The following is a 59,815-nucleotide window of genomic DNA, read 5'->3' as shown; positions in this document are numbered from 1 at the left end:
TTACATTATTTTCAAACGATGTCAATATGTGTAATTTTTCTGAGTAAATAGCATTTGATGATAGTCCGTAGAAGTGTTTCTTCACTATTTTACGTCTCCATTAGCTTTGAGTCAATTGAAATGCTCATATATTCACATTATCATTAGAGGATTAATTACCAGTCGGACCAAACCGACTAACAAATCAAAAGAATCTCATTGCATGCATTGTAACTAACTTACCAAAATGATAGCAATATTCAGAAATGTAGTTTTCATTTGTTTTGAAGATGAGAACAAGCTGTGGTTAAATATCTGCCGACCCTTTTAAGCCAAGTGAACAATACGGCTACTATTATACACACAAATTGGTGATACATACAGTTACTGCTTGCACACTTTGTACTAATAATAATAATATATAACAAAAGACAAAACAAATCAAAATAATAAATTTGACTTCATCTTCAAATGATTTAGATTTTTAATTAGAGTGAAGTGAGTGGACCAAACCATCGCAGTTGAGAGGTGTGGTAGGTAGGATGATCATGGTTCCTTCCCACTTAATTAAATATCTCGAACTCGATGAATGAAGAGTGTTTTTAAAAAAAATATATATTTTACTCCTGACAGTATGTTTACCTGACGCAACTCAGAATTAATCGGCTAATGACCTTCGTCCTTCAGTAAATACATAATGATTGCTAATGACCTTCCACCACAACAAAGCGATGAGGTGGGATATATACATATTTTTGAAATGCGGAATTTTTCAAAATGTTCTACACTCTTCAAATAGGTTTACTAGGCACAAAGGGATAAGGCACCATTACCCCCCTGAACTATACCCGAATTTACTACGACACACCTTACCTTTCCTATTACCCCCTAAACTTATTTAAAACGGAATAATTACCCCCTAAACGCCGGCAAAGAGAGTGGCATTTTCTTAAAAATTTGAAAATAAATCTAGTTTCCACATTTAGTTTTAAAAAACGTGGTTTTTCCACATGTTAAGAAAATAATTAATTTTTTCAAAATTTTATAAAAATTCAATTTTTTTCACATTTTGGCAAGAAAAACATTTTTCGATTTTATTTGAAAAATAAAAGTGTCCTAAGAAAATGAAATTTTTTTAAGACATTTTAAAAAATAATCAAGTTTTCCATATTTTTAACAAATCCATTTTTCAAAAAAAAAATAATCATTTTTCAGTTTTTTTTTCTTTTTCAAAAACGGGTTTTAAAAAAAAAAATTTTCAATTTTTTTTTTTAAAAAGGGTTTTAAAAATTTTTTTTTTTAAAAAAGAAAATTCAGTTTTTAATCCATGTTTTTAGTTTTTTTTTTTTTTTTTAAATGGGTTTAAAAAAAAATCAAATTTTCAAATTAAAAAAAAGGGTTTTAAAACTCATTTTTTTAATGAAAATTCAGTTTTTTATTTTTATTTTTATTTTAAAAAAAAACACGTAGTTCTAAAAAAATTAAAAAAGTTGAAAAAAAATAAATAAAAAAAAGAAAACAACAGAGTACACTGACGAATTACGGTTTAGGGGGTAATAGGACAATCAAATTAAACTCTTGGGGACCACTGACGAAACGGCAATCAAATTAAACTCTTGGGGACCCAATAGACCAAAACCACCGATCGAATTTTATTGCAAGACGTGCCCCATTTGTTTCATTTATTGAATCACCGATGCTAATTAAAGAATAAGTCTTACATGTTTGTTTGACTCTCTGACTGTCTGCCTAACTGGTGAGTACTTTTCTTTTGACTGTCAGAATTAAATTCTTTGTTCTCCTCTGGATGTTATGCTCTTATCATTACTCACTGAACAGTCGAATGCTGGTAGCCTGGTACCACAATACTAGTACAGTCGCTCAGAGTTCAGTTAATAGTAGCCTGCTTTCAAAATTATGAATTCTTTTTTTAATTCGTCTTTCGTGTATATTGTTGTGAGTAGGGGTGGGCGTTCGGGCCATCGGATTGGATATGAAATTTTCGGTTTGGATATTCAGTTTTTGGATTGAAGAAATTACAATCCAAATTCAATTCAACTAAGTTCGGATTGGATTGGATATTTTAAGTTCGGTTTCAGATTATTCGGTTTGGATATTTTGGATTTTCGGATTTCATTCTTGAGACTTAAGGCAAACTTATTAGGAACGAAATTTATGTGTTAGTTCTACGTAAAATCTAAATCTTAATTGCTCAATAAAAAAAACCTTCCAACAAATTATGATTAACAAATCCAAGTCATGCCTAACATAAAATCCATACCAAATAAAAGCATTCTAGAAAAGTGAAAATGAACAAAATAAAATCTAAGTAATCATCCGGAAAAATAACAAAGAACTCTCAAGTGGGTACATTAGTACAGACTTTGAGACTTAACGAAAGTGAGAAAAACCCTATATTATTATTTGATTTAGTAGAAATTGTATATTGAACTTAATATTTTAATGGGTAGGGCTTAGATACTAACCTATTGGACCTTTAAACTGTAATTTAATAAGACTTTATTAATATATGATATAGGTAGGGCTAGATAAGAGGTATAAAAATTTCGGATTTTCGGATATCCAAAAATCGATAGTACTAAATCCATATCCAATTCGAAATCCATAAATTTTAAGAATAAAATCCGAAGTCCAATCCATAATCCAAATATCCAAACCAAATATTTAAAATGTTCGGATTTCGATTTGATTTACGGGTTGACCCAAACAGTGCCCACCCCTAGTTGTGAGACACACATAGACATGCAGAACTAAGATTTTAAGTTATGGTTCCTACAGTGACTTCATATTAGTACTATAATAACAATTGAGTTCACAATCAAATACTTATAGATATTGTGTGAATTTCTTAATATATATACAAGATTTTTAACAAGAGCTACTGGCCAGATCCACGTGAGCCCATAGAATCCTCTTGACGACTAGACCCGCCCTTGGATATATGGTAGGTTCAATTGAATTTATATTTTGCTTAAACTATGTGTATGTATGTATGTCAAAAGTAATTAAATCTATATGCACCTACCGACATTATATGTATTCTGAACTCACACTAACTTTAGTTTATAGACTGGTGACCTTGGAATTTGGATTGTTGTATGCATAGGAAGGTGAAGCTTAGTATAGAAATCAAAGTAGTAGAATAGTGACATGAAATGGGGTAGGCGAAGAAGACAAGCATCTCGTGATTCCTATTACAACCTCATCACCCAGAAATTGACACATTAATATACAGCTCTTCTCTTATTTGTTTGTATGTATCCTTTTTGAACTCTTTCTATTCATATCACTTTTGTCTCTTAATTATCCCAAATGTATATGATGTATGTGTTATTTTCACTCCACGAGAACCCCATGTGAGAATATGTACAAAGTATTGAAATTTCAACTAGTTATTTGCTTGTCTTATAATGCAGTCGTAAAATTTTAATATACTTGCTCCTCGTGTCTGGCTAGTCGATTTCCTTTTCTTTTTTTGCGAGAAGTGGGGAGGAAACTTATCTTGGTTGCTGCCATGCATTTGACACCCCTATTCTATTGAAATTTGAAAATTGCTTGGGTTTTACGAGTAAATTCAAAATCAGACTCACATTGAGATGATTTGAATGGTTAAGCTCTTTTCTTCACTTAGAAGTAGAGGTGATTGTGGTTCGGCTTGAGATGGTTGTTTCTAAAAGAAATTAAATTAATTAAGTTGCCCTCTTCAAATATATATTAAAATCAAATCAAATCAAGTCGATTTTTCACCGCTTCGACATTTGTCAGTTTTATCAGTTTTTGAAAAAAGTACGTGATAACATATCACCAAGTCATTAGTCTTTAAGAAAAAAAGGAACTATATATGTAGTTTCGCCTAGAAAATCACATGCATTGTACAAGAATTTAGCCATTTCCAGGGAACTTAATAAAACTTCGAATTTTTGTTTGTGCAAAAATTAATGAGTTCTGATTTACCAAGATATTTTGACGATAATTGCATTAGACAATGATGAATAATTAAAGGACTTAAAGACAAGTTAATTTGAACCTGAAATAGATTCTTGAACTTGTCAAATAAAGACTACAAATCAAACTAGAAAGTAGAGGGAAAAAATCAGATTTAAGGCAGACATTTAGATTATGAACCAATAGTGCAAAAGATTATATGTGCCGCAATAATTTAGAAGTGTATGTAATAATACACACAAAAGATTGTGCGTGCGTGCGTGCCTGCGTGAGCATGCACACAATTATAATTTAAATAGGTATTTATATAGTCAGCCTTATTTGATTTTTTCGATTATTTATTGCTTAAAATCAAAACCAAATATTGTCTAATTTTAAAATTTAAATCAAAATCAAATCAAACCTAAAAACTGTCAGATTTTTCCTTTGATTTAGTTCAGTTTTTCGGTTCCCCTGAACACCCTACTTAGAAGTAGGATTAATGTCCAATCCCCTGAACCCAAGCCCAAAAATGAGGTCGAAAGAGTGAAAATAAGAAAAAGATTTCTTATACGGCCCACGCACTAGTGGGCTTTGCAGTAATATCTTACAACTTATGGGCCTAGCCAAGTGCAAACCCAAAAGAAACTAGCTTATCATTTGGATAATGGGATAAAGCAATACAAGAAATTTTGATATAAACTTGAACCTTTACTCAGTGAGTTGCACAACTTTAATGCTCTGAAATACTCATATTACAAATGTGAGTAGAGTCAAGACTGTGCTCTATGTTCCAGTGATCCTGCAATAGTTGTCAAGAGTGTATAAGTCTACACCTTATATTATTACTATGTAATCGCAAATTGATGCAGGTAGATATTGAACTTTCTTCAATTAGTCATCAAACAAAGTCAAAGGAAATCGAAGTAGTAGAATAAATATACACTCCACCGAAACATCACAATGGCAAATATAGTGCCAAAAAGCTTCTAAATGCACCGTTAGTTCTCTTCATATGATCCATTACAAAGATAAAATAACTTCCAATACATGACTATCCGGACTACTCAACTGCCCACTTAATACGAATCAAACAAGCAAATAAACCCATCATCAAAATCAAGCGATTGACCAGACAAAAAATAAATGTTATGAACTACTGTACTGAAAGATGTTAGATTCAGCAGTTTCACTCAGACCATCTCTGCCAAATTAAATACAATTAGAAAAGAAACTTGAGGAAACTGAAAGAGAAATTAACGCATCCAGAATAGGAAATGCTAATAACATGACGAAATATCAATAATACTTTGATGGCATAGCAGATCCCAGGTTTTCTTTCACATGATCTCCCAGCATAATAAGCTCCCCCTTGACCGGTCCGTCTTTAGTATTGTTGGTACATATGCTGCAATCTTTACCTGAAACTCACGATCAGTAATAGTTTGCACGTTGTCATTGTTTGGTAGACTCCAATATGCAGTATCGACCAACGTACTGATGTCATATTCCAACAATTTCTTCTCTTCTGCTAAGATATTTACCTTTATCTTCAATGCAGATATCTTCTTCTGGGCTACAAAGAATGTAACACATCCTCCCAGTAGTTCCATACATCCTGTTTCCACCAGAATATGAAATGTATCAGATTTCGAAATTCTGCTTGAAAGCATGAGCCAGAGGCTGACACTGAGATAGAAGAATAACACCTTCAAAATACGCACAAATACCAATATCCTGTCAAAGTCACGAACTAATAAGGAATCCTCTTCTGTTATAAGTTCAAATCTATTGTTGAACTCTTCTACTCCATCTGCCACCTCTTTCATAATTTTCTCAAAGTGTTTCATAGTCTCCTCAAAGTGTAAGGGTGTACCTATTACTGCGAGAAAGAAATTGTCTTAGGAAATACAAAGAGAAGTAAATGGAAAATGAACTTGATGATCTAAAATAAATAAATAAAAGTAAATAAATAAATAAATAGATAAACCGAAAAGAGTCTCTTGTTTAGAATGACTCCTGATGGTTTATCAACCTGAGATTCAAAGGCTGGTTGTCACATCCCTTTTTCACCCCAGTTAAAAAGGTTCAAAGAGTTCTTTCGTTTAAAGTGAGGGTTTCGATATACCTTTTTTAACGCGGGTTTTGAATTAAATTCACAACCACACCTCGCTCCCTTACATGTGATTTCAAATAATTGGGCGTTAAACACGCTCATGCAACCTAAGTAAAATACTTACATCTAACAACTCAAATTTCCAACACTAATGTATATTATAATCAGAAGACTCCAAATTACAACTGAGAATTGAAGCAACAAGGTAATAGCAAACAACAACTAATGGGTAATTGAGAATAACAGGGATAAGAGTAAACAGAAGGGGATGAGGAATATAGAAGAACAGAGATGAGGAAACAGAGCCAACACTTAACTTCATACTACATTCTGTTCTAACTTCAGACTACATTCTGTTCAACAGCTCCTCCTATTTAAGGTGAATTCTAACCCTTCCTAACATGTTGAGCATTTCACTGGGGTCCCACACATAACTGGCCCATTTATCAAAATTGTTCTTCACCGAGTTCACAACAATACTTAACGTTACATGTATGCATTTATCTTCAAAACAAAAAGATTCCAACTTCGCGGCACATGTCATGTTCAAATCAACTAGTAGCCTACTAGTTCTTTCTCTGGCTCATGCCAAATTCTCAGATTGCACTTACAGCCTAAACTAGATGTTAAATTCACAACGTATGCATTTGCTTTAACAATAAAGGTTAACTTGGCACCAGGATTCGATCATTCTATACCACCAAATTAATACACTCTAGCCTATTAGTACTTTGCTTTGAATGGAACATAAATCAGCTACTGAAATAAGAATGAAACCCAATCATCAATCTTAGCGTACAAAATCAGAAACAACTTTACTGAATGAACAAGAACACAACTAAACCCTCCAATCGTTTCATGAACAACACTAAATACAATAAGGGTGTGTTTGGTATGGAAGAAAATATTTTTCAATTTTCTCATGTTTGGTTGGTCAAAATGTTTTGGAAAACATTTTTCTCTACGAAAACAAGTTCGTTAAAAATGAGGAAAATGACTTTCCCCAATGGAAGTAGGGAAAACGAGTTCCATGAGTGACATTCCAAGTTCATTATCTCCTCCCCACCCCTTGACCATCCCACCCCGAACCCCACTCCCCACCACCCCCGAACCCCATAGTATTTTGCTAGATTACATATAAATGTTACAACAACAACTTACCCAGTGTAATTCCACAAGTGGGGTCTGGGCAAGGGCGGATCCACACCGTTGGGTGTGGGTTCGCGGGAACCCACAACTTTTATCCGAACCTTGTATTTATAATGTGAAACCCTTCAAATATATAAGAAATTTGAGCCAGAACCCAAAGAATAACAGACACTACAATTTAAACCCACAAGCCTTCAAATCCTGATCCGCCTAGTCCTGAGAGGGTAGAGATATCTGTCACCCCTACCATGATACGTAGAGAGGTTGTTTCCAATAGACCCTCAGCTCAGACAAAAGCATTACATATAAATGTTGTTGATATAATTTGTTTTTGTTTATTTAACAAACCCTAGTACATTTTCAATGGAAAACATAATATTTTTTTTGTTTACTTAGCAAACATTAGTACATTTTCCATGGAAACCATAATATTTTTTTATTTATTTATCAAACACCAGTACATTTTCCATGGAAAACATACTCTTTTCGTGTTTACTTACCAAACACTAGTACATTTTTCATGTTAAACATACTATTTTTATTTTTGGTTTACTTACCAAACACTGGTACATTTTCCATGGAAAACATAACATTTTTTTTGTTTACTAACCAAACACTAGTACATTTTCCTTCACACCAAACACACCCTAAAAATCGACCATACATGAAGCCCAGGCAGAGTTACAAGTAAAAGCTGAACACAATCACACATTTCCATTAAGCATGGATGCACCCATTACAGCATGAGTCAATATGAGAGAAAATGAAGAAGAAGAAGAAACGGACCCCTTTTTTCCTCTCCGCTTCCAGGTTTCTTCTCTAAGGTCTTTATTAGGTTTCTCTCCTTAGCTGCCACGTATAATTTCAAATGTCTCTCTCCAAGCAATTAGGAATATAAAAGTAACTGCTTAGTTAAAATCACAATAAAATAAGAGGATTAGAGGAATTTTATATATTATACTATGCAAGAGGAACAGAAAATAAAGAGCCCGTTGGGATTAACGGAAAAAAAAAGTAGCTTTTAAGCATAAGTGCTAAAAGTTATTTTATAAATAAGCAGTTACGTATTTGAATAAAAGTGCTTAAAGGGTTTTTAGTAGTAAGGGTAGTATTTGAATTAACAGAAAATATAAAAGATAAAAGAGTAAAATTTTTTATCAAACTAAAATGGCTTTTAAGCAAAAAAAAAAAAGTTGATGTTGATCAACTTCTTTATTTTAACTTATTTTAAACATTTTTTAATTTAATTTACTGTTTTTTATTTTTATCAAACACTCAAATAAATTAAAAATGACTAATAAGCTGATTTGATCAACTTATAAGTCAATCCAAACGGGCTCAAAAGCGATGCAAACCCACTCGAATCCTGTTGAACAATTAAAAAGTCATTGACGAAAGAGATTAGTTGTTTTAAATAAAAATAACAAGGGGAAACGTACATTTGGATTTGGTGGCAGCTCCAGGAGAAAGAGCGAAAGTAGTTTTGGTGAAGTTTAATGGTGTTATCTAAAAGGGATATATTTTTTTATTTTTTTTTTAATTTCTCTTATCAATTATTACTCAAATCAAAGATCGCACAAATTCTTATTTCCCCAAACTAGATATGGAAACATCGTCTTAGCTCAAGTGTGAGCAGTTTGATTCGCTAATTTTCTAACTAAAAAAATAGACACTAATTGAGAACCTTTCATTAGTGTCTTAAAATCATAAATAAAAAATCAAAATAAAATTATTTGAAATGTCTCCTTCGAGAGCTTGATAAACTAGGCGATTATCATCTCTCCAATCACCATACGTATTATTAAGAAAGTGTTCTTCAACCATATTTGAGAGCTTCCCCAATGCCCATTATCTCTACAACTAACGGGATAGGTATTTTGTTTAAAAACCCTGCTTGCCCGTCGATTGGATCTCCTGAGTTACACTCCACTCCCGCTAGACCACTGTGAATATCAAAGCTAACATCCGTATTATATTTAATTTCATTCTCATTCATTTAGTAACCTAATTTTCAATGGATGATACACCATGTGATAATAACGCCTTTGCTCTCCGAAATTCTTTACAAAACTGTCGTGCCTTCAAAAGAATTACATTTGACGTTAGCTGTTTATTATTTCAAAGTAAGGTGTTTCGTGCATTCCATAATTCTCAAACCACAAAAATAGCCTCCTTAACTTTACCTTTGTCAAAGCTCTGACGTAAGTCCTCAATCCATTCCGTAAGGGTGAATTATCCGTGCAGCCAACCGAACTCAATTTGCTACCAACATTGTTTAGGAGTAGTGCATTCCACCAAGCAATGAATAATAATTTCCTGGGGTTAAGGACACTTGGGGTGTTACTTTCTTTTTCACCAATCGATCAAAAGTCGACAATAATCAAAGACAGCCCAAAAAAGTTACTATTTTAGGAATAATGCGAGGCTCCATATAATTTTTCAAAAACTGCGATGTTGCAGTTGTGATAACCACTCTTCACAGAATATATTCCCTAACAACTCCTTAAATTTGTTTTATTCATGCGACGCTTTTCGTATATCAAAAGTTACTTTGATTAATTTTTAAAATTAAATTAAATTAATATTTAAAAAAATATTACTATATATTATAATCTTTTTCAGTCATATGTTAAAAATATATTTTAAATACTAATTAAAATTCACATTATAATTTAAATTCGAAAAGAAAACAAATACTACTGGTATATATATATATTTAGAGAACAGAGAGACAGTTGAGGAAATTCATTCTTGATAGGAAACGGTAACTACAATGTCGGACCAATGTGTCATAAAAATCACGACTCTAATGGATTAAATCCAAGTTGGATTAAAGGATAAACTTTTATCATCTTCGAATCCAACTTCAACTCTAACACAAACCCCAATGGTATTATATACACGCTAAACTAACTTTTATCTACTAATTACATACATCGCTATCATTGTATCGTTTTGTCTCTACTGAACAGAGTTCGTCAAATCAATTTATCGTTACGCAATTCCATCAATCGATAATGTCTAACGGAAAACCACCAGTTTGCGTGACCGGAGCCAACGGATTCATCGGTTCATGGGTGGTTCAAACCCTCTTAGACCGTGGCTACACCACCATCCACGCCGCTATCTTCCCTGGTTCCGACCCATCTCATCTCTACTCTCTCACCGGCGCGTCTAACTCAGACGTCCGAATATTAGTCCACGAAGTCGACATCCTTGACTTCGATGCTGTATCCAGAGCTATTGAACGGTGTGGTGGTGGGGGTGTTTTCCACGTGGCGTCTCCGTGTACGCTTGAGGATCCTGTGGACCCACAGAAGGAGCTGGTGGACCCGGCTGTTAAGGGTACGATTAATGTTCTTACGGCGGCGAAGAAGTTTAATGTGAGGCGCGTGGTGCTCACTTCATCGATCTCTGCGATGGTGCCGAATCCTGGGTGGCCGGAAAATAAGGTCTTTGATGAGTCATCGTGGACTGATCTTGAGTACTGCACGTCTCGACAGGTGTCATTCTCTCATCTGTACACGTGCATGTCACGTGATATCTAAATTATTTTTAATGCCACGGATATCCAATTAATCTGTGGTGCTGATAAAACCAGGAATTTTACATGCATGTATGCAGCTTAGAGCTGTTTGGATTGGCTTATAAGAAAGCATATTTAATAAGTTAGTAATCCTAACGTATGTTTTTTGACTTAATTTTATAATTTTAACTTAAAAAGTACTTTTTTTTTTTTTTTAAATCTTACCCAAATACTATTAAAGTGTTTAAAAATTATTTTAGCTTAAACACCTAAAATAAGCCAATCCCAACAGGCTAGTGTGCTAGTATTAAGTAAAACGAAAATAAATAAAATTGTTTTCAATTTGGTATTGTAAATTGGAATTAGTTCTATTATTGATTTTAATTTGAGTTGGTTTCTACTGAATGAATGTTTTTATGAAAGGAGAAGTTGAGCAGAAACGATTAAACTCTAAAATAAAGGAGCACTAACTAATAATTGCCCATTTGCTCTTGAGCTTAGCGCTTGTAAGTAGTACAATGATTAGCGCGGGTTTGTTAATTACTACAGAGGAAATAAGATTTCTTGGCCTCTTACAATTTGAATGGAAAAAAATGACTTTTTTAAATCTCTTATATGTTTTTATAAAAATCTCTTATGTGAAAAAATGAAAATTTCTTGCAAAAAGGTCATAAAACTAATTTTTTTTAGTTTTGTAAAGGATAAAATAACCAATTCTCCCATTACTCCATATAGCGGTTTTTTAGGCTTGTGTAGAGTATACTGCTCGCGAAATCCACAACTCTAGTATAACCCAGTATTGTTGAGGATGATGTACTCAATCTTCTCCTAATTTATGTGGCACTTTCAATTTGATGATCCCCTTAACATTTAATCATTGTTATTCTCAACAAAGTTATAAGGATTCAAAACTTGACATTCCTAATTTTCCCAAGAAGGTCTAACTCTCATGCCACTTCAATGTTTAAAGTACATGATAATCTTAAGACTTGGTTCTATATAGGAACAAATAGATGAGGCTGAATCTATTCTAGATGTGATAGAATCACTGCAGGACTATTGATAAGTTACTTTTTTTGCTACTCATGTACATATCTTGACAGCAATTGCTTAGTGCTGATCATCTATAAAATACTGTACCTTCTCAAAGGAATTATTTTGAGTACATGGTAGAAAATTCTTAAACATGATAATCATAACCAAGTTCGATGACAGAAATGGTATCCAGTCTCAAAGACACTTGCTGAGAAGGCTGCATGGGAATTTGCTGAGAAGAATGGATTGGATGTGGTAGCAATTAATCCGGCTACATGTCTTGGCCAACTTCTGCAACCTGGACTGAATGCAAGCTGTGCTGTTTTGCAACAGCTGCTTCAGGGATCAACAGATACGCAGGAGTATCATTGGCTAGGGGCTGTGCACGTCAAAGATGTGGCAAAGGCACAACTTTTGTTATTTGAGAGCCCTCGTGCTTCTGGAAGATACCTGTGTACCAATGGCATTTACCAGTTTGCTGATTTTGCTGACAGAGTCTCAAAACTTTCCCCTGAATTCCCTGTCCACAGGTTCGTTGTCTTAATTACGTATCTCTTAATTCGTCTTTTGCATCACTCTAGTAAGTATTTTCTTTTGAGTTCTCTCTTGTATTCATATGAAAGGCCATCCTCAAGTTTAATCTTCTATTGCTGCTTCTCCTTTCCGTTGGAAAAATAACACATACTATATTGATTCTGTTCAGTCCTTTGAAAAGTTTCAGGTTAAATCAGATTGAAAGGGATGAATTCACATCTGTTAAACCAGTCCTGTCTTCTTCTCAGCTAATTATGTTCTAAGCTCTATCAACACTTGATTTGACATAGCCAACTAGTTACTGTTTTTACATCATGTTACTCAAAAGCATAGATTCAGCTATGCAGCTTCCTTTAACTGGATGATGATAAAACTGAATATTTTATGCTGTTAAACTGTATGAAATGAGCAGATTGAGTCCATAAGAACTGATCTCCGCCTGGAGAACTGGGGAACAAAACTTTGTTAAACTAGATTTTCTTCAGGCATAACTTATAGACAGTCACTTTTATCACTACCTTAATGGTTTAATACTCCCCCACTTCATTGAAAACCTCTTACTTTTGTTTTGGCCTGTCCCAAATAGATTTTGTCCTCTTCCTTTGAAAGGGTAACTATTTCTGCACACCAACTCCTCAACTGAAAAGTTAATAGTTTATATTTCAAAAATGAAACGGCGTTTCAACTAATTACTCCTTCTTTGTCATTTAAAGCTACTTCCTACATCCTCTTAATCCACCACCGTTGAACTCTACGAAGATTAGTGAACTGTTTGAATGGGATTTTATACTGAATATGGTAAAAAATTGTTTACAACATCTTCTTGAGTTGTGAACGAATACGTTTAAATTGTTCGCAATAATAGGTCGAGGTGAAAAAGATGTCAAGGGTACATTTGAATATTGTAAAAGAAGTAATAGTTGTCTGCATATAAATTGTTGGGGTACACTGGAAGGCAAATCACTGAAAATCGGAGGGAGACTAATATACTATACTTGGTGGAAAATTTTTGTGCAAGGTAAGTGATATAATGAAGTGACTACTAAATACTGGCAATCGTATTTCATTTAATGTAAAATCAACTACTACATGGTTTATAGTAGTGGGGTGGCAGGAGGTGCCACTCTACACTTCGGTATGAAAACCAAAATGTGCAGTAGATTCCTATCTTATAGGAGTATAGATACATATTGCTCTCATCTGACCCCCACCTCCAGTATTAGCTTCAAAGGAATTATAATTGCTCACACACGCAAAAATCACATTTGTCAAGAATCAAGACCACTTTTATGTTATCCAGGCCTTAACAACCCCACTACAAAACTGTTAGGCTACCCAAAGAAACCCCACTACAAAACTGTTAGGCTACCCAAAGAAACTCCACTATGAACTGCTAGCTACATCTATAGCATTCCTAGTCCCACTGGTCACCTTCCATGTTACCCATTGAGCTTATCCTTCCTTTTGGAGATTCTATTCTCGTTATCCTGAATAGTTTTATGACTGAGACATATAGCTGAAGTTCCGCCTCAGCATCTTTTAGTAAAGTAAAACTCGTACGTTGACATATTATTTAAGTAATTTGTAATACAAGGTCGGCATTTCATAATTTGTTCCAGGGTTTCTGCATAATCAGCTTAACTTTATTTCATAAGTGGTTTATAAACACGTCATGATAGTAATATGTACTGAGGTTGGTACCATACGAATTTTATTTCTTTACAATTCAGTTTGTCTGGTTGTGCTAGAGTACCTGGATTTTCAAATGTTATGGAAATGATGTACTCCCTCCGTTCACTTTTACTTGTCCACCATTCCTATAATAGATTTTCATTTTTACTTGTCATTTTTCACATATCAAGATTAGACAATTTTCTTTTTCATGTTTTACCCTTAAATTTATTTACCAAGACTTCTAGAAATTGTGATGGTCAATTTTACTTAACCAATGCATAGCATTGGGATTGGGGTTGACACAAACCTCTTCGTTTACTGTTTGGCTCCAAAGAATTTGAAGCACTAAAGAGAGGATGAGTTGTAAAGTGCTAGTATCTATAAAAATTTAATGTTGAACCGTGAAACTTCATATTGCTCTAATAATAACGTATGGGAATTTGGGTTTCAATTATTGAGATTGAGTATTAGTTAATAGGGGTATTGTGGTAAAATACCTATCTTAATTATTGTTTCTTAAACAGCGTGAAAAGTCAAAAGTGAACAAGTAAAAGTGAACGGAGGGAGTATCAACCATCAATTTGCTCCTAACTACCATGTGCCTCAATTGAAATGTCTCCTTACTGCATTTATTTAGCCATGACTTATAACCAGGTTGACTGTGGACTTGAGCATTCAATGTGCAAAACCAGTGCTCTTTGTTACTAACAATTTCCTATATTCTATGCTTTTATTTACTCCGCGAAATATTATTATTTGTCAAATTGATAGTACCATAAATCTAGTAGATAGATTGAGGGAGACACATAGAATTGTATCATTAAATAAGCTTTTTAATTGCCCCTTTGAGAATTTCTCTCTTGTCATAGTGTCAATTGCATAATTTACCATTTTTATAAGAAAAAAAGATTCCTTTTAGTATATGATTGGCCTGGTCTTGTCTCAAATAATAGTGAATAAATTTGAATACAGGTTCACAGAGGAGACCCAGCCAGGCTTGGTGGCTTGCAAAGATGCTGCTAAAAAATTGATTGATTTGGGACTAGTTTTTACCCCAGTTGAAGATGCTGTTCGGGACACAGTAGATAGCCTTAAAGCCAAAGGCTTCCTCAAGCAACAGCAGAATTAATTATCTTGATCCCACTTGCTTTTAGAAATTCACATGATTCTCTTTTTGCTTAGATGGATTCATAATAACCATTAAATGAATGATTTATATCTGTCTTTTGGCTAATTTAGTTGAGTTGTTTATTTCATTTATGGGAAACCCTGTGATGATAATTATTATACCTGCTATCGTGGTGCTTTACTTTTCCAATGTGATTAAATGGATCATGATTCTTTTTTGTTTTTAATTCACAGTGATGATTAAAACTATAGATTACCCCGTTTGGATTTTTATAACGGACACTTGTTTAAAAAAATTATGATTTTTTTAAATCTATCTTGTATTAGGGATCCGGAGTTGGTTATTACTATGAGATATTCAACTTTATAATCCAGACTTTTCCTTTTTCACATAGAACAAAATTGTAGGCATCATTGTAAATTTTGTTTTTTTATCAATCGATCAAATCGAAAATTAGTGGGAGTGCGTTATATGAATTCTCTACAGTCATCCCATTATCCAGGTCAATAATTTACTTTTGCTTTTGAAAAGATTGATTCTTGATGCTTTCTTGAATTCCCTACCACTCCATGCTCTGTTACTGTACTGTGAGAATCAGAATTCAGTAGAATAGCTCCAAAACTGATTTTTTTTTTTTTGCGATCACTGAAAGATAAATTATAAAATACCATCAAAGTAATAAGTGAAACTGTTTTACTTAACAAGTACAGAGAACTGATTTGGCTGGTTAGCAGGTACTGTTACAGAATTATTCTAGTACTTTGAATGGATTCAAATTTATTAATTAAAGAAGAAGAGAAAAAAATTGAGAAGCAAATAACACTAGGAATATTTTTTTGAGAAAGAAAGTAATTTAAGTTTTGTCTATTAGGGCATTTTGTTGTGTAACATTTTTGTGAGTTAGCTAAGTGGCACGTGATTGAGGGGACCAAAGTTACAAGTTGGAACCTTTGGGGTATGTTGTTGTCACCCATAACCATGCAAGTTTAGGTAGAAAATAAATCAATTGTGAGCAATATTAGTCTGGCTTTAGTTGTTAGTCCCTTTCTTCATCTCCATTCTTTTTTGATTTTTTGGTAGATAAAAAAGATAGATTCTTTTATTCGAAAAAAGAGGTACAAAGGGCTAAAGGAGTGGGGAAGACGATGCACATGGTATGTTTGGTAAGCTTCTTTTATGTTAGAAGAGAAAAATAATAAAGAGAGGAGAAATTGAAAGAAGAGTGAAGATAATGACTAGAAATTTTAATCATGGAGGTTACTCTGGCATTCCATGTGCATCAATCGACTCCTCCCACTTATTATTTTACACATACTATATAATAGTATAACTTCCTCTTCTTTTCTTTCAAAACAATCTAAGATTGTACTTTGATCTAACAACCCCCACCCCCTCTCAACAATATATATATATTCTTAAATTCATCTATCTTTTCCCTGAGTTTGAGGACAAAGCTGAAAAAACACCATTCTAAAACTCTCTTCCTTTTGCAGCTGAAAAGTTAAGTACTACTTGTATTCAAGATGAGTAATCTTACTTCTAGTCCTACACCTTGTAGTAGATCATGGTAAGTTATTTTATTTTCTTCCCTTATTATCAGCATGAATTTTTTCTGTTAAGTGAGCTTTGTTATTCTTTCTTGCTTGCTTATTTTGAATGACCACGACTATGTCACGTTTATAAGCTTCACGTTTGTGAATTTTGAATAAATTTCAACCGGATTTAAGTTATACACATTGATAATTTTAAAAAGTTTATGTAATATAGGTTGTTCTTCTATTTTCCAACTTGTCATATCAGACTTGTTACGAAAGATTATTCTTACATCTCAACTTACTACACTATCCGTTCACAGAACTTAAACTTGTGCGTCCCAAAATGAAATCTTGGAGTAGGAAAGGAATAGAAAAATCTTTGCTTTATTTGGAACTATACTCTAGATTCTTCTCTTCTTAATATGTTTTCTTGGATTCTTGAATACTTGTAGGTCAATTAGTGAGGACTCATTGAGAAGGTATGTGTTCTATGCAAGTGAAAATTGCATCCAAGAGTTGTTATCAGCTTCAGATTCAAAAAATGGGAATGATGGCTGGAAAATACTTGGCATAGATAACGGTGTCGAGGTATCAAAACGCCGTTCAGCTTCACTTCACACTTTCCGTAGCCGTTGGTTGCTCAAATCTGTCTCCCCAGAACAATTCATTACTGTGGCTAATGCCATTGATGCTGCAAGGGTGAGTTCAAACTAGTCTCAAGATAATTAATTTTTGGAGCTCAATTAATAAAACTTTCCTATGTTGAAAAATAATAAATTTACGCATTCTCTAAAATGACAAATATAAAAAAGTTCAGTTTTATCTTTAATGAAGAAGTGAGATATGTATTTCGAAATTGTTTTTGATGAATGGACGAAATTAAATGACAGCAATGGGACCGTGACTTAGTAGAAGCAAGCTACATAAAGGACTTGGAAGATAACCTAAGTATTATACGCCTTAGATTTGGAGACAACTCAAAGCCTCTCTTCAGAAACAGAGAATTTATTGTCTATGAACGTCGTGAAACTATGGATGATGGCACCTTGGTACGTATAATATCATTCTATTTAATTGATTAACGAATTAAATTTACTTTTGAAAAAGTAATTATATAGTTTTTAATATTTAAAAAATAATAATGTTGCAGGTAGTAGCAGTAGCTTCTCTTCCAAAAGAGATAGCAGCAGGGTTGCACCCAAAGCAAAACAATGCAATACGAGGCCTATTGTTGCAATCTGGATGGGTTGTTGAGAAACTTGACCATGACTCTTGCATGGTCACTTACGTTGTCCAGGTAATTTTTCCAAAATTTTCAAATTAAAAATATATATTTTATAACGGAAATGTTAAGGCCATCTTGCATGCACCTCCACTATTTCACCAAATACTTGTTACCTTCTACCAAAGACATGTATTGAGTGCCCACCAAGATTTAGGCCTATAAGAAAAAATTGAATAACAATTTTTTTTTATCTCTAAAGCTTGGTTTCCTATAGTAACTTTTTTGACAAGTAATGTGAATATATTTTAACTTTTATAAAATGTAGATTTCAAATTTAGAACTTGAAACTAAATCTTTTTTTTTTTTTTTTTTTTGGATGAAATTTCAGCTGGATCCAGCAGGATGGTTACCAAAATGCTTCGTGAACCATTTCAACACAAAGTTGGTTATGATCATTGACAATCTTAAAAAGCAAGCTGTGCTCTCTAGCCCTACCAATAGTGATGATAGTACTTGATTACCACTTTGTACAAACCAAAAAAACAAAAAAAGGAGGAACAAAAGTGAGTAATATTTATAGTTGAATATATATAAATATGAACCTGTTTGATCATAGTGAAATCCCTCATCACCCCCACCCCAGGACGCCACTATCAAATGATAAAAGAAAAGGAAAAGGAAAAGGAACTTATTAACCTTTTGTACCTTTAGCTATGGGAGGGGAGGACCACGCGTATTTTTTACTAAGAAAAGTTTTGGAATTTTGAATCATTACCTTTGTAAATAACCATTGATAGCTATATAGCACGAACTAAAGGAGTTTCCAATATCATATGTGGATATTTTCAAAAGTTGGAGAGACGATATGATGACAGGAGCATCTTTATTTTGTGGATCCATTCATTAATTAATTTCATGAGTGGTTGCTATGATTATAAAGTTTTACTTCGAACTAGCATGATTAGTTGGGAATTGATATTTGGTTCAATCAGGTTCTCTTGCTCAATAATGGACAAGGAAAAAATTCTCAAATTACGATGACTATTGATAACTAGTCATAATATATATGATTAGTAAATTAAAAATTAAATAGATTGTCAAGTCGGCACCATGGCTTGTTGCAACACTAAGACTTATGCTTTCGCAGATATGTGACTCGAAGAAATCACATGATTTGCTGAATCAACATGGGCATGAATTAATGCAGAATACACTTTTTAAAACGTGGATAGTCTGAATAACATGAGTCATCATAAATATTAATGAAAATATTGTTTAAATTATGATGCGGAAATAGTCTGAAAATATGTAAGTACTGAGCCAATACTAGTATACGACTCTGAACATCTGACATGACATAACTGAACTAGTTTATGAAACCTCTGACATGAGTCTGATTGCTAAACTCTTTACTGGGACAAGGCCCCCGACATACCTTAACTGTATAACTAACATGAAAGAAAGATAAAGATAACACCCCGAATGGAATGGGGCTCACTAATAGCTGATACGAACAATAGTCCTAATGAGCAGATCCGTCATCCTGTAAGTCAATTCTTGCATTGTGAAATGCAGGCCCCCAGGCAATAAAAGGGGACGTCAGTACACTGGAATTGTACTAATATGTAAAGCAACTGAATGAAATAAACATGGCACATGCAATAATAGGACTGGAACTGAAATTGTATCTGTATGCTGAACATGAACATGAATATCATCTGACGTGAATATGTATAACATGAATAAAACATTTTAAGACTGTAAAGATATCTGTGGGAGTGCATTAGTATAACCGACATGTAACCACCACGTAAACACGTGGCGTCTGAACTCTGTCTGATCAGCTAAGCCATCTTATACCTTGTTCTGTACGAGACATGAACATGACATGAATGGATCCAATATCCCGTAATGGGGAAACATGAAGGAATCGTCATAACTGGGCGGAGCGATCTTTATCCTATGCTGACATACGTAGTTTTAGGTATTAAATCTTTTCGGTAATCTATGCAACTCCCAAAACATGAACATGGATATAGTTGTCTTAGAAGCCCATGAATTACATAAACATGACTTGTAACATGGTATATAAGTATAGTTTAACATGAACAAGGATAATAACATATATATAACTTGTCTAAAACATGGAAGCATGTACAATTTTCATGGGATTGATCATAATAGTTAATAACTTGCATTTAAGAACCCATGGAATGCAACGTATGGGTTTTCATGGATTACGAACAGATTCTCAATAACTAAAAGGGAATATTAAGAACACAATAACGAACTATTAATACAAACATGGTATATCATGGTACATGTATTTAGGGTTATCATGAACATGTTTAGAACCCTAGTTTTGGTGAACTTTCATATAATCATGGAAGAACGTGGTGTAGGGAAGAATAATGATGTTCCCACACGTAGATAGAAACCCTACATACCTTAATCGCTCCAAAACTTGTAACAATTGTCTGAACTTGGAGAAGAAATCCAAAAGCTTGAACCTTGAACTTTGAGATGGGTTTTCTTGAAAACCCTAGGTTAGCAACAATGAATTTCTATTTAGGATTCATGTACATACGTTAGAATTCACTTGAAAGGCTTGGAATAGACTTACTTAGTGTATGAGAGTGATGGGAGGAAAAACACTTCGTTCTAGGGCTTGAGAATATGAAAAATAAGAAAAGGCACTGAAGGCCCATATTTATACTATAGCTGAGTCGGGAAATGTACGGGCACCATGTATGGCCCGTACAATGGGCCTTACCTGGATTGTCAATATTTAGTGATCATGATTTTTCAACTGCAGGGTACGATCTGAATGTACATCCCGTACAATAATGTACGGTGACAAGTACGGCCCATACTTCTTGACCGTACCTGGAATGTCAAATTCTAGAAACTCCGAATTTCTCCTGGTGATGTACGTCTATAAAGTACGGCCCGTACAAATGACGTAAAACGTCAAATTAATGATTTGAGGCTAATTTTCAATCCCAACACTTCTCATCTTGGTTTCTAAGTCTTAATCGTGAACATAGTTCAAGACAAGAAACGTACGAGATGTTACATAGATAACCTGTCAAATTACGTTAATAGTGTACGAGATTTTAACATTGTCATTATATATAAGTTAAATCCTTTTTATCATATTGTTAGGGACAATTAACAAACCTAGTTAATTGTTTATTCAACTCGTCCTTGCCCGATCTGTTGGTTCTAACCACAATTATCCTCTTTTTAGATTAATGATTTTCAATGGTAAATGATTTTTTCTTCTGCAGCGAAAAGGAAGAAAAATAATAAAACTTGTAATTAGTTATTTTTCTTCCCAACAAAATAAACACATTTCTCATAAATAAATAAAGAAAAAGAAGTGTAAATATGCTTTGAATAGAGGAAAGAGGGCTTTCTAATTCAAGGCTCATTTTGACTATTGGGGTCAGATCTTTTGATATGAGTCCGCTGATATTGGATTATTTAGGGCGGATTCAGTCATACATGAGATGAAAATCAGCTTATTTTGTCAAGTCAATTTTTTTTATTTTTTATGACTGGAAGTGACAAATCCAACTCAAGTGATACATAACTAAATTAAGTGATTTTACTAAATAAATTCACATAATCGAGTAATGTTTTGAGAAATTTACTTCTTACCCTAATACCTAAAGTAGAAAAGTACCAGAAAGAAAATGAATATTGTAGAATATTCGGGAAAGGAAAGTGAGCGTTATTTTCAAGCCAACTTCCAATTTGCTACTTTGCAATAAGTTTTATTAGATAATGTATATATGTCCCCATCATCAATCTGTATTATAGTAATTAAGGTTTTTATGAGATGGGGTCAATGATTCACCCGTATTCTCTTCTCAAGTTAAGTGACCAATTAAATTGGCATTGACCTATTCTAATTAGAATTTTCAAATGAAAGGGTCCTAAACAATGACGTGTGATAATGACGAAGATGTCACAATTCTAAATTTAGTGTCACTACAATTGTAGACTTTTTTTTTTTGTTGCTAATACTACATGAATCAGAGATATCGTTTTGATGAAAAAATAAAATAAAAATACTATCAAAATAGACTATATTGACGGAGTAAAATTCTTGGCCTTTCCAGTTTATATGTCAAAAGGGCCAGTACTTAGCATGAGTGAAATACCAACTATAGGAAACAATAATTCATTAATTAGTTCTAACGACTTTGTAAAACACTGACCTTTTCCTGCTAATCAACACCAGCAAACTATTGGTCAGCTGTCGATAAAGATCACATGATAACTGATAATATTGGCCAGCAAATTAGGTTTTTTGCCTCCAGGACAGTGGAGCTCATGTGTTAGGTTTTTTTTTTTTTTGGCAAAAATGACAGATTCACAACACTTTGGGACTTGAAAATTTTAAAAATTGGTTAACTGTTGCACCTTTACCTAATTGGACCAAATCGACTGGCTGTGATCAACTGATGTTGCCATAAGTGTAGAGAAATATAGCAGAAGAAAAGTAAATCGGAAAAACTTTCACAAATTTTCGTTACTAAGATCGAAAGATTCAACTAAAGAAAAAAGCTTTGAAAACGAGAAGAAAATTTTAGATAGAGAATCCTTGCTTATGGAAGAAAGTTTTCGAATTTAGCATTGTATTACTTTCAATTGGGTTGATTAAAATGTACAAGATCATCCCTATTTATAGTTATCTATGGATTGTTAGATACTCTTCTGTGATACATCTACAAGAAAATTCTAAAGAACCTTTATCTTTTAGGAACACTCTAGAACATCTAGATATTTCTATAAGATAATTATCTAAGATGCTACACTAGACCATTCTAGATATTCTTCTAAATATCTATGATATTTATTCTTCCAAAAAATTAACTTTAATTTTTCACACTCCTCCTTAAAGTAATTTTTTGGAAGCTATCCTGAACTTGTCATGGAAGAACTCAGATGAAGCTTGTGAGCGTGCCATGGTGAAGATCTCAACAATATTTTCTCAACATTTCTTCCTTCTTCAAATGATGATGATTTTCCGCTAATAATTGGGCCACTAAAGAAACATGAATACATCTTGATAAAATTTTCATCTCTCGTTACTACGTACTTGACAATATTTCTTTTTGGCCTTTGCGAACCACGTGAACCATCTTCATGCTGAGTTTCACATTCTTGAGTTTCCAGACTCCCTCTTTCTCTTAGGTCCTTGACAATTGTGTTATTTGGAGAAGCACCTGAGTCGGTGACGATTTGACCATTAATTTCCTACAAAGACTCAAAGACCACCGTAGGATCCACCACCAGATTCCTTTTTCAGCTCCTCAATGAACTGTTTTTCAGCTTCAGAGCATCCGAGAATCATATTATCTGTCTCTCCATATGAAATTGGGCCTTCAAGGTCAACCTCTTCATTTATTTGACCGTCAGCTTCTCCATCTGCTTCCAGTATTTGATCTGAGCTAGTGATTGACTCTGATATGGCAGATGATTGATCAGAGACTTCAACTTCCACTACAACTCCCTCAATGCTTTCTCTAGAATGGTCACCATTGTCATATATAGTTTCAGAAACTTCATGCTCAGGATCTACTTCAACATCCTCCACGTCCAGACTTTTATTACTAATTTTAGGATCTGCTTCGTTGATTTCCTCGATAGCAGCTACCACGTCACTAGTCTGAACATCTTTGGAATCTGCTTGCTTTTTGTTGATGACACCAATGCCTTCCTTCTCCACGTAATGGACCGTATTATCTCTTGAATCTATGATCCATCTCTTTCGAAATCGGAAGTCGTGGCATCTACTACTCGAGCCTCGCCTATGAAGCACCTTCCCGGCCCTCTTCTTCTTCAAGATTTTCCTTTCTCAACTTGAGCCATGTTGCTCTCTTTTGTTTGGCAATATCTTTTTATGTGTCCTATTTTACCACACCTGTAACATTTGAGAGTCTTCTTATAGTTATTAGTAGACTCTCTCTCCTTTTCTAGCGAGCTGGAAACACTTTGAGATCGAGAGTGTGGCGTATCTCTGAATGTTTTTCCTTTGAAGTTCCTCTTGTCGGCGCGCAAGAGCATTCCCTTCCTCTTCTTTAAAACATACACTAGCCATCCGTTTGGCTAGTAGCTCCCGTGATGACAACAAATTCTCAACTCCTCCAAGGATGGTTGTCGAGCCCATCCTTGAATTGATGTAACAAAAGGAATATATTCTGACTTCAAACCACGAATGATAGTTCTTCTCATTCGTGCTTCAGAGATAGCCTCATCCGGATTTAATAAAGAGATCTCTGAACATAAGTTCTTAATCCTCAAAAAGTACTCGGCAATAGAAAGATTACCTTGAGTGGTGTTCGCCAATTCATTCTCCAATATTTGTAGCCGGGCTTCATCTTTCTTGTTGAACAAACGATCAAGTTATCCTCCAAATTTCATGAAATTGATTTGCACCTTATAATATGATCAAACAAGTTTATAGGCGGACCTCTTTAGGATGAACTCCGCCTTCGCATTAATCCGTCTCCACTTCTTACGCACGTCGCTATTTTCCGGTCGCAGAGAGGAATTGTGTAACTACCATTAACAACATCCCACAAATCCTCTCCCACAAGGTATGACTCCATACATGTCTTCCATACCTTGTAATTGGACTGATGCAACAACTCCATCCCCAGTCCATTAACACGGCCGCTTAAATCCATTTAGAGAAACCAGTTGAATCTACCTCTAACCCGATCTTGAAATAAAATCCAGAAGCCAACTATGTAGCACGGCTCGATACCACGTAGAAATATAGCGAAGAAAAGTAAATCGAGAAACCTTCCATCCAAAGATCATTACTAAGATCTAAGATCCAACCAAAGAAATAAAGTTTTGGAAAGGAGAAAAAATTTTAGATAGAACTTGGTTATGGAAGAAATGCTTTCTTGAATTTGAATTTGTATTACTTTCAATTGGGTTGATTAGAAATGTATAAGATCATCCCTATTTATAGTTATTTATGGATGATTCTAGATACTCTTTTAAAAATCTACAAGAAATTTAAGCAACCTTATCTTTTAGGAACACTCTAGAACATCTAGATATTTCTATAAGATAATTATCTAAGATATTACACACTAGACCATTCTAGATATTCTTCTAAATATCTATGATATTTATTCTTCCAAAAAATTAACTTTAATTTTCTTCTAAATATTTATGATATTTATTCTTCCAAAAAATTAACTTTAATTTTTCACAATAAGGGCCTTGCCAAATTCATCTGAATTCTAATTTCTTCCCTCAAATGAATGTTTGGAGCATAACAGAGGTGGATGTGCAAATATTTGATCTCTTCAATTTTTGAGATTTACAACGGATCCAATTAGATTAATAAAACAAATTAACAATGATCATGGCAATTGGTTATTTTTCTGAGATAACAGCATAGACGTTAGAGGGACAATTTTCAGCACGACAGACATGTAATGAAATGAACATTTCCACACAGTTGAGCATATAATGTCACACAGGATATATTAGACTGAAATGAATTCACAAACAGTATCCTTAGATGGACTTTTCGATCATGTCTATAAGGCTGTACACAGCTCTTAATTCTCTATGCAAAAACACCCTCATACATTCACAGAATGTACACATATAACACAAGGACAAGAGCTGCTTGAATCACTTACCATTTTTCAAACAAAGCATATTTAGTTAAAGCTGCTGGCTCCAGGAGAATAGGTGGTACGTTTATCGCGAATTGGTGCCCCCGCTGTGACGATTTAGGCTTTCTTCACTGTAAGGATGGTCAAAGGTTGCGCTGGTTCCTTCGCGGCTTACAGAAGTTGAACTTGATTCAGCGTAAGTGTTCATTCCATCTATTTCCATGATGTTCTGAATCTCTTTCACCACCTCACACATTGTTGGCCTATGAGCTCCTGCTTCTTCGAGGCATGTGAAAGCTAGATCCACAAACTTCCTGAAGCTGATAGGTGTCATGCTTGAAGGGATAGCGGGATCAACAAAACTATCAATGTTATACATGTCTTTAGACTTATCCATCGCTTGCTTCAATTCCTTCACGATATATTTTCCTCTCACGATAGGACTCCTTGCTGTTATAAGCTCCAGTAGCACAACCCCGAAGCTATAGACATCACTCTTCTCAGTCAACTGTTGTGTTGTGTAATACTCTGGATCCATGTAGCCCTAAGCCAATGAATGTACACAGCAGCTCGTATTAAATGTTCACTTACAAAATCTTCAACAATTATGAAATCAAGTGTTCAGGTTTAAAGCTTCCAAAGTTCTCTACTTTGTGTAAAAATCACAAAGCATTTGCATGCAAAAGTTATGAATTTTGTGACGTTATCAAGCAGAAAATCTTATCGCTCCTTTCTATAAGAAAATTGTATCAAGCACTTTCTGCATGTATATATGAGCGGTTTTCCTACTTACAGAACCTGGCAGTTCAGCACAATGTGTAATTTCTCTGGACATGAGTCCAGATTTAACTTTTAGGAATTAAACCAAGAAGATCATCAGTCTATATCTATTGATGGACAAGAATTTCCAGAGACTACGAAATATAGAAAACAATGACTTATAGAAACTAAGAAATGCCACCTTATGATATAATCAAATTCACGTATCAGTTGCAGCATTAGTAAAGTATGCACTTACCATTGTTCCTTTAACCTGAGTGCTGACGTAACCCTTTTCTGGCTCACTCATCGACTTGGAGAGACCAAAATCAGCAACTTTCGCATTCAAGCGCTCATCTAGCAAGATGTTATTTGATTTGATATCTCGGTGGATGATAGGAGGGTCAACATGGTCATGAAGATATTGCAACCCTCTGGCTGCTCCATGGGCTATCCGAAGCCTCCTCTTCCAATCCAACTTAATCCCAGACTTCCCTGCAAAAGTTGACATTAGTCATTGGTCATGTAATCCCTTTAGGTGTGGTAAACCTGCAGCTGATCGTCAAAATAACAGTCAATAGGAGGAATTTCATACCTGAAAGACTTTCTTTCAAGGAGCCATTTGGTATATATTCATAGACCAACATCTGTTCGCCTTGCCTGAAACAAAAGCCTACAAGGCTGACAACATTTTTGTGATGAAACCTAGAAAGAAGCTCAATCTCATTTTTAAACTCAAGGGCACCCTGCTTAGATCCTTGCTCTGCTCTTTTAATTGCAACAAGTTGTCCATCTGGAAGTATCCCTCTGTATACCTGTATGTTTGCAAGAAGTTTAAAGTGATCAACTAACTTTAGTTTGGGAAAAATATTGTCATATAACTAATTAAAGTGTCAGGTGGTAATGTTAAACAATGAATTGAACTCATCATCGGTGGAAATGCTACCGTTCTCAATCTTAAATATTCAACCAGACATTAGCTTTACTAATCCAGAGCAATCCTCAACGTAAGAAGCAAAAGGTCCAGACCTGTTTTATAACAGAGTGGAAATGTAGATGCAACGAACGATAATTCTATTGGTCCCAAACTCTATTCTCACCCTCCACCTAAAATTAGGGCAATAACATTAGTTATAAACATTTTGTCTGTTCCAAGTAGGCAATACTGATAGTACGAGGCATGTTGCACTTTTAAACCTGGCATTAAACCTATGCCAATAAGCTACAGAAATATTAGCCTTCACGTGTCTTATGGATTGAACATTATTGCACAAAATGGTTATTACTCAACAGCAAGGAGGAATTATGTGGCTGTTGGAAAATAGTCTCAACAACTAAATTATAACAATAGCTTTTTAATCAGTCATAATGAAATTATAATTGTATTATCAAAAGTCAATTATAGCCAACCTTTCCATAACCACCAGATCCGACGTAATTGCTTTCTGAAAAGTTATTGGTGTATTTTTTCAGCTCTTCAAATGTGTAACATTTTACACCTTTTAACTGTGGAACACTGCCGCTGTCTTTAATAGAATCCCATGTAGCTGGACAAATAAAAAAGACGTTAACCATCAGCAGAATAAAAAGTTAGAAGCAACACTAAAGAACAGTCACAGAACTCACCAAAAGGGTCGTTCTTTCTAGCAGCCTCTTGAGCTCTTTTCTTTTGGCAAACTAAAACTCCTATAATAAGTGATAAAATTAAAAGGATAGATCCACCAGCTACTGCTCCGATTATATTTTCTTTAGAAATTGACTTGTGAGATCCTCTTGATCCAACTGTAAAGCACAATACCTGTAAAGTCAGATCTCTAGTAACAGGTATAGAGTAGAGTTAATTGTCATCAGTTAACTGCACTCAGTGCCCAAGCATGATCCTCAACAAGCTAATAAATAATAGTACTGCCATATATCTTTACAATTTGCTAATTCATACACTTGGCTTTGTTTTAACTAAATGTGTCCCTTCTCTCACATCGTATATGAGAACTTGAGCACAGCAACTTCTCTTTGTTATTAGCTTTTCATCAGAAACAATTGTTTATAATGGACCGTAGATAGATGAAACTTGTGCATAAGAATAAATTACATAGCAATGGAATGTTCTATCACCTTCAAAGTGATTGTAGCTTTCGCCATTGAAATAGAATGGTCCTAAATCTGGATGAGGTTTGAAAGTCTGATTGCTAAGTGTAAATCCAATTGTGGTAATCCCGGTACGGTTGAAATGATCTTGGCCAAATGGAAAAACTTGCAGGCGTAACGCAAAGTAGCCATCTGTCTTTTCCGGATTACTCAAGGAAACTGAATCTACTTGCACCTGATGTTGGCTAAAAGAAGATATCATAGACTTGTGAAGTGACTCAATGCTTGTGTTTCTCAAGTCAGAAAAGGAAGGAGCTTTGAAAACTAGGCTGCCTGTGTACGGATAACTACATTTACAGGTAGGGCTAGGAATTTGATCAGAACTGCATGGAGTTTTGACGCAATTATCTGGTGGGGTTGAATATTCAAGGTTCATTTGGGCAACGCCACAGTAGTTTTTTGATACATCTTCATAACAAACTGGATTATCCTTAAGTCTGCCAAGTGAACAAGTACAAAACTGAGATTATCAAATATCCTAACAGGTATGATCCAGTATTTCTTTCCTCATTGCTAAAGTGGAGAAAAAGTGGAGAAAAAGTGGCTTGAGGACTTACATTATTTGAAAAGGATATTTAGGTATTCCTGCGAGTGATTCAATGGAATTGTTCTGCAAATCAATCTGCTTTAGTTGGCTGCTATAGCTGGATTCAATATCCAGTGTTCCATTAATCTTGTTTCCCTTCAAGCGGCTGTCATAAAGAACCATCTCATTGTCATAAACTTGAAATGCAAATATAGAATGATAGAATCATATACTAGGTCACTTTGTACTGCCTTTTGAAACTTTGTTACAAGACTAGCACATAGCGAAAAAGGAGAATAGTTGCATTACAGGCACCGTGGCCTAAAAGTAAAAGAATACTCACACGGTCTGCAACTGAAAAAGACTGAAGAGGCTTGGCAGAATTTCTCCTTGAAGTTGAGTGTTCTCCATTACCCTGTGAACATTTAATTGATGAGGTGCAATTAGGATAATATATACGCTCAGATGCATGTGAGTTCTGCTGAGGCGCGGGAAATCAGAGACAGATACACATATGCATGCTAAGAGATAAAGAGGAAAGATAGAGAGAGATGGGTACAGAGTCATCAACGACTGCAAAGTTGAAAACCACGGCGGAAAATCAGCTGAGCTAAATGTATTATTGCTCATATCTCTGCAAAACATGACCATAGGACACAAAAGCAAATTAAACTAATCTAAAGACATAGTCTGTAATATCACAACATCAAGATTGATGCATTTTCTTAGCAGAATTGAGTTCCAATTGAAACATAAGTATCCCAAGGCATTGTACGTCAAGGAACTTACAAGTGGTGGAGGACATTCATGCCAGTAAGATTGGGCAAGGGGCCAGTGAATTCATTGTTTGATAAGAACCGAAAAGTGATATGGAGAACTTATAGTGCGGTTGACACACTCGTAAAAACAGAGATCATAGCAAGGTTGTATCAGCATCTGCTTGTCTACTCACAGTTCAACCAAATTTGTGAGATTTTTGAGGGTTGATGGAATCGATCCATATAATGAATTCCTGTCAAGACGACTACAGTGTACATGGATAACTAGTTATTATGATTTCCCAGGTAATGTAAAGCAAGAAAGATGGCACATTTACTAGAATTCCTTAAGCAAGATGGACTTTGGAAATACTTACACCACTTCCAGAGTCTGCACAAGTCCTAATGTAGGGGGTATCTTTCCAGTGAGCTGGTTTTTCTCAAGCAACCTGTGCAATTACAAGACACAAACAGAAGAAACCATTAGCCAAACGGAAGAAGTACGCTACAAAAAAGAGGAACTTAGATAGTTGGGGTGATTGAGAGACAAGAAAGTTTTAGAAAAATGGCAAAGGGAGTGCTCAAAAAGAGAGGCCACACTATTGTTGATCTATCAAAATAATCGACAAAACATATACACTTCCAGTTCAGTGGAACTTACAAATGTATGAGAGTCATATTTGGGCTGAATAGCTGATCTGGAATCTCACCGGAGAATCGATTTCTCCCCAGGTGACTGCAAGGTAAGTGGTATATCACATAAAAATGAGAGATGAAGATGTTACTTAAGGAACGGACAATACTACTCACAAATGCTTTGTGTGAACAAGCATATCTAGAGCAGGTGTGCTTCCATGGGAGACTGGAAGAGGCCCACTGAGCCTATTATCAGCTAAGTCCAGCCAAGATAGTTTTGATAAATTACCAATAGAAGCTGGTATCGGTCCAATAAAGTTGTTACAATTCAAAGCCCTGCATGATTCAGATTAGTGTTTTAGAAATGTAGCCCAGTAGAAGAAACAGGAAAGATTTCAATATAGTATAACAACAATGAACTATGCCAAAGTCCCAAACAAATTGGGGTTGACTATATGAATCCTCACTGTCCATGTTACTCCATTTAAACTCATTCCATGCCAATATTATGCAAAATAAAAATAAGAATAAAAAGTACAAGAAACTCTTTATGTTTTCCAACTCTGAAAGGCTGATGGACAATCTATTTCAAAATATACAACAGTGTACAGAGCTGTGGTCAGTCGCAAAAGTACAGGTGCTCGCCCTTAATACCATCAGAAATTGACAAACAGAGGCGATAACTAAATTGTAAGCATCCAAAACCGAATTAGATAGCCAATCTGAGATCACAAAGTGTTCCATGTACTGAAATGTCAGCATATTCTAGCTTTAACAACAAATACTGCATATTTCTCAATATCTTGAGTTCATTAAGCATTGAGATAATAGACATGTAATAAGCAACTTTATGCGATGAAGATCAGTCAAATGATCAATTTGTGAAACAAAACAATCCAAACCATGTAATCAACTCTGGCAGGCATAGTTTTTGGATCCATCTATATCAGTAGGAATATGGATATTGTTAATATACCAGCAACTCAACGAAAACTACGCGTCAGTCCCACACAAATATGTTAATATTCCAGCATTCTAATATTTTTTTCTCAATTCAAGAAATCATATGAACAACAGAAATAAGACCTACACTGATTACATGCCATATAGTTGGTAAAAAAGTTGTAAAATAGAAGAAATTGATATCCTTACAGAAAATGCAGCTGGCTAAGGGATCCAACTGTCTCCGGTATCGGCCCAGAAAACCCGCAACCAACGAGGATCCTGCGACGTAGCTAGGAGCAATTACTCTCTAGAAACAGGAGATAAAGAAATCGGCTGGTGAATTAACAACAATTAAGCATTATATCATGTAATTCCCTTACAGAGTTGTTAAACTCTTCAAACTTCCAATTGATTGAGGGAGTGAACCTGTCAAGCCTTTGTTGTATGATAGATCCCTATACAAGGAACCGGAGAATCAAAACAAAATCTAAATACTTTCAAGAGTCAAGAATATTTGTGCATGCATGCAGGAACACAAGCAGATCACATGGGGGAAAATTGGATTGGTGAATGAGCTATGAAAAAGCACAAGTAATTTATTTCATGCAAAAAGTAGAAAGCTTCAGGTGCTTCAAGAACAGAGTTAATTTCACGGATGGTTTGTCAACTTTCATCATTTTATTGCACCAAAGTCGTTAAACTTTTTTCATAACAATGCTTCTAAACACGTCGCCATGCACACAAACAAAATGGTCAAATTAATCGGTGTTGGATTTTAGACTAGACGCAACTGGTTCGCCAGAACCCATTGCCTCTAGGACCAGGGGCGGAGGTAGAAGCGAACGTAATCTTCCTTATGTTACAAATTTAACCCAAAGCTTTAGTTCTACTCTTGTATTTGTATTCTGGAAAAATTACTTTATGACAAAAATTAAATTCGCCTAAAATTTATCAAACCGCGTGTCGGATCCTTCAAAATTTGAATTTTTGGAGGATCCGACACGGGTTCTAGCTCAAACACATATATGAAGAGTATCCGAGTAACTTAGTTTGTATTAAGAATTCACTTTATGTACAAAAATTAAAGTAACCATTAATAACACGCGATGTAAAAGAGAACTATTCTAAAATTTAGCCCATGTACACATAAGATATTATTCAATTTATATCCAGAAATTTTTTTTCACTTTTTTCCGGAATCCACAGAAATAAGATTTGATTACATGAAACTTTAAAAAGGGATACGCGAATACAACTTGAAGTTGTATTCCCGTAAACTATTACTTAAAAAAAACCCGCAGCAAAAAGGACTTAAAAGTTTTTTAAAAAATTATTTCACTTTTTTACAACTACATTTCACCTAAAACTGTTACAATTTCAAAAATTTGAGTAAAACACAACAATATCTGCAGTTCCAAAATTCCAAAAAAAGTAATTTTTTTTGTTTGGATAATCTATGGACAAACGGGGCCTTAGAATCCAAAAAATAGATTTTGAGTGCTCCAAAAGCCTTTGTGCATTAAATTAAACAGATATATGAAACTAGCAGAGAGTGGAGAACTCATTAACTCTAAATTTTGAATTCAACCATGGGAAGTAACCATCAATAAGCAAGGGCAAAAGAGAACCTATGGTTATACATGAACAATAGTTTTTAGTACCCATGCCCTATATATATTTAAAAAATTATTAAATATCTATAAATATTTAATTGTGAACTCAACTGTTATTGTATATTACCTTGAGATTGTTTTCATATTTTGAACCCATAAAACTTTAAATATCTTACGCAAAAGTGTCATTTCAAATTTCTCTCACCAAACTACTCCATTACTTATGAGTAAGGAAAAACAAAACTAGTAGCTACAACTAAAATGATTCATAGAAAAGTTGATTTTTACCAATTATTTCGTTAGTTATGATTCTTAAATTATAATGCACTAATATTTAATGAGTAGAAAGACATACAATATCTGCAGTTCAGACAAGGCCTCGATGTCTCCAGATAGCTCCCCTTTCAGATTCATGCTTGATAATTTTCTGAATATTCAGAATCATTAGTATCTCAAAATAATAGGTTTGAGAGCCTCAATTTACAAAAAGTAACTATGTGTGCATGAAAAAGAAACAAGAAACCAAAGATAAGCGTCATTTAATAAAATAAGATTTTTTTTAACCTAGTTTCATTTGTTAACAAGCATTTATCCCTATACACATGAACTGACCAAAATGGAAGAGCAAATACAGTGACAGTTACATAATTGTCTCAAATGAGATAAAATATCTTCTATAATTTTCTACAAAGCTAATTTCTTTTGTTGCTCATTTTTTAAAATAATTAAGTTATTTATTCAAACAGAAGATTCTTTTTCTTAAATTTTTGTTATAATAGAACAGATGGGGAAAATTAAAATTAATAGGAAGAAAACTATTTAGCTCATTAGTTGACACAATATGAGGTGGGTGGACATTGAATTATAACATGTGACATTGTCGAGCTAAGGAAAAGTGGAATTCTTGACTAAACTATTGGAGTAATAAGTAAACGGATGCAGTTGTGTTTCAATTTTTTAATTTCAATATTTATTCATAAATTTAGGAATATTTTAAAGAGTAGTAATATCATTTTTTCCTAAAAAGAACTTCCAATTGATATGATTCTGATTCGACAATTTTCAGTTAATCACGAAAAAAAAAAATGCTTACATAGAAATAACACGTGAATTGTTGCACCCGATGCCTTCCCATGAATCACCACAAGGATCAGAGCCATCCCAACTTGGAGGTACGTTCTCCCACTCGTCCTTCAGTGACTCTAGAACACCATCTGCACCCATATTTTTTTCAGACTACCATACTCTAATTATTTATTGATTTTCAGAAAATACTGCAGGTATATGTATCACATAAAGTTCCTCATTTAGTGAATAATAAGAAAAAACGCTCTGTGTTGGGGATGCGTCCCTTTTTATTTAAACAAACATTTATTTTAGAACAAACCCATGGAAATAAGAAGGATTAAAAAAACAGGTAGAGATCAGAGAGAGAGATAGCAAAGTGGAAAGGGTTTTAAGGCTCATTAATCAATCATTTGGGAACTTAATTTCAAGTGACTCTTAATTCTTAAACAAAATGCAATGTGGAGCATGTAAATCTATACATGATGATCATATCAGACATCCTCAAGCATGGACGCTATCTGCAAAGACTTCTGCTTTACTATATATGTGATCTTCAGATCACCTAAAAAATGATAACTGCGAATACCTGTTGGTAATATGTAGAAATAATAACCAGGGAAAAAAAGACGTACAACCTATCGTATAGCATGTTAAATTATGCGTTTGTGCAAAAATTCTTTACATTGTTAGTGTATATGAGTTTCATGAATCAATTATAGGACCAAAAACAACTAAAGAGATGTAGTAAGTAAGACATACAGTCACCAGAATTGGTAAAAGCTTCCAGCTGCACCAAAACTTGCATAGAAATAAGCAGACAAGAGATGATCAGTAGGATTTTTGTTTGTACCATTGTTTAAATCCACCACCATGCAACCTAACCTTCTTCTTCCTCTCTAAATAGGGTCAAAGAAATATTCTTTTTTTAGGGAAGAGAAAAAACTAATGGAAAGAAACAGAAACCACAAGTGGTTGATTTGTTATGTGGACTCTAGTCTCTGATCAGCAAGAGGATAATATATCTGTACGTAGAAGACTTAGTCAAGTATTCTCTCAGCCAAATCATTCTAACTAACACTGTGGTAAGTACTGATCAATCTAAGCCCACAAACAGAGACATCCTGCTACAGGCTAAATATAGTTCCCTTTTTCTAAGTTAAGGCGATGTTGCACCATATGCATTGGACCCCATACAACTTGTACTTATACAATGACTTTATTTCATCTTAAAGAGTTAAATGAAATCGTCCTTCCTAGCAGTGGTGCTGGCGGCAATTTTACCTGCAAAGCCTTTTGCTTTAAAATATGAAGAAGAAATACACGAAACTACGCGACCAGTTTGTAGGTCAACATCTATTACGTATATATAAAAAAAAAAAATTTTAATCTAAGATATACACTGTTAGTGCAAAAATTAATTTTTGCGTATATGAGTTTCTGGATGAACCAACTGAGATGTACCTAGCTCGCCCTACTTCCTAGTAAAAATAAAAATTGTGTGTCCAATTCTCTCTGTTATATACTCCATAAAAGAAGTACGTAACACTTAGGGTGCACTACAAGAAAGAAGCCATTTGGCAACAAATTTTTTTTTGTTGCCATAGATAGGTTATTATTGCAAAAAGTATTTTTGGCAACAACATTTTTTTTGTCATTCTATTCAAACTTTTCCTAATCATTGTTATTGCAATAACGGCAACAACTTTTTTTTTAGTTTACAAAAGATTTTTGCAACAATAAATAATACTATATCTGATAACAAAATTAAATTTTTAAAACAAAAAAAGTTCATTTTTAAAAGATTTACTATATATATGCCAACAATAAAACTAAGTTGTTCTTTTTTCTAAATATCATTGACCACATTATATATATATTATTTTTGTTGCCAAAAGAACTATTGCAATTTCTATACTTTGTTGTAGTGGTGTCTCTGTCGCTGCCAGCTAGTTTCGCTGCAAGTGACCAATTAAGTCAAGATAATATTATGTCTCAGCTTGAGAAATGAATTCCATCTAATTAGCACCAACAGCAAACCCTTAATTCCAAGCTCCTAACAATAGGTTCGTGTATATAAACCTTCACTATCCATTCTATTAATGTGTACTAGATTCATCTTAATTTATTGTATGATTTTTGAAAAAGGAGTATCATACTTATAAGCTTGGATGCTAACCAATGGGAGTACAAAGCATTTTCATTCAGGAGTTAAAATACTTAAGATATATCAAGGGGATTTAACATCTTTTATATATAAATATATATAAAAAATAATTTTAGCTTTATATATAAAGTGTAATTTCTTGCCGAATGGGGTTCGGATGAACCCCTTTGTACCCACTTGGCTCCGCCCTTGATGCCAACTTTAGGAAAGTTTAGAGCTTGAAACGAATTTTTCTTCAAACTGAAATATAATTACGTGAGTCTAACGTGATTTTGGGCCGTATAATTTTGAAAAGTTCCTAACAATACTGGTCAATAATTAAGTAGGATTTTTATACTCACCGGATCTATTTATGTGGTCATCCAAAGGGAGGGGTCCGTTCTGTACGTAGATTAAGGCATGTTCTTCTTAATGAGGTGGGTTCACAGTTCACTCGCTACTGTCCAAACCCAAGGCCCAAGGAAAGGGCATTTAGCAACTAGTTTATCTGAGAGAAAAGTATTTGATGTTGATATGCTATTGATAATTTGGAAGGAAATTATTGAGAAAAAGATACCAATACATCTATGTTTTTTTTTTTTTTTCTTCTTTTTCTATTAGTATGTAATTGTAAAACTCATTGACGTGTAATCAAAAGCTTACAAATTCCAATCATGAAATATCTTGTGCGGGTAGTATAAAGTAAAATTATTTACAATAGATCCAATTGGTTCGATCCTTCTCCAAATTCTGCACATAGCGAAAGCTATGCGCGCTATACTTGGATGCCCTTTATCATCCAGACTTATTAATGAGATAGAACGAGGAAAAAAAAAAAGAAAGAAACTCTAACAATTGATAAATTTTAATATTAAAATATTTAATTATGCGAGTGCTATAACCTCTCCCACGGCTATTATAGCGAGAAGGATTATTTTTATCCATTAAAAATAATAGACCCATGAAAATTTTACATTTTACTTAAATTTTTCCTAACAAAGCATAAAAAAGAATGTAGAAAGAAAAAAGTTAAACAAGATGAGAACTCTTATTAGCGAGTTTATAAATAAATATACATAGATAAGTTATTTCAAATTTATTTATGTTTACTACTTGCGTATTATAGAAGCCACAAAAAAAGAAGCTTATGATCGACATGGCTGCTTGGAGTCATTACATGCATTCGGAGGTCATTCTAGTCACTCAAATTTATATTTGTGCAACTGTTTGTTTTTGTGATATATGCTTGAAAGCTTGGCCCTGCCCTTTTATTAAGTGCACCTTGGCCCTGTCCTTTTATTAAGTGCACTTACCACACCTGCCACCTTGGAGATTGGGAAATTAAGGGCCTGTTTGGAAAGCCACCTGGTAATTGGAATTGATGTAATTACTAGAGTAGTAATTACACAATAGTGTAATTACAACGATCTGTTTGTTTGTCATAACGTAATTACAGTGTGATTACAACGTGTTGTTCAGTTACACAAATGTAATTACACAGTTAGTTTAATTTAAAAATAAAATTTAATTATAAAAAATTTAAAATATTTAAAAAATACTTGCCTTTTATAAATGATATTAAATTAGTTATTTAATAATACATTGTTTCTTGAAAATATATTAATTAAAAACATATATTTGTAACTAATATTGTAAAAAATAATTGATATATATATATATATATTTCAAATTAATAATATTTAATTTTAATTAATTATAAAACTTAAAAGAAGATTTTTTTTTTGAAGATTTTTTTTTTTTTTGTGAGAACGTCATGGATTGGATGTTTGACAAAAAAAAATTATAAATATAATGCCATAACATTATTCAAATGTTTGACACAAAAATCCATCAAATGTAAGTGAAAAATAAATAACATGCAATGTGAAAGCAAATAACTTAAAATTGAAAATATAACCTAAATTCAAAATTCAAAAGAAAAAGTTTAACATAATACTCGTATGTCAAATTTCAACCTTACATAAGTAAGTTTCAACGTAACTTAAGTAAATAATTCAAAAGAAAGAGAAAATATAAGACTATAACCTCATTCACAACTTTAATAACGTCACTTGTTATATGCTAAGTTTGTTAATGACTCATTCTTTCCAATATTAAGAGGTGTAGTTTCAAAAATTAGAATAATAACACTGTTATGCTAAATGAATAAAAAAAAATATGAGCAATTATATGGAACCACAAGAAGTAAAGGTTGGGAATGGGAAGAAAGGAAATGAAAAATAAATAATATAAAAATAAAAATACATTTTAAAAAATACAAATAATTAAAAAGTAAAAATAAAAAGAAATTAAAATAATAGAAATAAAAAAAAAATTAAAAATCAAAAGAAATTAAAATAATAGAAATTAAAATCAACAAAAAAGAAACAAACTAAAAAGTAACCCGTAATTACAGGGTGTAATTACACCCAATTCTCAATCCCCCTTGAGAATTGGAGAGTGTAATTACACCCTCTCAATTACACTCAATTCTCACCTAACTGTGTAATTACTTGATCAAACAAACAGATCAAACTATGTACTTACACCCAATTCCAATTACCTGAGTGGCTTTCCAAACAGGCTAGGAATTAACAATTCCTTTTTGGTGTTTTCTCGATTAATAAAATACTATAAAGAATTGTTATTAATTTTATTTGAGTTTGAGGGCTATGCAATCTTGGTGTAAAATGTTAACTACACAATCATATTTCATGAAAAGGCAATTGCATGTAATTCTATATGATAATCATTTAGTGGAGTGTGGAATAAATGGTAAATAACCTCTTATAACATGTCAAATTACATTGACATTAGAAAAGAAAAGGATTTTTACGTTGTATAAACGCCGCCTAAATTAATAGCTGATAAATGTATAATACATACATGATTAGTGTATAATTTATTATATATTTGACTAGTAAATATAATTTTTTTTGACCGACCGACTAAGGGGACATTTATTTGCACTTAATAGGGGTCTGAATCTGAATAATTCATATTTCAGCCCATTAAATGCATTTGTTTTTTTTTACTTTTAAAACATCTTAATACATCTGAATGTGTCTGAATAATTCAGATTTGAGAAAAAGTCTGAAAAGTATTCAGACCTAAAACAAGGTAACTTTTTTTTCTCTCTGCACAATCGTTCTTTTTTTTTTTTCTGCAAACGACCACGCCTCTCTGTTTCTTTCAAAACTCTTTCTTCAACTCTTCTCCTAATTACTCTTGATTGTAATGTAAACAACAGTGCAGATTTTCTATTCCTCCCCAATAATCTTTTTCATAAGAGCTTGAACCATTCATCCCTTCCAGACTCAAAAGGGAAGAATCTGTGGATGAACCATCCATTAATATTCAATTACAACCACCCAAATGTTGATAATAGCAGCATGGATTCGATGCATTGATTATAATTGAAAACAACCAAAGACCAAGGATTGTAAAATCTCCATAAAGAAAATTGTTGGTTTTTGTTTCGAGTTCGACGGACCTGCTTTTTACATAGTAAAATACCTTTTTTATGAGACAAAAGATTCATAATTTTCTTTGTATTAAGACGAGAAGGGCCTGATTTGTAAGATAGAAAATCTCTTTGAATTGCGACATTGAAAGCTAGAGAGGACTTTGAAGAAGATGGAAACGACGGAGCAGTTTGGGAACAAATTAAGATTTTGTTTTGTTTCAATTAGATTTTTCTAATATTTTATTGTTAGTATAAGCTTAAAATTAATAATATTTTATTATAAATTTATATTTATAAATATAGATAAATTATACCTATTCAGATCGTAAATAACAAAAAAATTTAAATCATTCAACTGTTCAGATCAGAAGCCAACATCTTAAATATTCGGATGTCTGTTTCATCTCGGGCTGCCTTAATCTTAAATTTAAAATAAATGAGGCCTAAATGAATAACTTGCTCGAGATTATTTGCGATTATTTTAGATACCAAACGTAAATTAACTTAAATCTCTTCTATCCTTGGATCTTTGTTTTAAATGACCAATTAAAATAGCAATATAAAAGTCATTCTCGAACGTCTCAAACGGCGTATTACAATGCACAAAGTCCTTTATTTACACAGATCGTCAACCAAAGTGAAATCTGAGTTCTAATCTTACTTAAAATAAACACGCTATAAATTATAAACAAAAAAGTTCTTGTACTATTCCAATTAGTGAAGCATACCTCGGTTTAAGTACTGATCAAATTCTTCTTCTTTTTCTCCTTCCATTCTATTCCCTTCACTTCATTTCCCCAAAACATTATCACCAATCACTTTACATTCCTCTGAAAACACAAATTAATCTTTGATGGGAAGTCCAGATGATGACAATTTGCCTAGGAAACAAACACTTAAGAGCATCAATGATCAAACCAAATACAAGCTAAAATTACTAGTCCTCATCATACTAACAAATCTTCTTACCATTTACATCTTCACTCGTCCTTCACTAAACTTGCATCCCACTTCTAAGTACACCATTAATGATTCTTTTTCATCAGATTCCAGTTCCCTCTTAAATGAGCTCAATGCCACTAAGAAACAACTCGAAACGAGTCGATCCCAGATCATAGTTTTGAACCAACAGCTCAAGTCGACTAACCAACTTGTCAATGAACTTATAGCTCAACTCAACATCCTTAACCAGTCCATAAACAAGACAAAAGATTCCACTTTGCTCAACTTCAATGATATTCTTGATGATTTGTCAAGTGAAGCTAAGCTTGCTTTAGGCCCTCACAAGCTTCCACTCGGGTACTCGCCAAGATCAGGGACCGATGAGGTTTATGCCTCGGTTGGAGGAGGTTGCTTGAGTTATAAAGAAGATTTAGCACAGTACATGACATATCACGTTGGGAAGGAATGTCCTGTTGATGATGTTTTCGCGCAAAGGCTAATGCTTAAAGGCTGTGAGCCACTTCCAAGAAGGCGGTGCCATCCTAAGGCGCCTGTTGGTTATGTCGAACCAAATCCATCGCCAAAAAGCCTGTGGTCCACACCACCAGACAGAAGTATTATTTGGGATCCATATACTTGTAAGAACTACAGTTGTTTGATAAATAGAAGGAAGTTTCCAGGATTCTATGATTGTAAAGACTGCTTTGACTTACAGTTTAGGGAGAAACAAAGGTGGCAATTTGATAATGGAGGTCTTGATTTTGGGATGGATGAGGTTATGGCAACAAGACGAAAGGGAACAATCCGCATTGGACTTGATATAGGAGGAGGCACGGGCACGTTTGCTGCTAGGATGAAGGAAAGGAATGTAACCATTGTAACAACTTCCATGAATTTGGATGGTCCATTCAACAGCTTCATTTCATCTAGGGGCTTGATATCGATGCATGTTGGTGTCTCTCAGAGGCTTCCTTTCTTCGAGAATACTCTGGATATCGTACACTCTATGCATATTCTGAGCAACTGGATCCCGGATACCATGCTTGAGTTCACTCTGTATGACATATACAGAGTTCTGAGGCCTGGAGGACTGTTCTGGTTGGACCACTTCTTCTGTATGGGATCACAGTTGAATGCAACTTATGTTCCTATGCTGGAGCGCGTTGGATTCAAGAAACTGAGGTGGAATGCTGGCATGAAGCTTGATCGAGGGATCGATATGAATGAGTGGTATTTCTCTGCTTTGTTGGAGAAACCAATGTCCTGAACAACTTAGTTACTGAATGTTTAGACAGTTCATAAATTGATGGCAGTTTTGCTTTTAATTCAAGTACAAGTTACCAACCTTGTACTGACTAGTTTCCTTTTTTTTTTAAAAAAAAAAAATTGTGCTTTTTTGTAGCAATAGAAAGAATAAGGAACACTTGGAGGGGGATTTGTGTGATTTGTAGTGATCTCTTTGCTTGTATCATCACAAATTACAACAGAAAGATAACGATGTAAAATTGAATCTCATGTCAACTTTTCACAAATAGTTACAGAAACTTAGGTAAAGCTGAAAAATTGAATGCACAATTTTTATTAGGATGAAAATATATATATATTCTCATATACAAATGACCAACCTAATTGAGATCAGAAAAAGTTTACACACTTTATACAGAAGGTAAAAATAAATATCTCCAAAAAAAAAAAAAAAAATATCAGTATTTTCTCTAGTTGTGCTGTTGATACAATAATTTACTCCAATGACAAAATTAATTGAATCATTCTGCAGTCTCTTAAATTTGAGCACACATAACAGGCCAAAGCATGTTATGTGCCATCTAATTCCACAAGCTTGGGCAAATCCAATAAAGCACTGATCTTACTTAGGCTCTATCTTTGAAGGAGGATATGCCCCACTATAGACAAAGAGACTTTCATCAGTATACGGATGGTGACCTTTGTTTGCTCCTTCATAGGTTTCTGAAGTAGATGCAGATTCTGCATTCGGGTTCAGTCCTGCGATCTCCATAATATTTTCAATCTCTTTCACCACTTCACTCATTGTAGGTCGATTGACTCCTTCTTCTTCAACACACCTGAGTGCCAGATCCACAAACTTCTCTAAGCTTCTAGAACTTGCACTCGAGTGAACTGCAGGATCCAAAATTTCTTGAAGGTTATACATGTCTTTTGTCTTGTCCATTGCAGTCTTCACTTCCCTGACAATATATCTTCCTTTTTCAATAGGAACTTTTCCTGTAACTATCTCCAGCAGTACTACTCCAAAGCTATAAACATCACTCTTCTCAGTCAGCTGGTTTGTCATGTAATATTCAGGATCCATATAGCCCTAATAAATAAAAGACACCCATCAAAAGGACATAGATTATGAGTAAATACTGACATTTTTCTGCAAGATCTCAACTTGTTCACTTTTATACATGGCAAGATCACATAATATGACCGTTAAAAAGCTTTTATCTGCTTGTAGCTTCTATATGGGCTATAACTCATTTGTTTCCTGATGAAGGTAGTATTTCTCCCTGAATTTGGTGATCAACACTCTAAAACATCGTTATTAAGAGAATATGCAAAAAAATTGTTTAGCTATTTCCCTGTTGCTATTTATTTATTCATTGCTTAGTGGAGGGACAGGGTGGTCAATGAGAAAGGAGGAGCTTGAGGGTTCTTATTAGACAATGAAATAGTGTTTGTAATGGTTATTACTGGACTACAAATTATTGACATGTTAAATTTCTGAACTTTGTGGACATCAGAAATTTGAGGGATAAAGCATAGAACATCCTAAAACCAAACAAGTTCAGGCGGCTACTCACCATTGTTCCTTTGACTTGAGTAGTAATGTGACCCCTTTCAGAGTCACCTAGTAGCTTGGACAGGCCAAAATCAGCAACTTTTGCGTTTAAGCGTTCATCCAGTAAAATATTGTTGGACTTGATGTCCCTGTGTATGATGGGAGGATTGACAAGGTCATGCAAATACTGCAAACCCCTGGCTGCTCCCACGGCTATTTTCAGTCTCCTCATCCAATCTAACCTGATCCCTGTCTTGCCTACAAGTACAAATTTCATTACATTCCGGAGACAAATTTCCATTTTGGTGAAGTTAAAAGGAGCTAGTTCTAAGAATCAATAAGAAGGGACCAACATATACCTGAAAGACCGTCTTTTAAGGTGCCGTTAGGAATATACTCGTACACCAGCATCTGTTCAGCTTGATCGAAACAAAATCCAACAAGGCCAACGACATTCTTGTGATGAACCCTTGAGAGAAGCTCTATCTCATTTTTAAACTCATGTGCACCCTGCATAGACCCTTGTAAAGCTCTTTTAATTGCAACCAATTCCCCATTGGGAAGAGTTCCTCTGTAAACCTGCAGACACGCACTTCTACAGTTAATCAAACAGATTATCTATTGTATTACATACAAAACCAAAATATGTGAATTATCTTGGGTGGAAGAGCCAAGATTTCTCATTTAAATATACAATCATTTCATTTTCATCTGTAAACAGCCGAACACTTCGACAAAGGGAAGGGGAGAACTAAGACAAAGATGATTAAATATCTGAACAAATGACAGCTGCAATACTGCTAGCAAACACATGTTTAGTGCATAAAAACAGTTTCCATGATTGTGGGATGAAACTCAAAACAAACTTCTTGACAATTAATGTTTTCAATTATGATGGTGGTGGAGGGGAGGGGAGTGCGCGTGTTCAATGAAAGCTAACCTTCCCATAACCACCAAAACCAATGTTATTGGTTTCTGAAAAATTATTTGTCCATTTTTTGAGCTCCTCAAATGAGAAAAATCTAGCTCCTGTCAACTGTGGAACAGCACCACTATGTTTATTTGAGTCCCATGATGCTGCATATATAGCAAAAACCACCATAAGATGAAGTAATAGATAAATGGCCTAATAGTTAGTTCCAAATCTTACCGAAAGGATCGCTCCTCTTTGCAGCATCTTCAGCTCTTTTCTTTTGCCGGAAAGCATAAATACCAACAATTAGTGCTAAAATTGCAAGGACAGAACCACCAACTGCTGCTCCAACGATAATGCCTGTACTACTAGATTTCTTTGATTCTACAGATGCCCCTGGAGAACAGCATACACATTGACTCAAACGTCTAAGTTCTAACTATCAAATTCACTAAGATGAAATGCTAAAATGCAGTTCCATAGTGTTCCAAACAATAATTTGAATTTTCTGCAGTCAATTATTGAATAAGTTTTTCTAAGAAAACCAATCAGAATAACGTGTACCTATACGAGGAGGTTATTAATAAATTCATTGAAGTTCATGCAAACTCTAACAGAGAAATTACTAGGAACAATGAACGAAAATTGATCCATCATATGAATGCAAACTAAACTTTTAGTTTTTTACCATATCTTTGCCTCAATATATAGACTCGATACATTTTTTGGATCTTGTACTTCTAAGTTGAATACTTAAGAAAGGATTGATAAAGTGATCAAAACACTAGGCCTATAATAATTGCTCTTCCTGTTCAAAGTCTTAAAATAGAGTAAATTCTTCTGTCAAACAAAAATACATGAAAACTTTATTATCAATACTTCAAATATATATTGGTTTTTCACCCACCAGCTTTCTATTATTATAGATTAGGTTGCACATATATGTATGAGATGAGAAATGAGCGACCAAAAGCAAAAGGAAATATTTATTACCATCGAAGTATTTATAGCCTTCACCAATGAAGAAGAAAGGTCCAAATGACGACGGAGGTTTGAAAGTCTGATTACTGAGCACAAAACCTATTCCGGAAACTCCAGTCCGATTGAAAAAATCTTGGCTAGAAGGAAAAACTTGCAGGTGTATTACAAGGTAGTCATCCAAATTTTTGGTTGGGTTACTGAGGGCAACTGAGTCCACGGGCAGTTGACGTTTTTGGAATGAAAGCAACAAAGACTTTTGGAGTCCCTCATAAATAGTTCTATTTCCCAAGTTGGAAAAAGAAGGAGCTCTAAAGAATATGCTGCCCGTATATGGAAAAGCACATTTACAGGTAGGACTAGAAATTTGATTTTTAAAGCTGCACTCAGTTGGCAAGCAATTATCTGGTGGGGTTGAATACGTCTCAGATTGTTGACTTTTGGTACAGTAACCTTCTGTTCCGTCTCCTCCTTCATTGCAGAAAGGATTACCTGCAAGCCTGCAGAGAGAAAAAGTAAAGAAATGAGTTAATAGACATGACATAGTCAAGTTTAGCATAGGATAATCATATGTCACAATAAGCTAGACCAAAGTACTATTCAACGTATGTGTTTCTCATTAACTTGGAGGTTTATGGATTGAAGAATCTAAGGATAGAGCTTACATTATCTGAAAGGGATATCCTGGTTTTTGAGTAAATGATTCGATAAGATTTCTCTGCACATCAATGAGCTGCAACTGGTTGCTATATGTCCTTTCAATTTGAAGTGAGCCATTGAGTTTGTTATTCCTCAAGATGCTGTAACCAATGAGCGCATTGTCATCAAATCTCAGCATAATATAGACTTACAAAATTTCAGTTAAAATAAACTTAACTTCATATAATCAATCTATAGTTTAGAAATCCAAGTTCCAGAAATACCAACAAAATAAAAAACACAAAGCAGTAAGGACACTTACACTGTCTGCAACTGATATAGGCTGAAAAGTTTAGCTGGAACTGATCCCTCAAGCCCTGTGTTTTCCATTACCCTGCCAATACAAGGTCATTCATTAGGTTAAAAAGAACTTCTCGAAATAGAATATATAAGGATGAGAAGAAAGGAAACCATGGGGAACATACAATGTTGTTAAAGATTGCAGCTCTTGAATCCATGATGGAAAGTCTGATGCATTAAATGTATTATTGCTCGTGTCCCTGCAAAAATAAGTGCCACATCATGATGGTGAGATTAACAAATCTAGCTTTTTTATTCGATTTTTTGAAAAAGTAACAAGTGGATTGGGGAGAAATATTTACAGTACGATGTTGACCAATAATGGATTATCAACTCAAAGGGACAAAGGCACAAAACACAGGATAAGCAACTTACAAGTAGTTGAGGACATTCATGCCAGTGAGATTCGGCAAAAGACCATTCAAATTATTGTTCGATATGTGGCTGTAATACATGGTCAAAATATACTACATCAGGAAATCATAAGGACATGCAGTGGGTTCAGAATATTTTTCAGTTTCTACTTACAGTTCATTGACATGTGTGAGATTGTTGAGATTTTGTGGCACAGATCCACTTAATAAATTCCTGTCAAGACGACTGTTGCAAGTGCAGTCACAAACAATTCATATGGTATAGAGAGCAAGAAGCTTTACTAGATTATAAAGGGAAATCACAAGATAGCAATACTTACAGCACTTCCATCGTCTGGACAAGTCCTAATGTATCCGGGATTTTTCCAGTAAACTTGTTATTCTCGATTAGCCTATAAAATGAATATATACAAGCATGAGGAAACCGTAAAGCATGATCAAAAGGAAAGTTATTTGTGATATAATTATCAAACTTCTTTCACATGACTACTCTCAGAAGCAAAAACATGCATTAATAAGATTATCAAAAGGCGAATTAAACACTACTAGTGAGGAACTTACAGATGTATCAGAGTCAGATTAGAATGGAAAAGACGAGCTGGAATTTCACCGGATAGCTGATTCTTCCCAAAGTGACTGTGAAGCAATGTAAACAATCTTAGAAAATGCAGTTGAGAGACAAAAAAAAATATAAAAGAAACAAGGGGAGAAGCGTACAAGTGTTTAGTTTTAACAAGCAAATCAAGACCAGGTTTGCTCCCACTAGAGACTGGAATTGTTCCTGTAAGCCTATTGTCAGCTAAATCCAGCCAATAAAGCTCTGTCAAATAGCCAATGGTAGGAGGTATTTCTCCAGTAAAGCCGTTAGAGTTCAAAGATCTGCATAATAAGGAATGGGGCTGTCTTAGAGCGTATACCAGAACAAGGATAGAAAGAAATCATATACTGATACAAATACACAACTATTCAGATTTGATAACGTATAAACACGAGAATAGCAGTTCAAACTACAAAGAGTACCACAGAATGCTTACAGAAAAACCAGCCGGGTCAGAGATCCTATAGAGTCCGGTATTGGTCCAGAAAAACTACAACCAACAAGGATCCTGTCATGAAATTAAGAAAGATCAGCATATTATCACGAGATTAGCAGGTAAATGAATGCATGATGATTATTCACATTCACTTACAAATTTGATAGCTTTGTCAATTTTCCAATAGACTGAGGAAGAGATCCTTTCAAATCCTTGTTGTATGATAGATCCCTATAAGATGCAGTCAATGATTAATTGACTTTAAGCTTGACAAATTATCCCAAATTATTGCTCAGTCATAAGAAAAAAGGGACGTGCAGGAGAAACATGAAACGCGAAAGAAGACCTACAAAGTCTCCAATTCAGCTAATTCTTGAATATCTCCAGATAGCTGTCCACTCAAACTCATACTTGATAAAGTTCTGAAATTGAGAAAGATGACATCAACCATATGATATTGTAATTTAAAGTAGTTGACTTAGGGATCCACATCGAATTCTTACATGGAAATTACTCGCGAATTTCTGCATCCAACTCCTTCCCAACGACTTCCACAGGGATCTGTTCCCTCCCAATTGGGCGGAACATTCTGCCATGAATCCTTGAGAGACTGTAAAGAAGCAGCTGAATAGAACATTAAATCAGTTCAAGCAGCTGAATAGAACATTAAATCAGTTCAAGCAGCTGAATAGAACATTAAATCAGTTCTTCTTAACTAGAAACTTAATTGGCCGTATCTAGAAGAAACAAAAAGGAAGGATGCAAAGTACGCAACTGTTATGCTCCATACTGAAACCTTCTAAACTCTCTAAAAACATCAACTTAAGCCTATACAAAAAGTCTTCTATCCCCAGTATATTCCAGCTTAACAGAAAGTTAATGGGATAGCAGCTTTTTAAGGGGTAAAAGAAAGCTAAATCAAGTCCATTCAAGTGCTTGTTTGAGAATAATGGAAACAAGAGACTATATATGTTAGACTGCAAATCATTATTGATAATGTTTCCCAAGGAACTAAGCTAAACCAAAGAAAACCAAACAATTCCTCTAAGACCAGAATTCGACATCACCTCTAGCTTTCGTAATAAAGAGACAAGTTCTTCAAGGTTCATATGATCACAAGAAGGAAAACTAAGATTTGAACAGCAGTACTCACAGACAGTCAAATATTTCTTTACACTAATAATTAAGAAACATTTGACAGAAGAACAAAACCAACTTACAATCTTGAGGATTTGTCCATGCTACTATTGCAAGAACATGGATCCAAACAACCAGAAAACAGAGGAAAATTCGCGGCGTCATCGCCAGAGAGAGTACCATGTGATCAGTTAGTTCACAAAAACAAGTCCTCAACAAAATCAAGAAGAGAACTTCACAACTTCAATTCCTTTCAAGTTCTGCTCCCCACGACAATAATATCTATCAAATGACAGCTACTAGTATTCATCAATAATAAGGATTTGAATAAGGGATTGTTCCATTTTGCCAACTCACTATCTAAGTTTTCAAAATACAGACTTTTTACCTCCTCCTAAAGAACTTTCTTCAACATGTAATGTTATTTTATTTTGTTCACATAATTTAGACACAATGACTGACCTCCAACTTCAAATTTTTCTCCTATAAAAAATATTTGAAGTATTAATATCACCACCATGTTGAGTTTACTTGGTCTTTACATGCAATAAAAAGTCAACAAATTACTTTCATCACAGGTATCAATTATTGAACCTTTCCCTTGATAATAATTTGACCATATTGGGTTTAATCCTAAATACTCCTTCGTCCCAATTTCTTTGATACTTTTTACTTTTCGAGAGTCAAACTTCTTAATTTTGACAGTGTGTTTGAACATAGATCTTTAAATTTTTTCCGAAATAAAATTTACATATTTGAAAACTACTAAAATATTTAAAAGACATGAAAAAATTACCTTAAAGAATAACTTATTTGACTCTCAAAAAGCGAAAAGTGTCAAACAAATCGGAACGGAGTGAGTAAAATATTAACAACTTGATTAGGTTTAATAATTAGATAAAGTCTTCTTCTTCTGGAAAGGCAATTATTAACTTTTATTTTTTAGGAAAATCAAATTTAAAGGTCATTGTCAACTAAGTCACTCAAAAAAGTTGCCAAGAGGGGCAGTTGGATAATGCTACACACGCTTTAAGGAAGTTGAACGCCGTGAGAATTGATAAACCCGTTTAAGTTAATTGAGAGTTAATTACCTTGTATTAAATGATTTATTCTCATTTGGTCAAAGCCAGTAATTTATATAAGGGGATTAAGAAAAATACTTGAATGTTATAGTTGAAATTCCGACTTATGGCATAAATTAACCTTAAACTCCGTTTACCACTGTACTAAATAAAATTCGTAAAGACAAGTGGATTCATCCGGTTATATGTAATCAACAAAATTATTTTTACTCTATTGATATTGTAACTAGTTTCCCATAAAGAAGACTCAATTGAACCTTTTTCCTCTTACTAGCTATAGAATAGTCCAATTACGTGAAAGCTGTTAGGAAAATTCAAAGAAATCTTAATAGAGACGCCAATAGGTACTTGCCAATGTGCTTTATCATGTCAATGTCAACGCATTATTATATATCAAAAAATAAAAAATAAACAAATACTCTTACTATATTTAGTTGGAATTAGAGTTATGATTGTCCAAAATCCATGAAGGGGTTAATATTAACGTGCTGTCTACGTCTGAGACCCACCATTATTAGCCGGGTAGCCTCACGACTTGACTTAGTCTTTGTTGAAATTATATTGGATTTCGTCTGAACCCATCATCATATATATCATATAAGATTATAAGTAATGATTGTTAGATAGTTTGTAATATATAGAGGTCTTAAATTGAACAAACACATTTGTTTGTGAAAGGACATTGTGAAAGGACATGTCTGTTCTGAAAAGTCATCTCTTAATATTATAAATATAAAGACATTTCAAGAATATACGCATTTATAACACGCGCTTATCAGAAGAAATCGGCTTGTATTTTCCCTAATATATATACGGGTAATATCTCTTTAAAGAAAGTCGATTTATCCACCTCAAAGTCATTTCTTCTTCTATTATGTTTTCCTATTTTTCTAACAGTGGCTGGTTTAAAATTCAAACATGATAGGTTCTAAGTAAAAGAATGGGTTCGATTTTTCGTGAACATCCTTAATCCTAACTTATGTATTAACCGGCCGAGCCAAATAAAGAGTGAGGCGACACATCATGGCCGGCCCGGACGGGAAGAAAAATGACAATAGGAAGATTTTATGGTTTGACGTGAAACGGTGAAAGCTTCCTTTTTGTTTTATATGGATTGTATGTTTCTGGATCCATCCCAAATTTTGTAAACCTAATCTTGCTTTATTCTACGCTAATTGACCCATTTTTGAGCAAATAAACAATTAAATTTCTGTCAGAAATATATCGTTAAGTACTCTCTACGTCCCATATTACTTGGTCACTTTCCTTTTTCAGACGCCGCTTAAGAAATCATAAATAAAATTATTCTTGAATGGCATGTGATCTACATGACAACTCATACTTAAAATATCATAAGGTTGAGAAAACTACCTAAACTATTATTATCTAGTTTACAAAACATGTACACCTGAACTAAATGTGTGAACTCACTCTTCAAAAGGCAAGTAGTGAAGGTTCTAAATTTTTCAAAAAAATTGTCCACATGGCATAAGTAACTATGGTGACCTACATTAAAATTAAAAAATAATATTTTTTATAAAAAAAAAGCATATTTTTTTAAAAAATCACTTTTAAAAAATTTTTAAAAAAATATGAAAAAAATAATAATTTTTGTAAAAAAATATCAAAAAATTTAGAAAATCAGAAAAAAAAAATGATTTAAAAAATGAAAAAGTTGATTTTTTACTAAATAATCAGTTTTCTTATTATTTTTTTTAAAAATAACTTTTCCATTTTTCAAACTTTTTTTTTATTTTCTATAATTTTTTACAAAATTATTATTTTTCAGTTTGTTTTTTAAAACAAATGTAGTTTTTTTTAATTTCCATGTAGGTGCCATTGTGCCTTTATTTATCCACGTGGACAACACTTGGCAACATTTTTATATAAAATGGAGAGTGTAGATCACATGCCATTCAAGAATTATTCTTGAATGTAAATGAACAAGTAATTTGGGACATACATTTTTAGTAATGTGGTCAAATAATATGAGACGGAAAGAGTACTTATTACATGTGACATTCACGAGACAATAATTGTCCTCTTAGGTAGCTCGTGCTTTTTATCTATTCTCAAATTTATAGCTTTCGACAAGCTTTTTGTTCGATTGATTTGGGTAGAGTCATATCAGCTCAATAGTTACCAAACGTATATATTTGTGTACATTTGGAATACTAAAACTTTCAATTTACTGCAAAAGTTAATTTCCAATTAAGTAAAGGAAATATTTTATAATATGATGATGAAACCATATGCATTTTTTTTTTTAACCATATGCATGGGTACTTGTATCAACGACTAAATTTAATTTATTACTAGCATACGCTTACTTCATTTTGTATATGAAAACAGACTTCTCTGTCTTAATTTAAAGAAAATATTCAACCTCTCTTTCTTTTTCTTCCTTTTCATTTATTTAATTGTTTTGGCTTGTGGGAGAACTAATAATAACCGGTATCTATTAGGAGTAATAAAAAGCAACACTATGGGGGCGAAAGGCTCAAATTACACCAACGTGTAAAGAAAGAAGCTTATAGGCAAACGCAATAAAATTATTAGCATTCTGGCTGTATAGTATTAGCTTGTGGAAGTCAACGTGAAAATAAGTACCTTCTCAGAATGATTAATAAAAGTTAGCAACTTGTTGGTATGGTCTAAGGGTTCCTACATTTTGTCAAATGTCGTCCGAGCACGTTTTGTGACCTTAATTTATACCAATTTCTTGACTGTATTATATTTTATTTGGTGGGATAAGATGAAGAAGCAAATGACAACTCAGGTGTCCAATTGATCTAGTTGTCATGAATAAAGATGCAAAAAAAAAAAAAAAAAAAAAAAAAAAAAAGTTTACTGATTTGAATAAGCTTTTATTTGAAACTGTTGTCGCTCGTACCCATTACATGTAAATATCAATTAACTCTAAAGCTAATTAATATGTATTTTTACCTTAGGTAATGAAACGGGTTTGGATAAATCTTTTTGATGTAGATAATATACATGATAACATTGTTTTAAATTTGTATTTCTGTGGAACCTATGTCCTAACTCATGCGATGGATATTTTTATCTTGTCCTGGGAAATAAATGATCCCTGTGCATGGTTCTTCGGTCCATCAAAGCAATTAAAGAGTACTGTAAATAACTTAAAGAGACGGCACAAGTTGTGGGGGTGGGCGGATTTTATAAAAATAAACCAACTACTTCACCGACCGTGAATTTATTAGATATTGTGCATGATTAGCTTCCCTTTATTTTCTTTCAAACCTAATATAACTAAATTCCAACCTCTTGTCCACCTTAGTTAGAATCTTTCGAGAAAATACTCAGCGAAAGTAGAAATCAAAACAATTATAGCATTCTGCCAGGAATATAATATGCCTAATCAGAGTCCTTTAATAAATAAATAAAAATCAATTATAGCAAATAAATAAAAATGGTGAATTAATGAGGAAAGGCATGGCAGTAGGAATTGAACCTTGGAATCACTCTTTATGGGGTAAAACTTAAGATGGATATTTTTTGGATGGACCAAATGGTCCATTCTATTTAACATCACAACAGCAAAGGAGTATATTTTTTACACAGGTGGATTTGACTGGTAAAAAATGGCTATGTTTGTAAGGTGAGGGTGTTGAGATCATGGCGGGTCTTCGATTTTTGGTCTTACCAAGGTATGGATTTTTGCCTAACTTAAATTTTAGAATTTTAAAAAAGGTACTAGCAAGCATAATAGTGATTATAAGGTTTTAGGTTCAAACACCCCATTCAGTGGAAAAAGAAAAAAATTGCAAGGCCAGACTACGCAAAAAATCTGCCTCATAAGGCAGAATTTTTAAGGCAATTTTTTCTACTTAATTCTGCTGAAGCTTGAAATTCTACAAAAGTTAGGTCTTAAGGCCTAGTTTTTGCCCAAATAAGCCTAATTTTGCAATGAACTTGCGAATTTTTTATTTTTTTAATTGAGCGGGGGTTCGAAAGCAGAACCTCAGAGTATTTTAGACGAAATTAATGAGCATTGTAATAAAATCACGCAACTGAAATCTCAACACATAAAATCTAAAACTAAACAATTATTAAAAAATGATAATAAAAAATATAATGTGAGGATATTGATACTTTGCATTAGTTCGGGGAATAAAATAAAGTGAATAACATATAATTAAAAATATAGTTTATCAACTTAAAACTTGAAAGAAATTCTAGGAATAGAATAAAATTTAAAAATATCAGAGAAACTTATATCAAGAATAAAAATATTCTATGTCTATTCTTATTTAGCTCTATATATTATATTTAAAGGAAAGTAATGAGTGTTATACCCTATTTTAACCTAAGTCAAAATAGTTTATAACATCCGGGTAATTCCGGGGTTATTTAAAGTTAAGAGTCGCCACCTAATTATTTACGGTGAATTAGGACACCTAAAGTAATTACCTAAAGTTGATTTTATGTTAAAGTCTACGAAACCAAATGATTCTAGGTACGGGTTCAACTAACCTAGAGGGAAGGTATTAGGCATCCCCTAAGTTCCATTAATAATGGTTAATCTGACCAGACTTATGATTAATTAGGCTAAGTGTAAATATAGTGTTATAGAAAAGAAAATAACTTTATAAGTGTTGTTAAAGTTATAGCTATAATAATGTTATTTAAAATAAGACTTGTAGAAATATAATAGTTTGCATGTAAGTAATAACCTTTAGGAGAAGACTTAGCGGATTTGAACCTTTTGATAAAATTATGTCATATGGATATGATGATATATATATATATAACTTATCTTTATAAATAGGATGCCAAAGAGGTGAGTTTCTTTCTCTTTCTTTATTTAACCAATTTCGGCTAAAAATATGTATAATCAAATAACTTTGAAAAATTTGTTTATAAGATAGTTCATACTCGTGTGTTAGTAGCTTTAAATTCCTAAGATAGTAAGAGCGAATCATGATCCTTTTAACCTAAAGATATATTCTACGCTATTTAAAAAAAGTCAATTTGTTCTAAAAGATAACTATTGGGAGTATTGTAAATAATTTAATATAAAAATAATGAAATTTATGGAATTAATTCTTGGTTGCTTTTAGACTAATTATCCATTATACTAACACTAAGCCACTAGTTCTATTAAGGTTCATTCTAGCTAAGAAAACCAAAACAAAGTAAAATGTTAGTTGCATAATACAAGTTAAACACACAAAGTAAAATAAAAGAGGGGAGGAAAATATAATTAATGGGCTCAGCCCATTGTAGAAATAACCACCGTTGGCTTTTGGGCTTTGGCCCGTAAAAGTTCCTCTTTTTCTTTTTTTTTTTTTTTTTTTTTTTTTTTTGACGATCGACAGACAAAATGATATTTCGTTGGGCCTTGGCCCAACATCGAATGCGGAAGACGAGTCCCTCGGATTCGTGTGCGAAGGTCATGCATAAAATAAAAGAAAAGGATTAGCACGTAATCAATAAATAAGGCTAAACAATGTATAATGTAAATTGGAAACAACCAATGGATTATGCATATATTGTGTATATTTAAGTATATCTCATGTGTACACATTTATAAGGATGTATAGAGGACTTCAGGCATTCATTAACTGCTTTAACAGAATGCAAAATAGTTTTGAGAGGGGCAGAACCAAATTTAAAAAATGGTGAAGGATAGGCAAATACAACTCATACAGATTTTAGAGAGTTGAAAGAGGAGATCACGCAAAGTTCAAGTTAAGACACCCTTTCATTCTCTCTGAAACAGCACTGGATTTATACTCATTCCCTTTATCTTCTCAAAAAAAAAAACCAGTTTTATCTTTTGCGCACAGAAACTGAAAACAGTCCAGTTCAATTCGCGTACTTTATACACACATATAGCATGGATCCTATTTATTAAAATGCTCAACAACAAACACATTCCTCCAACACTGAAATAGAGTCAAACCCAGAGGTATGTTTCACAGTTTTGAGTCGCATATGAACATACTAGGATTGCCAGATACCATATATATATATATATATATTTACTGGATGTTTTAAACTATTGAAACCTGAAACAACACCTGATCTCCTTGAATTAACTAGATCAGATTCTGGCTTCAAAAGCTAACATAATGCTGAAATTAACATAGGTTGGACGCAACTATTTTCCAAGCATGGTTGAGTTTATTCTAGCGAGGGATCAGGATATAAACAAGGTTAATATACTTCTCCTAAATGACACTAATAACATTATAGTTATACCAACAGCCTACTCAATCAGTTGAAACAAAATAACACCAAGCCGGTCATAAATTGAACTTAATAATTTCTAATCGTACTAAAATTAAGCCCCATAACCAGCAGCTAAATGTAACACATCAACCACTATATAACTAGACTAAACACATAACCGACACATAATTAGCTCATAGAAAAGTATTTAATGCTAGAAAAAGGGAGAACGATTACCTTTCCCAGGTGCAGTGAACTGGGTATCGATGTCTCGAATCTGTGCTCGAACACGACGAACCCGAACCCGATTAAAATAACTAAAGTTTCAAACGTAAAAATGAAAGTAAAGTAATATGTTGGCTGTATTTTTTAGAGTGAGGCTATGGCTATTGAAAAAAAGAACCCCCTGAGATGGATAAAAAACCAGTATTTATAGGGTGATTTGTAGGGTTTTTTGAGTTCGAAATTGGGCGGAATGTTGAACTCAATTCAAAGTTGAGTCAACGATTTTGTGCAGATCCGAACGTTGGGGCTTCAATCACGTGATTTGCTCCGGATTTATGCCCGAAGTGGACCGATTCTTTCTGATCTTCGTGGATCGGTTGCGTTTTGAAGCGAGAAATGGAAACCCTTTTCTCTGTCAATGACAGAGCAAACGTAAGGAAATCAGATATAGGGACGTTTTTTGTATGGAAATGGCAAGGCAAAGCTGTGTAAGGGTGAAAGTGAGACTGGGTTTGCACTGGAAATGGAGAGAGGAAGAAACAGAGCAGATTGCACGAAAAAGGGTTTGTTGGGTCTGCCATCGTTGAAAGGAACCATGGGCTTTGTTTGGAAGAGGAAAGATGAAGGAGGAGAGAGGAGGAGGCGTGAAGAGGGTTGTGTTTGTTTTTGATTAGGGTTCGTTTGGGTGGTGGTGAAGAAAACGAAATGGGCTGGATCGGGTCGGAAGTGGTGTGGGCTGGACCGGGTATTGTTGGGCTGGCTGATTTGAAATGGTAGTGGGCTGGTGGTTTGTGCTATTAATTTGGCTAAAAAATGTGGATCTTTCCTCCTCTATTTAATTATTCATTTGGGCTTCCAATTTAACAACTAGTACAATATATATATTATGTGAAGATAAATAATAATTAGTATGTAGAAAGTAAAGGATTTAATAAAGTAAAATTAATTTAACGAGTACAAATCCTAAAATCAAATGACGACGAACCATTTTGAAAGTTGTGATAAAGCAATGCTAGTAACGTTGACAGTAAAATAGTGAAAATTAATAATAGTGAAAATAAGGTGTTTAGCTCGTCAATAAATTTAAAAGCCCAAGAAAAATAAATTAGAATAAAGGAGGGACAAAATTGGGTGTCAACAATGAGAAAGGATATTAAATCAAATGTCAAGCCAACAATAAGTCATTTAGTTATTTTCTATTCATGCACATAATTTCGGTAATAAAAATTAAAACAATAAATGTTATATTGTTAGCTAAAGAGAAGGAATGTTTAATTGCTTAACACACATAATACGAAAATAGTATTAACAAAAACATTAATAGATTTCAAAACAAAAAAAAATTGAAGAAGAGTTTTATATTTTAGAGTAATTCAAAATTACAATTTTGAATAACATGTGAAATTATTTGGACCATAGGTAAAATACTAAATGAGATAAACTGGTAAAAATAGCATAACAGAAAAAAAAAATGGATATTTACAATGCTTATATGGATGGAGAGAAACCAAAGGCAATTTGAAAATGTAAGTAGAACTGCGGAAGCAATAGCAAAGACTAATAGCCTTTTTGGTTAAACTTCTAAAATCAGCTTATTTTAAAAAGTACTTTTCAAAAAAATACTTTTGGCAAAAAACAGTTCATGTTTGGCCAATTAATTTAAAAAGCACTTTTGAGCAGCAGTTAGTATTTGGCCAAGCTTTTAAAAAGTGCTTCTATGTGTATTTTTCTCAAAAGTACTTTTAAAAAAAGTGTTTTTGGGCAAAAGCTATTTTTTTTAGTTTCGAAAAAGCGCCTACTCTCCCGTAAGTACTTATTTTTTCCCAAAAGCTTGGCCAAACACCTCACTTTTTTTTTCTTTTCAAATAAGCACTTATTGAAAAAATAAGTACTTTTGGGGGGAAAAAAACTTGACCAAACAGGCTATAAATCAAATGATAAGTTATTAAAAGTCACATAATAGTATAAAAATACTAGGTAATATATAGGCAACAATGATTAGTAAGGAAGAAAAAAGACACAAAAATATAGAAGGATAAGATTTATTTGAATTTATATAAGAAAGAGTTTTGAATTATGATAAAATTTTGGAAAATCATGTAATTAAAATATCAACAGATAAAGTCAAAAACAAAAATTATTGAACAATTCAAGGAATGAATCATTTTGTTTATTGGGAAAAAGCTGTATTAGGAGTCTTGGTTATTTCAATCTACATAATGAAAATTGAAATATATAATTAATTATCAATTAAGTTATCCAAAAGTATCAAAACCAGCAAAAATTGGTTTAAGAAATTTAAATTAATAAAAATATTTATAGCAATGCATCATTTTCTCAAACATAAATGGCAATATTTTTAGCAATAATTCTAATGAGAAATCATTACAAATATCAATTAAAGATTAGTGTGGTGAATAGTTGAATTTGAAAACTCAATAGTGATAATTTTACACATTAGTGCTTTGGATATAAAATTTGTTACGATTAGTTCTTTTGATATCAACCACGCATCGCACGGGTACAAATACTAGTTTTATCAAAATAAACCAACTACTTCACCTACCGTGAATTTATTAGATATTGTACATGATTAGTTTCCTTTTATTTTCTTTCAAACCTAATATAACTAAATATTTTTTTAATTCCAACTTCTTGTCCACCTTAGTTAGAATCTTTCGAGAAAATACTCAGCGAAAGTAGAAATCAAAAAAATTATAGTAGCATTCTGCCAGGAATATAATATGCTTAATGAGGGTCCTTTAATAAATAAATAAAAATCAATTATAGCAAATAAATAAAAATGGTGAATTAATGAGGAAAGGCATGGCAGTAGGAATTGAACCTTGGAATCACTCTTTATGGGGTAAAACTTAAGATGGATATTTTTTGGATGGACCAAATGGTCCATTCTATTTAAAATCACAACAGCAAAGGAGTATATTTTTTACACAGGTGGATTTGACTGGTAAAAAATGGCTATGTTTGTAAGGTGAGGGTGTTGAGATCATGGCGGGTCTTCGATTTTTGGTCTTACCAAAGTATGGATTTTTGCCTAACTTAAATTTTAGATTTTTAAAAAAGGTACTAGCAAGCATAATAGTGATTATAAGGTTTTAGGTTCGAACACCACATTCAGTGAAAAAAAAAAAATCACAAGGCCAGATCACGCAAAAAATCTGCCTTATAAGGCAGAATTTTTAAGGCAATTTTTTCTTCTTAATTCTGTTAAAGCTTGGAATTCTACAAAAGTTAGGTCTTAAGGCCTAGCTTTTGCCCGAATAAGCCTAATTTTGCAATGAACTTGCAATTTTTTTTTTTAATTGAGCCGGGGTTTGAATGCAGAATCTCAGAGTATTTTAGGCGAAGGAAAAAAATTAAAGACTACCCCCGAATAAGGGAAATCGTGCAAATTGCCCTATGTCAATACGACTCAAGAGCTACTCAACACTGTTGGGGCCTAAAGCCAAACTTTTGATGACAGGCCTTAAATTTTTTATCACGGAAATGAGAAAAGAAATAATTATATATTTTTCATTTGAAGTCCACTTTTTGAGGATGCGTAT

General features: G+C 33.6%; 5 protein-coding genes across 7 annotated transcripts; 3 read left to right on the top strand and 2 right to left on the bottom strand.

The window, feature by feature from the left end:
• Positions 1–9,930: 9,930 nt before the first annotated feature.
• On the top strand, positions 9,931–15,296 carry LOC132064470 (cinnamoyl-CoA reductase 2). 2 transcript variants are annotated; one of them, XM_059457461.1, is made up of 4 exons: positions 9,931–10,692; positions 11,931–12,280; positions 14,931–15,110; positions 15,187–15,296. In XM_059457461.1, exons 1-3 carry the CDS (start codon positions 10,207–10,209, stop codon positions 15,085–15,087), a joined length of 993 nt encoding a protein of 330 aa, XP_059313444.1. In that variant the 5' UTR covers positions 9,931–10,206; the 3' UTR covers positions 15,088–15,110; positions 15,187–15,296. The 2 variants fall into 2 exon arrangements, with proteins under 2 accessions (XP_059313444.1, XP_059313443.1); XM_059457460.1 differs by having other exon boundaries at positions 14,931–15,296.
• A 1,132-nt stretch (positions 15,297–16,428) lies between these two features.
• Positions 16,429–18,462, top strand: LOC132064471 (uncharacterized). Its single transcript, XM_059457462.1, has 5 exons — positions 16,429–16,654; positions 17,075–17,321; positions 17,513–17,671; positions 17,773–17,919; positions 18,236–18,462. Exons 1-5 carry the CDS (start codon positions 16,611–16,613, stop codon positions 18,362–18,364), a joined length of 726 nt encoding a protein of 241 aa, XP_059313445.1. The 5' UTR covers positions 16,429–16,610; the 3' UTR covers positions 18,365–18,462.
• Positions 18,463–25,314: 6,852 nt separating this feature from the next.
• Positions 25,315–34,987, bottom strand: LOC132064469 (leucine-rich repeat receptor protein kinase HPCA1-like). Its single transcript, XM_059457459.1, has 19 exons — positions 34,715–34,987; positions 33,981–34,101; positions 33,243–33,314; positions 31,655–31,729; positions 31,482–31,553; positions 30,504–30,665; positions 30,355–30,429; positions 30,071–30,142; positions 29,888–29,959; positions 29,725–29,793; positions 29,495–29,569; positions 29,279–29,350; positions 28,967–29,101; positions 28,377–28,846; positions 27,888–28,043; positions 27,672–27,808; positions 26,857–27,076; positions 26,521–26,756; positions 25,315–26,046 (listed from the first exon to the last, which is right to left on the bottom strand). The coding sequence occupies exons 1-19, from the start codon at positions 34,806–34,808 to the stop codon at positions 25,588–25,590; spliced, it is 2,844 nt and encodes a 947-aa protein (XP_059313442.1). The 5' UTR covers positions 34,809–34,987; the 3' UTR covers positions 25,315–25,587.
• A 5,427-nt stretch (positions 34,988–40,414) lies between these two features.
• LOC132064468 (probable methyltransferase At1g29790) lies at positions 40,415–41,877 on the top strand. Its single transcript, XM_059457458.1, has one exon. It carries the CDS (start codon positions 40,418–40,420, stop codon positions 41,771–41,773), a length of 1,356 nt encoding a protein of 451 aa, XP_059313441.1. The 5' UTR covers positions 40,415–40,417; the 3' UTR covers positions 41,774–41,877.
• A 179-nt stretch (positions 41,878–42,056) lies between these two features.
• On the bottom strand, positions 42,057–49,231 carry LOC132064467 (leucine-rich repeat receptor protein kinase HPCA1). Of its 2 annotated transcripts, none has more exons than XM_059457456.1 (19): positions 48,828–49,231; positions 48,111–48,231; positions 47,958–48,029; positions 47,764–47,838; positions 47,608–47,679; positions 47,291–47,452; positions 47,135–47,209; positions 46,894–46,965; positions 46,728–46,799; positions 46,575–46,643; positions 46,325–46,399; positions 46,162–46,233; positions 45,866–46,000; positions 45,216–45,700; positions 44,460–44,618; positions 44,250–44,386; positions 43,669–43,888; positions 43,332–43,567; positions 42,057–42,844 (listed from the first exon to the last, which is right to left on the bottom strand). In XM_059457456.1, the coding sequence occupies exons 1-19, from the start codon at positions 48,925–48,927 to the stop codon at positions 42,374–42,376; spliced, it is 2,880 nt and encodes a 959-aa protein (XP_059313439.1). In that variant the 5' UTR covers positions 48,928–49,231; the 3' UTR covers positions 42,057–42,373. The 2 variants fall into 2 exon arrangements, with proteins under 2 accessions (XP_059313439.1, XP_059313440.1); XM_059457457.1 differs by lacking the exon at positions 48,828–49,231 and adding an exon at positions 48,383–48,590.
• Positions 49,232–59,815: the final 10,584 nt, after the last annotated feature.

This window comes from Lycium ferocissimum, chromosome 7 (genome assembly GCF_029784015.1).
Source record: "Lycium ferocissimum isolate CSIRO_LF1 chromosome 7, AGI_CSIRO_Lferr_CH_V1, whole genome shotgun sequence".
In the NCBI taxonomy this organism is placed as follows: Eukaryota; Viridiplantae; Streptophyta; class Magnoliopsida; order Solanales; family Solanaceae; genus Lycium; species Lycium ferocissimum.
The sequence above is the reverse complement of the archived record's forward strand: the minus strand, read 5'-3'. Positions and strand labels throughout refer to the sequence as shown.

Excerpts from the sequence above, each read along its gene's own strand:
- LOC132064468 (XM_059457458.1), top strand. The coding sequence starts at position 40,418 with ATGGGAAGTCCAGATGATGACAATTTGCCTAGGAAACAAACACTTAAG.
- LOC132064469 (XM_059457459.1), bottom strand. The coding sequence starts at position 34,808 with ATGGTACAAACAAAAATCCTACTGATCATCTCTTGTCTGCTTATTTCT. Across the intron at positions 30,143-30,354 it reads AATATGACTCTCATACATTT|GTTGCTTGAGAAAAACCAGC; the intron begins GTAAGTTCCACT and ends GTAATTGCACAG. Across the intron at positions 26,047-26,520 it reads CTCAGGTTAAAGGAACAATG|GGCTACATGGATCCAGAGTA; the intron begins GTAAGTGCATAC and ends TCATTGGCTTAG.
- LOC132064470 (XM_059457461.1), top strand. The coding sequence starts at position 10,207 with ATGTCTAACGGAAAACCACCAGTTTGCGTGACCGGAGCCAACGGATTC. Across the intron at positions 10,693-11,930 it reads AGTACTGCACGTCTCGACAG|AAATGGTATCCAGTCTCAAA; the intron begins GTGTCATTCTCT and ends GTTCGATGACAG. Across the intron at positions 12,281-14,930 it reads CCTGAATTCCCTGTCCACAG|GTTCACAGAGGAGACCCAGC; the intron begins GTTCGTTGTCTT and ends ATTTGAATACAG.
- LOC132064467 (XM_059457456.1), bottom strand. The coding sequence starts at position 48,927 with ATGGTACTCTCTCTGGCGATGACGCCGCGAATTTTCCTCTGTTTTCTG. Across the intron at positions 48,030-48,110 it reads AATTCGCGAGTAATTTCCAT|AACTTTATCAAGTATGAGTT; the intron begins GTAAGAATTCGA and ends TCTCAATTTCAG. Across the intron at positions 47,680-47,763 it reads TTGACAAAGCTATCAAATTT|GATCCTTGTTGGTTGTAGTT; the intron begins GTAAGTGAATGT and ends ATTTCATGACAG.
- LOC132064471 (XM_059457462.1), top strand. The coding sequence starts at position 16,611 with ATGAGTAATCTTACTTCTAGTCCTACACCTTGTAGTAGATCATG. Across the intron at positions 17,322-17,512 it reads ATGCCATTGATGCTGCAAGG|CAATGGGACCGTGACTTAGT; the intron begins GTGAGTTCAAAC and ends ATTAAATGACAG. Across the intron at positions 17,920-18,235 it reads TGGTCACTTACGTTGTCCAG|CTGGATCCAGCAGGATGGTT; the intron begins GTAATTTTTCCA and ends ATGAAATTTCAG.